Raw genomic sequence first — 54,401 nt, 5'->3', positions numbered from 1 at the left:
GTGGAAAGTGCCTCACTATTGAATGTTTTCTGCCTGATGGTAGGCCTTTGACATGGAGGCCTGTTGTTCTGCCCCCTGTGACAATGGTTCCTCTGGAGGAATGGGGAGGACTGCCTCCGATAGCAATTGAGGCCTTGTGGAGGTGGATTCGGCCAGTCCCGCGACCTGGGCTTGAACCAGGCCCACATTCCACCACCCGTGATGACAAGGAGGAAGTCCTGAGGCTCCCACCTTCTTTGGCGCTGTGTCAACTGGCTGAGGGCCCAGCCACCACTTCCAGCAACAAGTCTGTGTGCTCACTGAGGCCTATGCAGCCCAGTCCCCATAGCAACGGCCTACATACGGCTAAGCCTCTGTGCAGGCCGTAACTAGAGCAAGTGTGGATCGCAGGGCTTGGAACAACATATCATAGAGTCAAATACAGCAGACCCTTTGGCCCAACACCTCCCTGCTGACCAGGGCTCCTAAACTGAACTCGTCCCATTTGCCCGTGTTTGGCCCAAATCCCACTAAACATTCCCCATCCATGTACCTGTCCGAACGTCTTTTAAATGTTGGAATTGTAATTTTAAAGTTTATTTATTATTGTCACAAGTAGGCTTCCATTAACACTGCAATGAAGTTACTGTGAAAATCCCCTAGTCGCCACATTCCATCGCCTGTTCGGGTACACCGAGGGAGAATTTATCACGGCCTAACCAGCACTTCTTTTGGACTGTGGGAGGAAACCGGAGCATCTGGAGGAAGCCCATGCAGACACGGGGAGAATGTGCAAACTCCACACAGACAGTGACCCGAGCCGGGAATCAAACCCGGGTCCCTGGCGCTGTGAGGCAGCAGTGCTAATCATTGTACCACCGTGCTGCCCCGCTACCACCTCCCCGGCAGCTCATTCCATATTCGCACCACCCTCTGTGTGAAAACGTTGCCCCTCGGGATCCTTTCCCCTCTCATTTTAAACCTATAGTTTCGGACTCCCCTACCCAGGGGCAAAGACCTTGGCGATTCGCCTTATCTCTGCCCCATATGATTTTATAAACCTCTATAAGGTCGCCCCTCATCCTCCCAAGCTTCAGGGACAAATGTCCCAGCCGATTCAGCCTCTCCTTATAATTCAAATCTTCCAGACCCGGTAACATTCTTATAAACCTTGGAAATCTCCGTGACGGGAGGCACGGTGTCTCTCAGTCCCCTCTCTCTCTCTCAGGGAGATATCTGTACACTGACTGGTGTCTCTCAGTCCCCTCTCTCTCTCAGGGAGATATCTGTACACTGACTGGTGTCTCTCAGTCCCCCCTCTCTCTCTCTCTCTCTCAGGGAGATATCTGTACACTGACTGGTGTCTCTCAGTCCCCTCTCTCTCTCAGGGAGATATCTGCACACTGACTGGTGTCTCTCAGTCCCCCCTCTCTCTCTCTCAGGGAGATATCTGTACACTGACTGGTGTCTCTCAGTCCCCTCTCTCTCTCTCAGGGAGATATCTGTACACTGACTGGTGTCTCTCAGTCCCCTCTCTCTCTCTCAGGGAGATATCTGTACACTGACTGGTATCTCTCAGTCCCCCCTCTCTCTCTCAGGGAGATATCTGTACACTGACTGGTGTCTCTCAGTCCCCCCTCTCTCTCTCAGGGAGATATCTGTACACTGACTGGTGTCTCTCAGTCCTCTCTCTCTCAGGGAGATATCTGTACACTGACTGGTGTCTCAGTCTCCCCCTCTCTCTCTCAGGGAGATATCTGTACACTGACTGGTGTCTCTCAGTCCCCCCTCTCTCTCTCAGGGAGATATCTGTACACTGACGGGTGTCTCTCAGTCCCCTCTCTCGCTCAGGGAGATATCTGTACACTGACTGGTGTCTCTCAGTCCCCTCTCTCTCTCAGGGAGATATCTGTACACTGACTGGTGTCTCTCAGTCCCCCCTCTCTCTCTCTCTCTCAGGGAGATATCTGTACACTGACTGGTGTCTCTCAGTTCCCCCTCTCTCTCAGGGAGATATCTGTACACTGACTGGTGTCTCTCAGTTCCCCCCCTCTCTCAGGGAGATATCTGTACACTGACTGGTGTCTCTCAGTCCTCTCTCTCTCAGGGAGATATCTGTACACTGACTGGTGTCTCTCAGTCCCCCTCTCTCTCTCTCTCAGGGAGATATCTGTACACTGACTGGTGTCTCTCAGTCCCCTCTCTCTCTCAGGGAGATATCTGTACACTGACTGGTGTCTCTCAGTCCCCTCTCTCTCTCAGGGAGATATCTGTACACTGACTGGTGTCTCTCAGCCCCTCTCTCTCTCAGGGAGATATCTGCACACTGACTGGTGTCTCTCAGTCCCCCCTCTCTCTCTCGGAGATATCTGTACACTGACTGGTGTCTCTCAGTCCTCTCTCTCTCAGGGAGATATCTGTACACTGACTGGTGTCTCTCAGTCCTCTCTCTCTCAGGGAGATATCTGTACACTGACTGGTGTCTCTCAGTCCCCCCCCCCTCTCTCTCAGGGAGATGTCTGTACACTGACTGGTGCTCTCTCAGTCCTCTCTCTCTCAGGAGATATCTGTACACTGACTGGTGTCTCTCAGTCCTCTCTCTCTCTCAGGGAGATATCTGTACACTGACTGGTGTCTCTCAGTCCCCTCTCTCTCAGGGAGATATCTGTACACTGACTGGTGTCTCTCAGTCCCCCCTCTCTCTCTCAGGGAGATATCTGCACACTGACTGGTGTCTCTCAATCCCCCCTCTCTCTCTCAGGGAGATATCTGTACACTGACGGGTGTCTCTCAGTCCCCTCTCTCGCTCAGGGAGATATCTGTACACTGACTGGTGTCTCTCAGTCCCCTCTCTCTCTCAGGGAGATATCTGTACACTGACTGGTGTCTCTCAGTCCCCCCTCTCTCTCTCTCTCCTCAGGGAGATATCTGTACACTGACTGGTGTCTCTCAGTTCCCCCCTCTCTCAGGGAGATATCTGTACACTGACTGGTGTCTCTCATCTCTCTCTCAGGGAGATATCTGTACACTGACTGGTGTCTCTCAGTCCCCCCTCTCTCTCTCTCTCAGGGAGATATCTGTACACTGACTGGTGTCTCTCAGTCCCCTCTCTCTCTCAGGGAGATATCTGTACACTGACTGGTGTCTCTCAGTCCCCTGTCTCTCTCAGGGAGATATCTGTACACTGACTGGTGTCTCTCAGCCCCTCTCTCTCTCAGGGAGATATCTGCACACTGACTGGTGTCTCTCAGTCCCCCCTCTCTCTCTCAGGGAGATATCTGTACACTGACTGGTGTCTCTCAGTCCCTCTCTCTCTCAGGGAGATATCTGTACACTGACTGGTGTCTCTCAGTCCTCTCTCTCTCAGGGAGATATCTGTACACTGACTGGTGTCTCTCAGTCCCCCCCCCCTCTCTCTCAGGGAGATGTCTGTACACTGACTGGTGTCTCTCAGTCCCTCTCTCTCAGGGAGATATCTGTACACTGACTGGTGTCTCTCAGTCCTCTCTCTTCTCAGGGAGATATCTGTACACTGACTGGTGTCTCTCAGTCCCCTCTCTCTCAGGGAGATATCTGGACACTGACTGGTGTCTCTCAGTCCCCCTCTCTCTCTCAGGGAGATATCTGTACACTGACTGGTGTCTCTCAGTCTCCTCTCTCTCTCTCAGGGAGATATCTGTACACTGACTGGTGTCTCTCAGTCCCCTCTCTCTCAGGGAGATATCTGTACACTGACTGGTGTCTCTCAGTCCCCCCTCTCTCTCTCAGGGAGATATCTGTACACTGACTGGTGTCTCTCAGTCTCCTCTCTCTCTCAGGGAGATATCTGTACACTGACTGGTGTCTCTCAGTCCCTCTCTCTCAGGGAGATATCTGTACACTGACTGGTGTCTCTCAGTCCCCCTCTCTCTCTCAGGGAGATATCTGTACACTGACTGGTGTCTCTCAGTCTCCCTCTCTCTCTCTCAGGGAGATATCTGTACACTGACTGGTGTCTCTCAGTCCCCTCTCTCTCAGGGAGATATCTGTACACTGACTGGTGTCTCTCAGTCCCCCCTATCTCTCTCAGGGAGATATCTGTACACTGACTGGTGTCTCTCAGTCCCCCTCTCTCTCTCAGGAGATATCTGTACACTGACTGGTGTCTCTCAGTCCCCCTCTCTCTCTCAGGGAGATATCTGCACACTGACTGGTGTCTCTCAGTCCTCTCTCTCTCAGGGAGATATCTGCACACTGACTGGTGTCTCTCAGTCCTCCCCTCTCTCTCTCAGGGAGATATCTGTACACTGACTGGTGTCTCTCAGTCCCCCTCTCTCTCTCAGGGAGATATCTGCACACTGACTGGTGTCTCTCAGTCCCCCTCTCTCTCTCAGGGAGATATCTGCACACTGACTGGTGTCTCTCAGTCCCCCTCTCTCTCTCAGGGAGATATCTGTACACTGACTGGTGTCTCTCAGTCCCCTCTCTCTCTCAGGGAGATATCTGTACACTGACTGGTGTCTCTCAGTCCCCCTCTCTCTCTCCTCAGGGAGATATCTGTACACTGACTGGTGTCTCTCAGTCCCCTCTCTCTCTCAGGGAGATATCTGTACACTGACTGGTGTCTCTCAGTCCCCTCTCTCTCTCAGGGAGATATCTGTACACTGACTGGTGTCTCTCAGTCCCCTCTCTCTCTCTCAGGGAGATATCTGTACACTGACTGGTGTCTCTCAGTCCCCTCTCTCTCTCAGGGAGATATCTGTACACTGACTGGTGTCTCTCAGTCCCCTCTCTCTCTCAGGGAGATATCTGTACACTGACTGGTGTCTCTCAGTCCCCTCTTCTCTCTCAGGGAGATATCTGTACACTGACTGGTGTCTCTCAGTCCCCCTCTCTCTCTCAGGGAGATATCTGTACACTGACTGGTGTCTCTCAGTCCCTCTCTCTCTCAGGGAGATATCTGTACACTGACTGGTGTCTCTCAGTCCCCCCTCTCTCTCAGGGAGATATCTGTACACTGACTGGTGTCTCTCAGTCCCCTCTCTCTCTCTCAGGGAGATATCTGTACACTGACTGGTGTCTCTCAGTCCCTCTCTCTCTCAGGGAGATATCTGTACACTGACTGGTGTCTCTCAGTCCCCTCTCTCTCTCAGGAGATATCTGTACACTGACTGGTGTCTCTCAGTCCCCCTCTCTCTCTCTCAGGGAGATATCTGTACACTGACTGGTGTCTCTCAGTCCCTCTCTCTCTCAGGGAGATATCTGTACACTGACTGGTGTCTCTCAGTCCTCTCTCTCAGGGAGATATCTGTACACTGACTGGTGTCTCTCAGTCCCCTCTCTCTTAGGGAGATATCTGTACACTGACTGGTGTCTCTCAGTCCCCTCCCTCTCTCTCAGGGAGATATCTGTACACTGACTGGTGTCTCTCAGTCCCTCTCTCTCTCAGGGAGATATCTGTACACTGACTGGTGTCTCTCAGTCCCTCTCTCTCTCAGGGAGATATCTGTACACTGACTGGTGTCTCTCAGTCCCCTCTCTCTCAGGAGATATCTGCACACTGACTGTGTCTCTCAGTCCCCCCTCTCTCTCTCAGGGAGATTTCTGTACACTGACTGTGTCTCTCAGTCCTCTCTCTCTCAGGGAGATATCTGTACACTGACTGGTGTCTCTCAGTCCTCTCTCTCCTCAGGGAGATATCTGTACACTGACTGGTGTCTCTCAGTCCCCCTCTCTCTCAGGGAGATATCTGTACACTTGACTGGTGTCTCTCAGTCCCCTCTCTCTCTCAGGGAGATATCTGCAAACATGACTGGTGTCTCTCAGTCTCTCTCTCTCTCAGGGAGATATCTGTACACTGACTGGTGTCTTCAGTCCCCTCTCTCTCAGGGAGATATCTGTACACTGACTGGTGTCTCTCAGTCCCTCTCTCTCAGGGAGATATCTGCACACTGGTGTCTCTCAGTCCCCCCTCTCTCTCTCAGGGAGATATCTGCACACTGACTGGTGTCTCTCAGTCCCCCCTCTCTCTCTCAGGGAGATATCTGTACACTGACTGGTGTCTCTCAGTCCCCTCTCTCTCTCAGGGAGATATCTGTACACTGACTGGTGTCTCTCAGTCCCCCCTCTCTCTCTCTCTCTCTCTCTCAGGGAGATATCTGTACACTGACTGGTGTCTCTCAGTTCCCCCCTCTCTCAGGGAGATATCTGTACACTGACTGGTGTCTCTCAGTCCCTCTCTCTCTCAGGGAGATATCTGTACACTGACTGGTGTCTCTCAGTCCCCCCCTCTCTCTCTCTCAGGGAGATATCTGTACACTGACTGGTGTCTCTCAGTCCCCTCTCTCTCTCAGGGAGATATCTGTACACTGACTGGTGTCTCTCAGTCCCCTCTCTCTCTCAGGGAGATATCTGTACACTGACTGGTGTCTCTCAGCCCCTCTCTCTCTCAGGGAGATATCTGCACACTGACTGGTGTCTCTCAGTCCCCCCTCTCTCTCTCAGGGAGATATCTGTACACTGACTGGTGTCTCTCAGTCCTCTCTCTCTCAGGGAGATATCTGTACACTGACTGGTGTCTCTCAGTCCTCTCTCTCTCAGGGAGATATCTGTACACTGACTGGTGTCTCTCAGTCCCCCCCCCCTCTCTCTCAGGGAGATGTCTGTACACTGACTGGTGTCTCTCAGTCCTCTCTCTCTCAGGGAGATATCTGTACACTGACTGGTGTCTCTCAGTCCTCTCTCTCTCTCAGGGAGATATCTGTACACTGACTGGTGTCTCTCAGTCCCCTCTCTCTCAGGGAGATATCTGGACACTGACTGGTGTCTCTCAGTCCCCCCTCTCTCTCTCAGGGAGATATCTGTACACTGACTGGTGTCTCTCAGTCTCCTCTCTCTCTCTCAGGGAGATATCTGTACACTGACTGGTGTCTCTCAGTCCCCTCTCTCTCAGGGAGATATCTGTACACTGACTGGTGTCTCTCAGTCCCCCTCTCTCTCTCAGGGAGATATCTGCACACTGACTGGTGTCTCTCAGTCCCCCCTCTCTCTCTCTCAGGGAGATATCTGTACACTGATTGGTGTCTCTCAGTCCCCTCTCTCTCTCTCAGGGAGATATCTGTACACTGACTGGTGTCTCTCAGTCCCCTCTCTCTCTCTCAGGGAGATATCTGTACACTGACTGGTATCTCTCAGTCCCCCCTCTCTCTCTCAGGGAGATATCTGTACACTGACTGGTGTCTCTCAGTCCCCCTCTCTCTCTCAGGGAGATATCTGTACACTGACTGGTGTCTCTCAGTCCTCTCTCTCTCAGGGAGATATCTGTACACTGACTGGTGTCTCAGTCTCCCCTCTCTCTCTCAGGGAGATATCTGTACACTGACTGGTGTCTCTCAGTCCCCCCTCTCTCTCTCAGGGAGATATCTGTACACTGACGGGTGTCTCTCAGTCCCCTCTCTCGCTCAGGGAGATATCTGTACACTGACTGGTGTCTCTCAGTCCCCTCTCTCTCTCAGGGAGATATCTGTACACTGACTGGTGTCTCTCAGTCCCCCTCTCTCTCTCTCTCTCTCAGGGAGATATCTGTACACTGACTGGTGTCTCTCAGTTCCCCCTCTCTCTCAGGGAGATATCTGTACACTGACTGGTGTCTCTCAGTTCCCCCCCTCTCTCAGGGAGATATCTGTACACTGACTGGTGTCTCTCAGTCCTCTCTCTCTCAGGGAGATATCTGTACACTGACTGGTGTCTCTCAGTCCCCCCTCTCTCTCTCTCTCAGGGAGATATCTGTACACTGACTGGTGTCTCTCAGTCCCCTCTCTCTCTCAGGGAGATATCTGTACACTGACTGGTGTCTCTCAGTCCCCTCTCTCTCTCAGGGAGATATCTGTACACTGACTGGTGTCTCTCAGCCCCTCTCTCTCTCAGGGAGATATCTGCACACTGACTGGTGTCTCTCAGTCCCCCCTCTCTCTCTCGGAGATATCTGTACACTGACTGGTGTCTCTCAGTCCTCTCTCTCTCAGGGAGATATCTGTACACTGACTGGTGTCTCTCAGTCCTCTCTCTCTCAGGGAGATATCTGTACACTGACTGGTGTCTCTCAGTCCCCCCCCCTCTCTCTCAGGGAGATGTCTGTACACTGACTGGTGTCTCTCAGTCCTCTCTCTCTCAGGGAGATATCTGTACACTGACTGGTGTCTCTCAGTCCTCTCTCTCTCTCAGGGAGATATCTGTACACTGACTGGTGTCTCTCAGTCCCCTCTCTCTCAGGGAGATATCTGTACACTGACTGGTGTCTCTCAGTCCCCCCTCTCTCTCTCAGGGAGATATCTGCACACTGACTGGTGTCTCTCAGTCCCCCCTCTCTCTCTCAGGGAGATATCTGTACACTGACTGGTGTCTCTCAGTCCCCTCTCTCTCTCAGGGAGATATCTGTACACTGACTGGTGTCTCTCAGTCCCCCCCCTCTCTCTCTCTCTCTCTCAGGGAGATATCTGTACACTGACTGGTGTCTCTCAGTTCCCCCCCTCTCTCAGGGAGATATCTGTACACTGACTGGTGTCTCTCAGTCCTCTCTCTCTCAGGGAGATATCTGTACACTGACTGGTGTCTCTCAGTCCCCCCCCTCTCTCTCTCTCAGGGAGATATCTGTACACTGACTGGTGTCTCTCAGTCCCCTCTCTCTCTCAGGGAGATATCTGTACACTGACTGGTGTCTCTCAGTCCCCTCTCTCTCTCAGGGAGATATCTGTACACTGACTGGTGTCTCTCAGCCCCTCTCTCTCTCAGGGAGATATCTGCACACTGACTGGTGTCTCTCAGTCCCCCCTCTCTCTCTCAGGGAGATATCTGTACACTGACTGGTGTCTCTCAGTCCTCTCTCTCTCAGGGAGATATCTGTACACTGACTGGTGTCTCTCAGTCCTCTCTCTCTCAGGGAGATATCTGTACACTGACTGGTGTCTCTCAGTCCCCCCCCCCTCTCTCTCAGGGAGATGTCTGTACACTGACTGGTGTCTCTCAGTCCTCTCTCTCTCAGGGAGATATCTGTACACTGACTGGTGTCTCTCAGTCCTCTCTCTCTCTCAGGGAGATATCTGTACACTGACTGGTGTCTCTCAGTCCCCTCTCTCTCAGGGAGATATCTGGACACTGACTGGTGTCTCTCAGTCCCCCCTCTCTCTCTCAGGGAGATATCTGTACACTGACTGGTGTCTCTCAGTCTCCTCTCTCTCTCTCAGGGAGATATCTGTACACTGACTGGTGTCTCTCAGTCCCCTCTCTCTCAGGGAGATATCTGTACACTGACTGGTGTCTCTCAGTCCCCCCTCTCTCTCTCAGGGAGATATCTGTACACTGACTGGTGTCTCTCAGTCCTCTCTCTCTCTCAGGGAGATATCTGTACACTGACTGGTGTCTCTCAGTCCCCTCTCTCTCAGGGAGATATCTGTACACTGACTGGTGTCTCTCAGTCCCCCCTCTCTCTCTCAGGGAGATATCTGTACACTGACTGGTGTCTCTCAGTCTCCTCTCTCTCTCTCAGGGAGATATCTGTACACTGACTGGTGTCTCTCAGTCCCCTCTCTCTCAGGGAGATATCTGTACACTGACTGGTGTCTCTCAGTCCCCCCTATCTCTCTCAGGGAGATATCTGTACACTGACTGGTGTCTCTCAGTCCCCCCTATCTCTCTCAGGGAAATATCTGTACACTGACTGGTGTCTCTCAGTCCCCCCTCTCTCTCTCAGGGAGATATCTGCACACTGACTGGTGTCTCTCAGTCCTCTCTCTCTCAGGGAGATATCTGCACACTGACTGGTGTCTCAGTCTCCCCTCTCTCTCTCAGGGAGATATCTGTACACTGACTGGTGTCTCTCAGTCCCCCCTCTCTCTCTCAGGGAGATATCTGCACACTGACTGGTGTCTCTCAGTCCCCCTCTCTCTCTCAGGGAGATATCTGCACACTGACTGGTGTCTCTCAGTCCCCCCTCTCTCTCTCAGGGAGATATCTGTACACTGACTGGTGTCTCTCAGTCCCCTCTCTCTCTCAGGGAGATATCTGTACACTGACTGGTGTCTCTCAGTCCCCTCTCTCTCTCAGGGAGATATCTGCACACTGACTGGTGTCTCTCAGTCCCCCCTCTCTCTCTCAGGGAGATATCTGTACACTGACTGGTGTCTCTCAGTCCCCCTCTCTCTCTCAGGGAGATATCTGTACACTGACTGGTGTCTCTCAGTCCCCCCTCTCTCTCTCAGGGAGATATCTGTACACTGACTGGTGTCTCTCAGTACCCCCTCTCTCTCTCAGGGAGATATCTGCACACTGACTGGTGTCTCTCAGTCCCCCCTCTCTCTCTCAGGGAGATATCTGTACACTGACTGGTGTCTCTCAGTCCCCCTCTCTCTCTCAGGGAGATATCTGTACACTGACTGGTGTCTCTCAGTCCCCCCTCTCTCTCTCAGGGAGATATCTGTACACTGACTGGTGTCTCTCAGTACCCCCTCTCTCTCTCAGGGAGATATCTGCACACTGACTGGTGTCTCTCAGTCCCCCCTCTCTCTCTCAGGGAGATGTGTTTGATGTTTTGCTGTAATTTGAGAGCTACTGTTGATCTGGCCTCACCCTGTGTCGTCCAGGCTGCCTCTATAGCTCAGTCGCTATTGTCCGGGTGCTGTTATGATGTGGGCATATTATGGGAGTGTTTTTTGAGGAATGTTTTTGATGTGAGCTGGGACTAGTGACAGATTCCTGTGGTCCTTTGATTCAGGTTTTGCTGAATATCACCTTCGCTTCTTAAAGGGACAGTGTCTCTTCAAGTGACCTACCTCGGATGCCTTTGAACAAAACTGTGTTCTTTTTAAATCTTTCACGGGGATGTGGGCGTGGCTGGCCGGGCTCAGCATTTACCCTCCACCCTTCATCGTCCCTTGAGAAGGTGGTGGGTGAGCCGCCATCTTGAACCCGCTGCAGTCCCGTGTGGTGTAGGTACACCCACAGTGCTGTTAGGGAGGGAGTTCCAGGATTTTGACCCAGCCACAGTGAAGGAACGGCCGATATATTTCCAAGTCGGGATGGTGTGTGTGTGTGTGTGTGTGTGGGGGGGGGGGGGCTGGGGGGGGGGGGGGGGGGGGGGCTGGGGGGGGGGGGGGGGGGGGGCTGGCGGTGGTGCTCGGAGAGGGGGAACTTGCAGGTGTTGGGTGTTCCCCATGGCGTCTGCTGCCCTTGTCCTTCTAGTGGGTAGAAGTGGTGGGTTTGGGCGGCGCTGTCGAAGGAGCCTTGGCGAGTCGCTGCGGTGCATCTCGTAGACGGTACACACTGCTGCCGCTGTGCGTCGGTGGTGGAGGGAGTGAATGTTGAGGGTGGGGGGGTTAGCGTGTCGAACGAGCGGGGAGGGGGCTGCTTTGTCCCGGATGGTGTCGAGCTTCTCGAGTGTTGTCGGAGCCCCGCTCATCCAGGCGAGTGGGAGAGTATTCCATCACACTCCCGACTTGTGCCTTGTAGACGGTGGACAGGCTTTGGGGGGAGTCAGGGGGTGAGTTACTCTCCGCAGGATTCCCAGCCTCTGACCTGCTCTGGGAGCCACAGTATTTATGTGGCTGGGTCCAGTTCAGTTTCTGCTCAATGGTGACCCCCAGGATGTTGATAGTGGGGGGGATTCAGCGATGGGAATGCCATTGAATGTCAAGGGGAGATGTGTTGATGGACAATGGGGGCTATGTTTTTGAGGATGGCTGGGTAGAGGACCGACATTGCAGACATGTAGATAGTTCAATTGGTTCCAGTTGGAGGGCGCGGGTGCTGGAGGGCGCGGGTGCTGGAGGGCGCGGGTGCTGGAGGGCGCGGGTGCTGGAGGGGTCGGCGCTGGAGTGGTTTGAGTTGGAAATCGGGTTGGGGACTGAATCATCAAGGCAGAACTCTTCAATCCAGTCTCAGTAATATCAATGTGTGTGTGTACTGCAGGTTTACCAATACTTCAGCTCCCTCCCAGAACACAAGATCCCCTACATCAACAGCCCCGGAGAGAGATACCGGATCAAACAACTCCTGCAGCAACTGCCTCCTCATGACAGTGAGGTCAGTCTGCAAATCAACACCACTGAAACAGCGCGACATTCACTGACACTAAAATGTAGAATAACAGATACCCGGGAGTGGGTTACAGACTGGAATCTAATCGAGGGGTTTGGGGTGCTTTATATATAGAATAACAGATACCCGGGAGTGAGTTACAGACTGGAATCTAATTGAGGGGTTCGGGGGGATTATATATAGAATAACAGATACCCGGGGGTGAGTTACAGACTGGAATCTAATCGAGGGGTTCAGGGTGGTTTATATATAGAATAACAGGCACCCGGGAGTGAGTTACAGACTGGAATCTAATCGAGGGGTTCGAGGGGGTTTATATATAGAATAACAGATACCCGGGAGTGAGTTACAGACTGGAATCTAATCGAGGGGTTCGAGGGGGTTTATATATAGAATAACAGATACCCGGGAGTGAGTTACAGACTGGAATCTAATCGAGGGGTTCAGGATGGTTTATATATAGAATAACAGATACCCGGGAGTGAGTTACAGACTGGAATCTAATCGAGGGGTTCGGGGTGGTTTATATATAGAATAACAGATACCCGGGAGTGAGTTACAGACTGGAATCTAATCGAGGGGTTCGGGGTGGTTTATATATAGAATAACAGATACCCGGGAGTGAGTTACAGACTGGAATCTAATCGAGGGATTCGGGGTGGTTTATATATAGAATAACAGATACCCGGGAGCGAGTTACAGACTGGAATCTAATTGAGGGGTTCGGGGGGGTGTATATATAGAATAACAGATACCCGGGAGTGCGTTACAGACTGGAATCTAATCGAGGGGTTCGGGGGGTTTATATATAGAATAACAGATACCCGGGAGTGAGTTACAGACTGGAATCTAATCGAGGGGTTCGAGGTGGTTTATATATAGAATAACAGATACCCGGGAGTGAGTTACAGACTGGAATCTAATCGAGGGGTTCAGGGCGGTTTATATATAGAATAACAGATACCCGGGAGTGAGTTACAGACTGGAATCTAATCGAGGGGTTCGGGGGTTTTATGTATAGAATACCAGATACCCGGGAGTGAGTTACAGACTGGAATCTAATCGAGGGGTTCGGGGAGGGGGTTTATATATAGAATAACAGATACCCAGGAGTGAGTTACAGACTGGAATCTAATCGAGGGGTTCGGGGGGGTTTATATATAGAATGCCAGATACCCGGGAGTGAGTTACAGACTGGAATCTAATCGAGGGGTTCGGGTGGTTTATATACAGAATAACAGATACCCGGGAGTGAGTTGCAGACTGGAATCTAATCGAGGGGTTTGGGGTGGTTTATATATAGAATAACAGATACCCGGGAGTCAGTTACAGACGAATCTAATTGAGGGGTTTGGGGTGGTTTATATATAGAATAACAGATACCCGGGAGTGAGTTACAGGCTGGAATCTAATCGAGGGGTTCGGGGGGGTTTATATACAGAATAACAGATACCCGGGAGTGAGTTACAGACTGGAATCTAATCGAGGGGTTCGGGGGGGTTTATATATAAAATAACAGATACCCGGGAGTGAGTTACAGACTGGAATCTAATCGAGGGGTTCGGGGGTGTTTATATATAGAATAGCAGATACCCGGGAGTGAGTTACAGACTGGAATCTAATCGAGGGGTTCGGGGGTGTTTATATATAGAATAACAGATACCCGGGAGCGAGTTACAGACTGGAATCTAATCAATGGGTTCGGGGTGGTTTATATATAGAATAACAGATACCCGGGAGCGAGTTACAGACTGGAATCTAATCGAGGGGTTCGGGGGGGTTTATATATAGAATAACAGATACCTGGGAGTGAGTTACAGACTGGAATCTAATCGAGGGGTTCGGGCGGGGTTTATATATAGAATAACAGATACCCGGGAGTGAGTTACAGACTGGAATCTAATCGAGGGGTTCGGAGGGGTTTATATATAGAATAACAGACACCCAGGAGTGAGTTACAGACTGGAATCTAATCGAGGGGTTTGGGGGGATTTCTATATAGAATAACAGATACCCGGGAGTGAGTTACAGACTGGAATCTAATCGAGGGGTTTGGGGGGATTTCTATATAGAATAACAGATACCCGGGAGTGAGTTACAGACTGGAATCTAATCGAGGGGTTCGGGGGGGTTTATATATAGAATAACAGATACCCGGGAGCGAGTTACAGACTGGCATCTAATCGAGGGGTTCGGGGGGGTTTATATATAGAATAACAGATACCCGGGAGTGAGCTACAGACTGGAATCTAATCGAGGTGTTCGGGGTGGTTTATATATAGAATAACAGATACCCGGTAGTGAGTTACAGACTGGAATCTAATCGAGGGGTTCGGGGGGGTTTATATATAGAATAACAGATACCTGGGAGTGAGTTACAGACTGGAATCTAATCGAGGGGTTCGGGGGGTTTTATATATAGAATAACAGATATCCGGGAGTGAGTTACAGACTGGAATCTAATCGAGGGGTTCGGGGGGGTTTATATATAGAATAACAGATACCTGGGAGTGAGTTACAGACTGGAATCTAATCGAGGGGTTCGGGGGGGGTTTATATATAGAATAACAGATACCCGGGAGTGAGTTACAGACTGGAATCTAATCGAGGGATTCGGGGGGGTTTATATATAGAATAACAGATACCGGGGAGTGGGTTACAGACTGGAATCTAATCGAGGGTTTCGGGGGGGTTTATATATATAGAATAACAGATACCGGGGAGTGAGTTACAGACTGGAATCTAATCGAGGGTTTCGGGGGGTTTATATATAGAATAACAGATACCTGGGAGTGAGTTACAGACTGGAATCTAATCGAGGGGTTCGGGGGGGTTTATATATAGAATAACAGATACCCGGGAGTGAGTTACAGACTGGAATCTAATCGAGGGATTCGGGGGGGTTTATATATAGAATGACAGATACCTGGGAGTGAGTTACAGACTGGAATCTAATCGAGGGGTTCGGGGGGGTTTATATATAGAATAACAGATACCCGGGAGTGAGTTACAGACTGGAATCTAATCGAGGGGTTCGGGGGGGGTTTATATATAGAATAACAGATACCCGGGAGTGAGTTACAGACTGGAGTCTAATCGAGGGGTTCGGGGAGGTTTATATATAGAATAACAGATACCCGGGAGTGAGTTACAGACTGGAATCTAATCGAGGGATTTGGGGGGGTTTATATATAGAATAACAGATACCTGGGAGTGAGTTACAGACTGGAATCTAATCGAGGGGTTCGGGGGGGGTTTATATATAGAATAACAGATACCGGGGAGTGAGTTACAGACTGGAATCTAATCGAGGGGTTCAAGGGGGTTTATATATAGAATAACAGATACCCGGGAGTGAGTTACAGACTGGAATCTAATCGAGGGGTTCAGGATGGTTTATATATAGAATAACAGATACCCGGGAGTGAGTTACAGACTGGAATCTAATCGAGGGGTTCGGGGTGGTTTATATATAGAATAACAGATACCCGGGAGTGAGTTACAGACTGGAATCTAATCGAGGGGTTCGGGGTGGTTTAGATATAGAATAACAGATACCCGGGAGTGAGTTACAGACTGGAATCTAATCGAGGGGTTCGGGAGGTTTATATATAGAATAACAGATACCCGGGAGCGAGTTACAGACTGGAATCTAATTGAGGGGTTCGGGGGGGTGTATATATAGAATAACAGATACCCGGGAGTGCGTTACAGACTGGAATCTAATCGAGGGGTTCGGGGGGTTTATATATAGAATAACAGATACCCGGGAGTGAGTTACAGACTGGAATCTAATCGAGGGGTTCGAGGTGGTTTATATATAGAATAACAGATACCCGGGAGTGAGTTACAGACTGGAATCTAATCGAGGGGTTCAGGGCGGTTTATATATAGAATAACAGATACCCGGGAGTGAGTTACAGACTGGAATCTAATCGAGGGGTTCCGGGGGTTTATATATAGAATAACAGATACCCGGGAGTGAGTTACAGACTGGAATCTAATCGAGGGGTTCGGGGGTTTTATGTATAGAATACCAGATACCCGGGAGTGAGTTACAGACTGGAATCTAATCGAGGGGTTCGGGGAGGGGGTTTATATATAGAATAACAGATACCCAGGAGTGAGTTACAAACTGGAATCTAATCGAGGGGTTCGGGGGGGTTTATATATAGAATGCCAGATACCCGGGAGTGAGTTACAGACTGGAATCTAATCGAGGGGTTCGGGTGGTTTATATACAGAATAACAGATACCCGGGAGTGAGTTGCAGACTGGAATCTAATCGAGGGGTTTGGGGTGGTTTATATATAGAATAACAGATACCCGGGAGTCAGTTACAGACGAATCTAATTGAGGGGTTTGGGGTGGTTTATATATAGAATAACAGATACCCGGGAGTGAGTTACAGGCTGGAATCTAATCGAGGCGGTTCGGGGGGGTTTATATACAGAATAACAGATACCCGGGAGTGAGTTACAGACTGGAATCTAATCGAGGGGTTCGGGGGGGTTTATATATAAAATAACAGATACCCGGGAGTGAGTTACAGACTGGAATCTAATCGAGGGGTTCGGGGGTGTTTATATATAGAATAGCAGATACCCGGGAGTGAGTTACAGACTGGAATCTAATCGAGGGGTTCGGGGGGGGTTTATATATAGAATAACAGATACCCGGGAGTGAGTTACAGACTGGAATCTAATCAATGGGTTCGGGGGGTATATATAGAATAACAGATACCCGGGAGCGAGTTACAGACTGGAATCTAATCGAGGGGTTCGGGGGGGTTTATATATAGAATAACAGATACCTGGGAGTGAGTTACAGACTGGAATCTAATCGAGGGGTTCGGGCGGGGTTTATATATAGAATAACAGATACCCGGGAGTGAGTTACAGACTGGAATCTAATCGAGGGGTTCGGAGGGGTTTATATATAGAATAACAGACACCCAGGAGTGAGTTACAGACTGGAATCTAATCGAGGGGTTTGGGGGGATTTCTATATAGAATAACAGATACCCAGGAGCGAGTTACAGACTGGAATCTAATCAAGGAGTTCGGGGGGTTTATATATAGAATAACAGATACCCGGGAGCGAGTTACAGACTGGCATCTAATCGAGGGGTTCGGGGGGGTTTATATATAGAATAACAGATACCCGGGAGTGAGCTACAGACTGGAATCTAATCGAGGTGTTCGGGGTGGTTTATATATAGAATAACAGATACCCGGTAGTGAGTTACAGACTGGAATCTAATCGAGGGGTTCGGGGGGGTTTATATATAGAATAACAGATACCTGGGAGTGAGTTACAGACTGGAATCTAATCGAGGGGTTCGGGGGGTTTTATATATAGAATAACAGATATCCGGGAGTGAGTTACAGACTGGAATCTAATCGAGGGGTTCGGGGGGGTTTATATATAGAATAACAGATACCTGGGAGTGAGTTACAGACTGGAATCTAATCGAGGGGTTCGGGGGGGTTTATATATAGAATAACAGATACCCGGGAGTGAGTTACAGACTGGAATCTAATCGAGGGATTCGGGGGGGTTTATATATAGAATAACAGATACCGGGGAGTGAGTTACAGACTGGAATCTAATCGAGGGTTTCGGGGGGGTTTAAATATATAGAATAACAGATACCGGGGAGTGAGTTACAGACTGGAATCTAATCGAGGGTTTCGGGGGGTTTATATATAGAATAACAGATACCTGGGAGTGAGTTACAGACTGGAATCTAATCGAGGGGTTCGGGGGGGTTTATATATAGAATAACAGATACCCGGGAGTGAGTTACAGACTGGAATCTAATCGAGGGATTCGGGGGGGTTTATATATAGAATGACAGATACCTGGGAGTGAGTTACAGACTGGAATCTAATCGAGGGGTTCGGGGGGGTTTATATATAGAATAACAGATACCCGGGAGTGAGTTACAGACTGGAATCTAATCGAGGGGTTCGGGGGGGTTTATATATAGAATAACAGATACCCGGGAGTGAGTTACAGACTGGAGTCTAATCGAGGGGTTCGGGGAGGTTTATATATAGAATAACAGATACCCGGGAGTGAGTTACAGACTGGAATCTAATCGAGGGATTTGGGGGGGTTTATATATAGAATAACAGATACCTGGGAGTGAGTTACAGACTGGAATCTAATCGAGGGGTTCGGGGGGGGTTTATATATAGAATAACAGATACCGGGGAGTGAGTTACAGACTGGAATCTAATCGAGGGTTTCGGGGGGGTTTATATATAGAATAACAGATACCCGGTAGTGAGTTACAGACTGGAATCTAATCGAGGGGTTCGGGGGGGTTTATATATAGAATAACAGATACCCGAGAGTGAGTTACAGACTGGAATCTAATCGAGGGGTTCGGGGTGGTTTATATATAGAATAACAGATACCCGGGAGTGAGTTACAGACTGGAATCTAATCGAGGGGTTCAGGGGGGTTTATATATAGAATAACAGATACCCGGGAGTGAGTTACAGACTGGAATCTAATCGAGGGGTTCGGGGTGGTTTATATATAGAATAACAGATACCTGGGAGTGAGTTACAGACTGGAATCTAATCGAGGGGTTCGGGGGGTTTTATATATAGAATAACAGATATCCGGGAGTGAGTTACAGACTGGAATCTAATCGAGGGGTTCGGGGGGGTTTATATATAGAATAACAGATACCCGGGAGTGAGTTACAGACTGGAATCTAATCGAGGGATTCGGGGGGGTTTATATATAGAATAACAGATACCTGGGAGTGAGTTACAGACTGGAATCTAATCGAGGGGTTCGGGGGGGTTTATATATAGAATAACAGATACCCGGGAGTGAGTTACAGACTGGAATCTAATCGAGGGGTTCGGGTTGGTTTATATATAGAATAACAGATACCCGGGAGTGAGTTACAGACTGGAATCTAATCGAGGGGTTCAGGGGGGTTTATATATAGAATAACAGATACCTGGGAGTGAGTTACAGACTGGAATCTAATCGAGGGGTTCGGGTTGGTTTATATATAGAATAACAGATACCCGGGAGTGAGTTACAGACTGGAATCTAATCGAGGGGTTCAGGGGGGTTAAGATATAGAATAACAGATACCCGGGAGTGAGCTACAGACTGGAATCTAATCGAGGTGTTCGGGGTGGTTTATATATAGAATAACAGATACCCGGTAGTGAGTTACAGACTGGAATCTAATCGAGGGGTTCGGGGGGGTTTATATATAGAATAACAGATACCTGGGAGTGAGTTACAGACTGGAATCTAATCGAGGGGTTCGGGGGGTTTTATATATAGAATAACAGATATCCGGGAGTGAGTTACAGACTGGAATCTAATCGAGGGGTTCGGGGGGGTTTATATATAGAATAACTGATACCTGGGAGTGAGTTACAGACTGGAATCTAATCGAGGGGTTCGGGGGGGGTTTATATATAGAATAACAGATACCCGGGAGTGAGTTACAGACTGGAATCTAATCGAGGGATTCGGGGGGGTTTATATATAGAATAACAGATACCGGGGAGTGAGTTACAGACTGGAATCTAATAGAGGGTTTCGGGGGTTTTATATATAGAATAACAGATACCTGGGAGTGAGTTACAGACTGGAATCTAATCGAGGGGTTCGGGGGGGTTTATATATAGAATAACAGATACCCGGGAGTGAGTTACAGACTGGAATCTAATCGAGGGATTCGGGGGGGTTTATATATAGAATGACAGATACCTGGGAGTGAGTTACAGACTGGAATCTAATCGAGGGGTTCGGGGGGGTTTATATATAGAATAACAGATACCCGGGAGTGAGTTACAGACTGGAATCTAATCGAGGGGTTCGGGGGGGGTTTATATGTAGAATAACAGATACCCGGGAGTGAGTTACAGACTGGAGTCTAATCGAGGGGTTCGGGGAGGTTTATATATAGAATAACAGATACCCGGGAGTGAGTTACAGACTGGAATCTAATCGAGGGATTCGGGGGGGTTTATATATAGAATAACAGATACCTGGGAGTGAGTTACAGACTGGAATCTAATCGAGGGGTTCGGGGGGGGTTTATATATAGAATAACAGATACCGGGGAGTGAGTTACAGACTGGAATCTAATCGAGGGTTTCGGGGGGGTTTATATATAGAATAACAGATACCGGGGAGTGAGTTACAGACTGGAATCTAATCGAGGGTTTCGGGGGAGTTTATATATAGAATAACAGATACCTGGGAGTGAGTTACAGACTGGAATCTAATCGAGGGGTTCGGGGGGGTTTATATATAGAATAACAGATACCCGGGAGTGAGTTACAGACTGGAATCTAATCGAGGGATTCGGGGGGGTTTATATATAGAATAACAGATACCCGGGAGCGAGTTACAGACTGGAATCTAATCGAGGGGTTCGGGGGGGTTTATATATAGAATAACAGATACCCGGGAGTGAGTTACAGACTGGAATCTAATCGAGGGGTTCGGGGGTGGTTTATATATAGAATAACAGATACCCGGGAGTGAGTTACAGACTGGAGTCTAATCGAGGGGTTCGGGGGGGGGTTTATATATAGAATAACAGATACCCGGGAGTGAGTTACAGACTGGAGTCTAATCGAGGGGTTCAGGGGGGTTTATATATAGAATAACAGATACCCGGGAGTGAGTTACAGACTGGAATCTAATCGAGGGGTTCAGGATGGTTTATATATAGAATAACAGATACCCGGGAGTGAGTTACAGACTGGAATCTAATCGAGGGGTTCGGGGTGGTTTATATATAGAATAACAGATACCCGGGAGTGAGTTACAGACTGGAATCTAATCGAGGGGTTCGGGGTGGTTTATATATAGAATAACAGATACCCGGGAGTGAGTTACAGACTGGAATCTAATCGAGGGGTTCGGGAGGTTTATATATAGAATAACAGATACCCGGGAGCGAGTTACAGACTGGAATCTAATTGAGGGGTTCGGGGGGGTGTATATATAGAATAACAGATACCCGGGAGTGCGTTACAGACTGGAATCTAATCGAGGGGTTCGGGGGGTTTATATATAGAATAACAGATACCCGGGAGTGAGTTACAGACTGGAATCTAATCGAGGGGTTCGAGGTGGTTTATATATAGAATAACAGATACCCGGGAGTGAGTTACAGACTGGAATCTAATCGAGGGGTTCAGGGCGGTTTATATATAGAATAACAGATACCCGGGAGTGAGTTACAGACTGGAATCTAATCGAGGGGTTCCGGGGGTTTATATATAGAATAACAGATACCCGGGAGTGAGTTACAGACTGGAATCTAATCGAGGGGTTCGGGGGTTTTATGTATAGAATACCAGATACCCGGGAGTGAGTTACAGACTGGAATCTAATCGAGGGGTTCGGGGAGGGGGTTTATATATAGAATAACAGATACCCAGGAGTGAGTTACAAACTGGAATCTAATCGAGGGGTTCGGGGGGGTTTATATATAGAATGCCAGATACCCGGGAGTGAGTTACAGACTGGAATCTAATCGAGGGGTTCGGGTGGTTTATATACAGAATAACAGATACCCGGGAGTGAGTTGCAGACTGGAATCTAATCGAGGGGTTTGGGGTGGTTTATATATAGAATAACAGATACCCGGGAGTCAGTTACAGACGAATCTAATTGAGGGGTTTGGGGTGGTTTATATATAGAATAACAGATACCCGGGAGTGAGTTACAGGCTGGAATCTAATCGAGGCGGTTCGGGGGGGTTTATATACAGAATAACAGATACCCGGGAGTGAGTTACAGACTGGAATCTAATCGAGGGGTTCGGGGGGGTTTATATATAAAATAACAGATACCCGGGAGTGAGTTACAGACTGGAATCTAATCGAGGGGTTCGGGGGTGTTTATATATAGAATAGCAGATACCCGGGAGTGAGTTACAGACTGGAATCTAATCGAGGGGTTCGGGGGGGGTTTATATATAGAATAACAGATACCCGGGAGTGAGTTACAGACTGGAATCTAATCAATGGGTTCGGGGGGTATATATAGAATAACAGATACCCGGGAGCGAGTTACAGACTGGAATCTAATCGAGGGGTTCGGGGGGGTTTATATATAGAATAACAGATACCTGGGAGTGAGTTACAGACTGGAATCTAATCGAGGGGTTCGGGCGGGGTTTATATATAGAATAACAGATACCCGGGAGTGAGTTACAGACTGGAATCTAATCGAGGGGTTCGGAGGGGTTTATATATAGAATAACAGACACCCAGGAGTGAGTTACAGACTGGAATCTAATCGAGGGGTTTGGGGGGATTTCTATATAGAATAACAGATACCCAGGAGCGAGTTACAGACTGGAATCTAATCAAGGAGTTCGGGGGGTTTATATATAGAATAACAGATACCCGGGAGCGAGTTACAGACTGGCATCTAATCGAGGGGTTCGGGGGGGTTTATATATAGAATAACAGATACCCGGGAGTGAGCTACAGACTGGAATCTAATCGAGGTGTTCGGGGTGGTTTATATATAGAATAACAGATACCCGGTAGTGAGTTACAGACTGGAATCTAATCGAGGGGTTCGGGGGGGTTTATATATAGAATAACAGATACCTGGGAGTGAGTTACAGACTGGAATCTAATCGAGGGGTTCGGGGGGTTTTATATATAGAATAACAGATATCCGGGAGTGAGTTACAGACTGGAATCTAATCGAGGGGTTCGGGGGGGTTTATATATAGAATAACAGATACCTGGGAGTGAGTTACAGACTGGAATCTAATCGAGGGGTTCGGGGGGGTTTATATATAGAATAACAGATACCCGGGAGTGAGTTACAGACTGGAATCTAATCGAGGGATTCGGGGGGGTTTATATATAGAATAACAGATACCGGGGAGTGAGTTACAGACTGGAATCTAATCGAGGGTTTCGGGGGGGTTTAAATATATAGAATAACAGATACCGGGGAGTGAGTTACAGACTGGAATCTAATCGAGGGTTTCGGGGGGTTTATATATAGAATAACAGATACCTGGGAGTGAGTTACAGACTGGAATCTAATCGAGGGGTTCGGGGGGGTTTATATATAGAATAACAGATACCCGGGAGTGAGTTACAGACTGGAATCTAATCGAGGGATTCGGGGGGGTTTATATATAGAATGACAGATACCTGGGAGTGAGTTACAGACTGGAATCTAATCGAGGGGTTCGGGGGGGTTTATATATAGAATAACAGATACCCGGGAGTGAGTTACAGACTGGAATCTAATCGAGGGGTTCGGGGGGGGTTTATATATAGAATAACAGATACCCGGGAGTGAGTTACAGACTGGAGTCTAATCGAGGGGTTCGGGGAGGTTTATATATAGAATAACAGATACCCGGGAGTGAGTTACAGACTGGAATCTAATCGAGGGATTTGGGGGGGTATATATAGAATAACAGATACCTGGGAGTGAGTTACAGACTGGAATCTAATCGAGGGGTTCGGGGGGGGTTTATATATAGAATAACAGATACCGGGGAGTGAGTTACAGACTGGAATCTAATCGAGGGTTTCGGGGGGGTTTATATATAGAATAACAGATACCCGGTAGTGAGTTACAGACTGGAATCTAATCGAGGGGTTCGGGGGGGTTTATATATAGAATAACAGATACCCGAGAGTGAGTTACAGACTGGAATCTAATCGAGGGGTTCGGGGTGGTTTATATATAGAATAACAGATACCCGGGAGTGAGTTACAGACTGGAATCTAATCGAGGGGTTCAGGGGGGTTTATATATAGAATAACAGATACCCGGGAGTGAGTTACAGACTGGAATCTAATCGAGGGGTTCGGGGTGGTTTATATATAGAATAACAGATACCTGGGAGTGAGTTACAGACTGGAATCTAATCGAGGGGTTCGGGGGGTTTTATATATAGAATAACAGATATCCGGGAGTGAGTTACAGACTGGAATCTAATCGAGGGGTTCGGGGGGGTTTATATATAGAATAACAGATACCCGGGAGTGAGTTACAGACTGGAATCTAATCGAGGGATTCGGGGGGGTTTATATATAGAATAACAGATACCTGGGAGTGAGTTACAGACTGGAATCTAATCGAGGGGTTCGGGGGGGTTTATATATAGAATAACAGATACCCGGGAGTGAGTTACAGACTGGAATCTAATCGAGGGGTTCGGGTTGGTTTATATATAGAATAACAGATACCCGGGAGTGAGTTACAGACTGGAATCTAATCGAGGGGTTCAGGGGGGTTTATATATAGAATAACAGATACCTGGGAGTGAGTTACAGACTGGAATCTAATCGAGGGGTTCGGGTTGGTTTATATATAGAATAACAGATACCCGGGAGTGAGTTACAGACTGGAATCTAATCGAGGGGTTCAGGGGGGTTAAGATATAGAATAACAGATACCCGGGAGTGAGCTACAGACTGGAATCTAATCGAGGTGTTCGGGGTGGTTTATATATAGAATAACAGATACCCGGTAGTGAGTTACAGACTGGAATCTAATCGAGGGGTTCGGGGGGGTTTATATATAGAATAACAGATACCTGGGAGTGAGTTACAGACTGGAATCTAATCGAGGGGTTCGGGGGGTTTTATATATAGAATAACAGATATCCGGGAGTGAGTTACAGACTGGAATCTAATCGAGGGGTTCGGGGGGGTTTATATATAGAATAACTGATACCTGGGAGTGAGTTACAGACTGGAATCTAATCGAGGGGTTCGGGGGGGGTTTATATATAGAATAACAGATACCCGGGAGTGAGTTACAGACTGGAATCTAATCGAGGGATTCGGGGGGGTTTATATATAGAATAACAGATACCGGGGAGTGAGTTACAGACTGGAATCTAATAGAGGGTTTCGGGGGGTTTATATATAGAATAACAGATACCTGGGAGTGAGTTACAGACTGGAATCTAATCGAGGGGTTCGGGGGGGTTTATATATAGAATAACAGATACCCGGGAGTGAGTTACAGACTGGAATCTAATCGAGGGATTCGGGGGGGTTTATATATAGAATGACAGATACCTGGGAGTGAGTTACAGACTGGAATCTAATCGAGGGGTTCGGGGGGGTTTATATATAGAATAACAGATACCCGGGAGTGAGTTACAGACTGGAATCTAATCGAGGGGTTCGGGGGGGGTTTATATATAGAATAACAGATACCCGGGAGTGAGTTACAGACTGGAGTCTAATCGAGGGGTTCGGGGAGGTTTATATATAGAATAACAGATACCCGGGAGTGAGTTACAGACTGGAATCTAATCGAGGGATTCGGGGGGGTTTATATATAGAATAACAGATACCTGGGAGTGAGTTACAGACTGGAATCTAATCGAGGGGTTCGGGGGGGTTTATATATAGAATAACAGATACCGGGGAGTGAGTTACAGACTGGAATCTAATCGAGGGTTTCGGGGGGGTTTATATATAGAATAACAGATACCGGGGAGTGAGTTACAGACTGGAATCTAATCGAGGGTTTCGGGGGAGTTTATATATAGAATAACAGATACCTGGGAGTGAGTTACAGACTGGAATCTAATCGAGGGGTTCGGGGGGGTTTATATATAGAATAACAGATACCCGGGAGTGAGTTACAGACTGGAATCTAATCGAGGGATTCGGGGGGGTTTATATATAGAATAACAGATACCCGGGAGTGAGTTACAGACTGGAATCTAATCGAGGGGTTCGGGGGGGTTTATATATAGAATAACAGATACCCGGGAGTGAGTTACAGACTGGAATCTAATCGAGGGGTTCGGGGGTGGTTTATATATAGAATAACAGATACCCGGGAGTGAGTTACAGACTGGAGTCTAATCGAGGGGTTCGGGGGGGGGTTTATATATAGAATAACAGATACCCGGGAGTGAGTTACAGACTGGAGTCTAATCGAGGGGTTCAGGGGGGTTTATATATAGAATAACAGATACCCGGGAGTGAGTTACAGACTGGAGTCTAATCGAGGGGTTCAGGGGGGTTTATATATAGAATAACAGATACCCGGGAGTGAGTTACAGACTGGAATCTAATCGAGGGGCTCAGGGGGGTTTATATATAGAATAACAGATACCTGGGAGTGAGTTACAGACTGGAATCTAATCGAGGGGTTCGGGGGGGTTTATATATAGAATAACAGATACCCGGGAGTGAGTTACAGACTGGAATCTAATCGAGGGGTTCAGGGGGGGGTTTATATATAGAATAACAGATACCTGGGAGTGAGTTACAGACTGGAATCTAATCGAGGGGTTCGGGGGGGTTTATATATAGAATAACAGATACACGGGAGTGAGTTACAGACTGGAATCTAATCGAGGGGTTCGGGGGGGTTTATATATAGAATAACAGATACCCGGGAGTGAGTTACAGACTGGAATCTAATCGAGGGGTTCGGGGGGGTTTATATATAGAATAACAGATACCCGGGAGTGAGTTACAGACTGGAATCTAATCGAGGGGTTCAGGGGCGTTTATATATAGAATAACAGATACCCGGGAGTGAGTTACAGACTGGAATCTAATCGAGGGGTTCGGGGGGGTGTATATATAGAATAACAGATACCCGGGAGTGAGTTACAGACTGGAATCTAATCGAGGGGTTCAGGGGGGGTTTATATATAGAATAACAGATACCCGGGAGTGAGTTACAGACTGGAATCTAATCGAGGGGTTCGGGGGGGTTTATATATAGAATAACAGATACCCGGGAGTGAGTTACAGACTGGAATCTAATCGAGGGGTTCGGGGGGGTTTATATATAGAATAACAGATTCCCGGGAGTGAGTTACAGACTGGAATCTAATCGAGGGGTTCAGGGGGGGGGTTTATATATAGAATAACAGATACCTGGGAGTGAGTTACAGACTGGAATCTAATCGAGGGGTTCGGGGGGGTTTATATATAGAATAACAGATACCCGGGAGTGAGTTACAGACTGGAATCTAATCGAGGGGTTCGGGGGGGTTTATATATTGAATAACAGATACCCGGGAGTGAGTTACAGACTGGAATCTAATCGAGGGGTTCGGGGGGGTTTATATATAGAATAACAGATACCCGGGAGTGAGTTACAGACTGGAATCTAATCGAGGGGTTCGGGCAGGTTTATATATAGAATAACAAATACCCGGGAGTGAGTTACAGACTGGAATCTAATCGAGGGGTTCGGGGGGGTTTATATACAGAATAACAGATACCCGGGAGTGAGTTACAGACTGGAATCTAATCGAGGGGTTCAGGGTGGTTTATATATAGAATAACAGATACACGGGAGTGAGTTACAGACTGGAATCTAATCGAGGGGTTCGGGGGTGGTTTATATATAGAATAACAGATACCCGGGAGTGAGTTACAGACTGGAGTCTAATCGAGGGGTTCGGGGGAGGGTTTATATATAGAATAACAGATACCCGGGAGTGAGTTACAGACTGGAGTCTAATCGAGGGGTTCAGGGGGGTTTATATATAGAATAACAGATACCCGGGAGTGAGTTACAGACTGGAATCTAATCGAGGGGTCCGGGGGGGGGGTTATATATAGAATAACAGATACCTGGGAGTGAGTTACAGACTGGAATCTAATCGAGGGGTTCGGGGGGGTTTATATATAGAATAACAGATACCCGGGAGTGAGTTACAGACTGGAATCTAATCGAGGGGTTCAGGGGGGGGTTTATATATAGAATAACAGATACCTGGGAGTGAGTTACAGACTGGAATCTAATCGAGGGGTTCGGGGGGGTTTATATATAGAATAACAGATACACGGGAGTGAGTTACAGACTGGAATCTAATCGAGGGGTTCGGGGGGGTTTATATATAGAATAACAGATACCCGGGAGTGAGTTACAGACTGGAATCTAATCGAGGGGTTCGGGGGGGTTTATATATAGAATAACAGATACCCGGGAGTGAGTTACAGACTGGAATCTAATCGAGGGGTTCGGGGGGGTTTATATATAGAATAACAGATACCCGGGAGTGAGTTACAGACTGGAATCTAATCGAGGGGTTCGGGGGGGTGTATATATAGAATAACAGATACCCGGGAGTGAGTTACAGACTGGAATCTAATCGAGGGGTTCAGGGGGGGTTTATATATAGAATAACAGATACCCGGGAGTGAGTTACAGACTGGAATCTAATCGAGGGGTTCGGGGGGGTTTATATATAGAATAACAGATACCCGGGAGTGAGTTACAGACTGGAATCTAATCGAGGGGTTCAGGGGGGGGGTTTATATATTGAATAACAGATACCCGGGAGTGAGTTACAGACTGGAATCTGATCGAGGGGTTCGGGGGGGTTTATATATAGAATAACAGATACCCGGGAGTGAGTTACAGACTGGAATCTAATCGAGGGGTTCGGGCAGGTTTATATATAGAATAACAGATACCCGGGAGTGAGTTACAGACTGGAATCTAATCGAGGGGTTCGGGGGGGTTTATATACAGAATAACAGATACCCGGGAGTGAGTTACAGACTGGAATCTAATCGAGGGGTTCAGGGTGGTTTATATATAGAATAACAGATACACGGGAGTGAGTTACAGACTGGAATCTAATCGAGGGGTTCGGGGGGGTTTATATACAGAATAACAGATACCCGGGAGTGAGTTCCAGACTGGAATCTAATCGAGGGGTTCAGGGTGATTTATATACAGAATAACAGATACCCGGGAGTGAGTTACTGACTGGAATCTAATCGAGGGGTTCGGGGTGGTTTATATATAGAATAACAGATACACGGGAGTGAGTTACAGACTGGAATCTAATCGAGGGGTTCGGGGTGGTTTATATATAGAATAACAGATACCCGGGAGTGAGTTACAGACTGGAATCTAATCGAGGGGTTCGGGGTGGTTTATCTATAGAATAACAGATACCCGGGAGTGAGTTACAGACTGGAATCTAATCGAGGGGTTCGGGGGGGTTTATATATAGAATAACAGATACCCGGGAGTGAGGTACAGACTGGAATCTAATCGTGGGGTTCGGGGGGGTTTATATATGGGCTAATGGGTGATGTCCGTGTCTCCCACAGCCTCAATATTGCAGCTCGCTGGTGGATGATGAGGAGGTGAAGGAATTGAAGCTGTTTAGTCAGCAGCGTAAGAGGGAGAGTCTTGGTCGTGGGACTGTTTGCCCGTTCCCTGTGGTTATAACCGGGGCCATCTGTCAGCAGGTACCTGCTTCAAACATTTTCCCCGACACCTCAATCTCATCCTCCACCCTGACCCCAGTCTTCCCTCACCTTCGCCCGCCTGACCCTTTGACCTTCGCCTCGCGACCTCTGCCCACTCGCTCGACCTTCAGCCCTCGCTTGTGACCTTTTTGCCCACCCTGACCCTCTGAACTTCGCCCCATGACCTTCTGCCCACTCCCCCTAACCTTAATTCCACTCTGCCCTTGATGTTCTGCTCTGACCTGACACTCTGACCTTCGCCCTGGCCTTTTGCCCCCTTCCCTTGACCATTCCCCCACCTCCCTTGACCTTCTGCCCACTGCATGACCTTCTGTCCACCCCCCTTGACCTTCTGTCCACCCCCCTTGACCTTCTGTCCACCCCCCTAGACCTTCCATCCCTCCCCTTGACCTTCCGCCTCTCCCCTTTGACCTTCCACCTCTCCCCTTTGACCTTCCACCTCTCCCCTGATCCTCTGCCCTTCCCTGTGACTTTCTTCCCTGCCCTTTGACCTTACGCCCTCTCCTTTGACATTCACCCTCCCGCTCACCTTCTGACCTTCCCCCGACCTTCCGCCCTCCTGCGTTGACCTTCTGCCCATCCCCCCTTGACATACCAGCCACCCTCCCTTGGCAGCCTGCCCTCTGCCTTGTCCTTCACATCTGCTCTTTGTCCTCTGACCTCTGTCGTACCAGACCATCTGACCTCTCTGCTCCTCTCTCTCCCCGCTCTCCCCCCTGCAGTGTGGCCGGCAGATCCGATGCGGCGATCTCGCTGTCTTTGCCAGCCGGGCAGGGCACGGGGCTTGCTGGCACCCCGAGTGCTTCACCTGTGCCACCTGCAGCGAGCTCTTGCTGGACCTCATCTACTTCTACCAGGACGGGAAGATCTACTGCGGGAGGCATCACGCTGAGCAGCTGAAGCCGCGGTGCCAGGCCTGTGATGAGGTGAGTGGGGTGGCGGATCCCCTGGGCGGGTGGAGGTGTTGGCACGCAAAGCCAATCACAGCCAAATATCTACCTCTGCTCTGCCCTCCCTGCCAGCAATCCCAGCCAGGCAGCGATGCCCCCGCACCCCTGAGTATCCCTGCCCAATTGGGATCCAAATCTGGCTCCATTGCTCCTAGGCCCAAACTGAAGCCTGTTCCCAAATTTTTGGGCCACTTCCAGAGGAAAGAGAGAAGGTAGGCTTCTCTCTCACACAAGAGTTGGCAAGCACCAACATTACTTGATTTGATTTATTATTGTCACATATATTAGTATACAGTGAAAAGTATTGTTTCTTGCAGGCTATTTAAAGTTTATTTATTAGTGTCACAAGTAAGGCTTACATTAACACTGCAATGAAGTTAGTGTGAAAATCCCCTAGTTGCCACACTCCGGCGCCTGTTCAGGTACACTGAGGGAGAATTTATCATGGCCAATGCACCTAACCAACACATCTTTCGGACTGTGGGAGGAAACCCACACAGACACGGGGAGAACATGCAGATTCCGCACAGACAGTGACCCAAGCCGGGAATCGAACCCGGGTCCCTGGCGCTGTGAGGCAGCAGTGCTAACCAAAAGCCTACCGTACAGAGAGAAGGAAAGGAGAGAGTGCAGAATGTAGTGTTACAGTCATAGCTAGGGTGTAGGGAAAGATCAACTTAATGCAAGATAAGTTCATTCAAAAGTCTGACGGCAGCAGGGAAGAAGCTGTTCTTCAGTCGGTTGGTGCGTGACCTCAGACTTTTGTATCTTTTTCCCGATGGAAGAGAGAATGCCCGGGGTGCGTGGGGTCCTTAATTATGCTGGCTGCTTTTCCGAGGCAGCGGGAAGTGTAGACAGAGTCAATGGATGGGAGGCTGGTTTGCGTGATGGATTGGGCTACATTCACAACCTTTTGTAGTTCCTTGCGGTCTTGGGCAGAGCAGGAGCCCAGACCAAGCTGTGATACAACCAGAAAGAATGCTTTCTATGGTACATCTGTAAAAGTTGGTGAGAGTCGTAGCTGACATGCCAAATTTCCTTAGTCTTCTGAGAAAGTAGAGGCGTTGGTGGCTTTCTTAACTATAGTGTCGGCATGGAGGGGACGACAGGTTGTTGGTGATCTGGACACCTAAAAACTTGAAGCTCTCGATCCTTTCCACTTCATCCCCATTGATGTAGACAGGGGCATGTTCTGCTTTACACTTCCTGAAGTCGATGACAATCTCCTTCGTTTTGTTGACATTGGGGGAGAAATTATTGTTACTGCAACAGTTCACCAGATTCTCTATCTCATTCCTGTACTCTGTCTCGTCATTTAATCAGACCAGCCTCACGACCCCTCAAACAGGGTGGAATCATCTCAAGGCCTGGTAGTCTAGGCCTCAGGCCTAGGGATGAGAAATCTCCCGTGGCAACAACAGCAGCCACGACCTTTGACCTGAGGTTGGCTCCCTCTGAATCTTTGTCTGGATTAAACACGACCCTTGCCCTTGTTTCTCTCTGCAGATAATCTTCTCCACGGAATGCACGGTGGCCGAGGGCCGTCACTGGCATGTCAGGCACTTCTGCTGCTTCGAGTGCGAGGCTCCATTGGCCGGACTACGGTACGTCATGAAGGGGAGTCAGCCATTTTGTTTCACCTGCTTCGAGGCCGTTTACGCTGAATACTGTGACAGCTGTGGGGAACATATCGGTGAGTGCGTCACAGACCCCATCAAACACTCCCAGGGCAGGTACAGCATGGGGTTAGATACAGAGTAAAGCTCCCTCTACACTGTCCCCCATCAAACACTCCCAGGACAGGTACAGCATGGGGTTAGATACAGAGTAAAGCTCCCTCTACACTGTCCCCATCAAACACTCCCAGGACAGGTACAGCACGGGGTTAGATACAGAGTGAAACTCCCTCTACCCTGTCCCCATCAAACACTCCCTCTACACTGTCCCCCATCAAACACTCCCAGGACAGGTACAGCACGGGGTTAGATACAAAATAAAGCTCCCTCTCCTCTGTCCCCATCAAACACTCCCAGGACAGATACAGCACGGGGTGAGATACAGAGTAAAGCTCCCTCTACACTGTCCCCATCAAACACTCCCAGGACAGGTACAGCACGGGGTTAGAAACTGAGTAAAGCTCCCGCTACACTGTCCCCATCAAATGCTCCCGGGACAGATACAGCACGGGGTTAGATACAGAGTAAAGCTCCCTCTACACTGTCCCCCATCAAACACTCCCAGGACAGGTACAGCACGGGGTTAGATACAGAGTAAAGCTCCCTCTGCACTGTCCCCCATCAAACACTCCCAGGACAGGTACAGCACGGGGTTAGATACAGAGTAAAGCTCCCTCTGCACTGTCCCCATCAAACACTCCCAGGACAGGTACAGCACGGGGTTAGATACAGAGTAAAGCTCTCTCTACACTATCCCCATCAAACACTCCCAGGACAGGTACTGCACGGGGTTAGATACAGAGTAAAGCTCCCTCTGCACTGTCCCCCATCAAACACTCCCAGGACAGGTACCGCACGGGGTTAGACACAGAGTAAAGCTCCCTCGACACTGTCCCCATCAAACACTCCCAGGACAGGTACAGCACGGGGTTAGATACAGAGTAAAGCTCCCTCTACACTGTCCTCATCAAACACTCCCAGGACAGGCACAGCACGGGGTTAGATACAGAGTAAAGCTCCCTCTGCACTGTCCGCATCAAACACTCCCAGAACAGGGACAGCACGGGGTTAGATACAGAGTAAAGCTCCCTCTACACTGTCCCCATCAAACACTCCCAGGACAGGTACAGCACGGGGTTAGATACAGAGTAAAGCTCCCTCTACACTGTCCCCATCAAACACTCCCAGGACAGGGACAGCACGGGGTTAGATACAGAGTGAAGCTCCCTCTACACTGTCCCCATCAAACACTCCCAGGACAGGTACAGCACGGGGTTAGATACAGAGTAAAGCTCCCTCTACACTGTCCCCATCAAACACGCCCAGGACAGGTACAGCACGGGGTTAGATACAGAGTAAAGCTCCCTCTACACTATCTCCATTTTGTGTGTGTGAGCAGAATGTTTTTTGCTGTGTGTCTAATTATATTTTTTTCTCTCTCTGTTTCCACGGCAGGGGTGGAGCAGAGTGAGATGACCTATCACGGGCAGCATTGGCACGCCACCCAGCTATGTTTCCGCTGTGCCCACTGCCTGCGCTCCCTCCTGGGCCTCCCCTTCCTGCCCAAGCAGGGCCTCATCTTCTGCTCCAAGTCCTGCGCTCAGGCTGGCCAACAGGAGGCGACGGACTCTGGCGACTCGGCCATCCATGGAGGCCGGCCCAGGTCGTCGAAGCGACGGAGGGCCTCAGGGCGAGGCCTACTGACAGCAACGAGGCCTGAGGCCCGCCCACCCACATCGGCAGGGCTTCAGCGACCCTCCACACCAAACGAGGGCCAAGATCAAAGAGCAGGGTCGGAGAGCGAGAGCCCCACGCCTGCCCTGCGGCCCGGGGATGGAGAGTGGACAGTGGCCGAACCTCAGGGCCCTGTCGCCATGACGACCACCACCACAGGCTCCTGTCCAGTGAATCATCTCGACAAAGGAGCAAGAGGTATGAACGCCAATGCAGCATAAAGCGAGCGTGACTCTGTATCAAACCTCGTGCTGTCCCTGTCCTGGGAGTGTTTGATGGGGACAGTGTAGAGGGAGCTTTACTCTGTATCTAACCCCGTGCTGTACCTGTCCTGGGAGTGTTTGATGGGGACAGTGTAGAGGGAGCTTTACTCTGTATCTAACCCCGTGCTGTACCTGTCCTGGGAGTGTTTGATGGGGACAGTGTAGAGGGAGCTTTACTCTGTATCGAACCCCGTGCTGTACCTGTCCTGGGAGTGTTTGATGGGGACAGTGTAGAGGGAGCTTTACTCTGTATCTAACCCCGTGCTGTACCTGTCCTGGGAGTGTTTGATGGGGACAGTGTAGAGGGAGCTTTACTCTGTATCTAACCCCGTGCTGTACCTGTCCCGGGAGTGTTTGATGGGGACAGTGTAGAGGGAGCTTTACTCTGTATCTAACCCCGTGCTGTACCTGTCCTGGGAGTGTTTGATGGGGACAGTGTAGAGGGAGCTTTACTCTGTATCTAACCCCGTGCTGTACCTGTCCTGGGAGTGTTTGATGGGGGACAGTGTAGAGGGAGCTTTACTCTGTATCTAACCCCGTGCTGTACCCGTCTGGGAGTGTTTGATGGGGACAGTGTAGAGGGAGCTTTACTCTGTATCTAACCCCGTGCTGTACCCGTCTGGGAGTGTTTGATGGGGACAGTGTAGAGGGAGCTTTACTCTGTATCTAACCCCGTGCTGTACCTGTCCTGGGAGTGTTTGATGGGGACAGTGTAGAGGGAGCTTTACTCTGTATCTAACCCCGTGCTGTACCTGTCCCGGGAGTGTTTGATGGGGACAGTGTAGAGGGAGCTTTACTCTGTATCTAACCCCGTGCTGTACCTGTCCTGGGAGTGTTTGATGGGGACAGTGTAGAGGGAGCTTTACTCTGTATCTAACCCCGTGCTGTACCTGTCCTGGGAGTGTTTGATGGGGACAGTGTAGAGGGAGCTTTACTCTGTATCTAACCCCGTGCTGTACCTGTCCCGGGAGTGTTTGATGGGGACAGTGTAGAGGGAGCTTTACTCTGTATCTAACCCCGTGCTGTACCTGTCCTGGGAGTGTTTGATGGGGGACAGTGTAGAGGGAGCTTTACTCTGTATCTAACCCCGTGCTGTACCCGTCTGGGAGTGTTTGATGGGGACAGTGTAGAGGGAGCTTTACTCTGTATCTAACCCCGTGCTGTACCTGTCCTGGGAGTGTTTGATGGGGACAGTGTAGAGGGAGCTTTACTCTGTATCTAACCCCATGCTGTACCTGTCGTGGGAGTGTTTGATGGGGACAGTGTAGAGGGAGCTTTACTCTGTATCTAACCCCGTGCTGTACCTGTCCTGGGAGTGTTTGATGGGGACAGTGTAGAGGGAGCTTTACTCTGTATCTAACCCCGTGCTGTACCTGTCCTGGGAGTGTTTGATGGGGACAGTGTAGAGGGAGCTTTACTCTGTATCTAACCCCGTGCTGTACCTGTCCTGGGAGTGTTTGATGGGGGACAGTGTAGAGGGAGCTTTACTCTGTATCTAGCCCCATGCTGTACCTGTTCCGCTAGTTTGATGGGGACAGATAGAGGGAGCTTTACTCTGTATCTAACCCCGTGCTGTACCTGTCCTGGTAGTGTTTAATGGGGACAGTGTAGAGGGAGCTTTACTCTGTATCTAACCCCGTGCTGTACCTGTCCTGGGAGTGTTTAATGGGGACAGTGTAGAGGGAGCTTTACTCTGTATCTAACCCCGTGCTGTACCTGTCCTGGGAGTGTTTGATGGGGACAGTGTAGAGGGAGCTTTACTCTGTATCTAACCCCGTGCTGCACCTGTCCTGGGAGTGTTTGATGGGGGACAGTGTAGAGGGAGCTTTACTCTGTATCTTACCCCGTGCTGTACCTGTCCTGGGAGTGTTTGATGGGGACAGTGTAGAGGGAGCTTTACTCTGTATCTAACCCCGTGCTGTACCCGTCTGGGAGTGTTTGATGGGGACAGTGTAGAGGGAGCTTTACTCTGTATCTAACCCCGTGCTGTACCTGTCCTGGGAGTGTTTGATGGGGACAGTGTAGAGGGAGCTTTACTCTGTATCTAACCCCATGCTGTACCTGTCCTGGGAGTGTTTGATGGGGACAGTGTAGAGGGAGCTTTACTCTGTATCTAACCCCGTGCTGTACCTGTCCTGGGAGTGTTTGATGGGGGACAGTGTAGAGGGAGCTTTACTCTGTATCTAACCCCGTGCTGTACCTGTCCTGGGAGTGTTTGATGGGGACAGTGTAGAGGGAGCTTTACTCTGTATCTAACCCCATGCTGTACCTGTCCTGGGAGTGTTTGATGGGGACAGTGTAGAGGGAGCTTTACTCTGTATCTAACCCCGTGCTGTACCTGTTCCGCTAGTTTGATGGGGACAGATAGAGGGAGCTTGAATTGGTATTTCAATGAGGAAGTATCAGTTGGCTGGATATATGGAAAGTTACCTGTGTCTGTCTTTCTCCCTCTGGTGTTGAGAGATGGACTCGAGTACGGATTAAAGCAAAATTCAGACACGTCTGACCAATCGGGGTGGTCTGACTTATCCTTTGGAATCTGCCCACATCACAATGCCTAAAATTTTGTCCGGCTCACTCCAAATGGAGCAAGACCCCAGTGCTGAGGGAGTGCCGCACTGTGGGAGGGTCAGTGCTGAGGGAGCGCCGCACTGTGGGAGGGTCAGTGCTGAGGGAGCGCCGCACTGTGGGAGGGTCAGTGCTGAGGGAGCGCCGCACTGTGGGAGGGTCTGTGCTGAGGGAGCGCCGCACTGTGGGAGGGTCAGTGCTGAGGGAGCGCCGCACTGTGGGAGGGTCAGTGCTGAGGGAGCGCCGCACTGTGGGAGGGTCAGTGCTGAGGGAGTGCCGCACTGTGGGAGGGTCAGTGCTGAGGGAGCGCCGCACTGTGGGAGGGTCAGTGCTGAGGGAGCGCCGCACTGTGTGAGGGTCAGTGCTGAGGGAGCGCCGCACTGTGGGAGGGTCAGTGCTGAGGGAGCGTCGCCCTGTGGGAGGGTCAGTGCTGAGGGAGCACCGCACTGTGGGAGGGTCAGTGCTGAGGGAGTGCCGCACTGTGGGAGGGTCAGTGCTGAGGGAGCGCCGCACTGTGGGAGGGTCAGTGCTGAGGGAGCACCGCACTGTGGGAGGGTCAGTGCTGAGGGAGCCCCGCACTGTGGGAGGGTCAGTGCTGAGGGAGCGCCGCACTGTGGGAGGGTCAGTGCTGAGGGAGCGCCGCACTGTGGGAGGGTCAGTGCTGAGGGAGCGCCGCACTGTGGGAGGGTCAGTGCTGAGGGAGCGCCGCACTGTGGGAGGGTCAGTGCTGAGGGAGCGCCGCACTGTGGGAGGGTCAGTGCTGAGGGAGCGCCGCACTGTGGGAGGGTCAGTGCTGAGGGAGTGCCGCACTGTGGGATGGGATATCCTTGGCCGGTCGGCTATATGTCCCACACCGCGCTATCTGCTGGTATTGATCGCTCCCCCACCCTCAGTAAAATGCTCCATTCTGTGGGATCTTGCTGTGTTGAGTTTGTTGACGTGTTTCCTCCACTGTGATACTGACCGCCCTCAATGTCTAACTCATGTCCAGGCTCTGAGGCTGATTTGAAACGGTGAGGGGGTGAAAGGTGCTGGGGGAATTCTCCTGATGTGGGACAGGTGACACACACCCCCGCCGGTATCTGTCTGTTTTTAGGGCCCAAAGCGCTTCCCAAATTCTCTTCACCCACTCTTCTTACGGATTTTCACCGTAACTTCGGCACGGTAGCACAGTGGTTAGCACTGCTGCTTCACAACTCCAGGGTCCCAGGTTCGATTCCCGGCTTGGGTCACTGTCTGTGTGGAGTTTGCACATTCTCCTCGTGTCTGCGTGGGTTTCCTCCGGGTGCTCCGGTTTCCTCCCACAGTCCAAAGATGTGCGGGTTAGGTGGATTGGCCAGGTTAAAAATTGCCCCTTAGTGTCCTGGGATGAGTAGGTTCGAGGGATTAGTGGGTAAATATGTAGGGATATGGGGGTAGGGCCTGGGTGGGATTGTGGTCGATGCAGACTCGATGGGCCGAATGTCCTCTTTCTGCACTGTAGGGTTTCTATGATTCTATGATCCATTGCAGTGTTAATGTGAGCCTTACTTGTGACTAATAAATAAACTTTAAAAACTTTTCATATTGTTTATTTCTTCTCTCCGCTCTCTCCCTCCCCCCCTCTCTCCCTCCCCCCCTCTCTCCCTCCCCCCCTCTCTCCCTCCCCCCCTCTCTCCCTCTCTCCCTCCCCCCTCTCTCCCTCCCCCCCTCTCTCCCTCCCCCCTCTCTCCCTCCCCCCCTCTCTCCCTCCCCCCCTCTCTCCCTCCCCCCCTCTCTGTCTCTCTCTCTCTCTGCCTCTCTTTCTCTCTGTCTCTCTCTGTCTCTGCCTCCCACTCTCTCTCTCTCTCCCTCTGTCTCATTCTCTCTCTGTCTCATTCTCTCTATCTCTCTCTCTGTCTCTCTCTCTCTCTCTCTCTCTCTCTCGCTGTCTCTCTCTGTCTCTCTCTCTCTCTGTCTCTCTCTCTCTCTGTCCCTCTCTCTGTCCCTCTCTCTGTCCCTCTCTCTATCTCTCTGTCCCTCTCTTTATCTCACTGTCCCCCTCTCTGTCCCCCTCTCTGTCCCCCGCTCTATCCCTCGCTCTGTCCCAATCTCTGTCTCTCTCTGTCTGTCTCGGTCTCTCTCTATCTCTGTCTCTCTCTCTCTTTCACTCTCTCTCAGGATTTTTCGACAGTTTGAATGGACTTTCTGCTCCTGATCCCAGTGGGAATGTCGGAGATAGGGAGCGTGCCAGTGGACGGGAACCGCAGAGTTTGTCCGTGCTTCAATCCCGACCATCCGGACCGGGATTCCCGGCTGGGGAGGGACCCCCATCTGCGGCTGGGGAAGAGGGAGCGCTACCGTCGGCTGCGGAGGAGCAGGTGTTTGGCGACAGCCGCGGGAGACACCGGCAATCCAAACTGGAGCGAGTGGTGGGCGGGAGTGAGGCTGGGCGGCCTGGCTCCCGCAGTGACCGTCAGGGCGAGCCGTGTTCGTCCTGTTCCTCGTCCTCCGACTCGGAGGAGGACGGCTATTTCCTGGGGGAGCCAATCCCGCGGCCCCATTACCTGCGTGGTTCCGACAGGCCTGATGTTCGGCCTGAGAGACGCCCCAAGGATAGCGGCTGCTGGGTGTCGTAGCTCTGCAGGGTCAGAGTTCAGGTGTCAAGGTGGTGGTTTTGACCACTGGGGGCCGTGGACTGTGGGCCGCCATTTTAAGCTGTCTAGATTGGTGGCCATTTTCTGCCCTTTGGCCAGATTGGCGGCCATTTTGTCTCTATCCAAGGCGCTGATGGCGCGATGGTGAGGTTATGACCCCTCCAAGGGGCAAATACAACAGCAATCTGACCACCAAAGGCCCGGTGAGGTTAACAGACTGAGCCCATCCCCCACCCAATCTGCAGCCAGATCGAACTCTTCCCAGATCCTTTCCAAGCTGAATCCTTGCGTTTCCCATTTTACGATTCACTACATTTTTTTGAGGTGGGGGCGAGGGGGGTGTGGCGAGTATTTTCCACCGGGAATTCATTTTCCCGTGACGTTTCTGGCTCTTTCTGTCCCGTTATCTCCCGTTCCCCGCCATTAGCTCCTGTTGGCAACGCTGCGCTTCCTCCAGGCGATGTGGAGAAAATGGCCGCCCTTCCTTAACTTAAATGGACCAATGGCTGCCCTCCCTTAATCTAAATCTTCCAATGACACATTCCCTTAACCTGAATCGACCAATGGCCACCCTCCCTTAACATAAGTGGACCAATGGCTGCCCTCCCTTAACATAAATGGACCAGTAGCCACATTCCCTTAAGTTGAATGGACCAATGGCTGCCCTCCCTTAACATCAATGGACAAAATGGCCGCCCACCCTCCACTTGCATCATGGGGGCATTTGTCCAAGCACCTGTCTCAATCTAATTTGAGACCCCCCCCCACCCCCACCTCTCCCACTCCACATTCCTGGGGTCTCCTCCCCATCCCTGTCCCCATGAGGCACACACTGACAGATGGAGTGCGATCCCCCCCTCTCCCCCATCAACATGGCGTGACTTGTGAGGTAAACGATGGACGCTGGCGCCCCCCCCCCCCCCCCACCCTCCAGGCACAATTCTTTGGAGGTGGGAGGGTGGAAATTTTGTCAACACAGACCAGACTCTGAGAGAGATTCAGTTCTCGCTCGGAGGGAGACAACAGCCAGAGCTTATTGAGGATATTTTATTTGCAATAACAGATGTATATATACACACACATTATATATAAAGAGATATCGACAATCCTCTGTCTCTCACACTCCATTTATTCGGAAGGCAAAGAGCACATTGACATTCATTGCAAGAGGGTTGGAATATCAAAATATCCCACTTGGAATACTGTGCACAGTTCCAGTCTCCCCTATCCCACTTGGAATACTGTGCACAGTTCCAGGCTCCCTATCCCACTCGGAATACTGTGCACAGTTCCGGCCTCCCTATCCCACTCGGAATACTGTGCACAGTTCCGGTCTCCCTATCCCACTTGGAATACTGTGCACAGTTCCAGGCTCCCTATCCCACTCGGAATACTGTGCACAGTTCCAGGCTCCCTATCCCACTCGGAATACTGTGCACAGTTCCGGCCTCCCTATCCCACTCGGAATACTGTGCACAGTTCCGGTCTCCCTATCCCACTCGGAAGACTGTGCACAGTTCCGGTCTCCCTATCCCACTTGGAATACTGTGCACAGTTCTGGTCTCCCTATCCCACTTGGAATACTGTGCACAGTTCCGGTCTCTCTACCCCACACGGAATACTGTGCACAGTTCCAGTCTCCCTATCCCACTCGGAATACTGTGCAGAGCTCCGATCTCCCTATCCCACTTGGAATACTATGCAGAGCTCCGATCTCCCTATCCCACTTGGAACACTGTGCACAGTTCCGGTCTCCCAATCCCACTTGGAATACTGTGCACAGTTCCAGTCTCTGTATCCCACTTGGAATACCGTGCACAGTTCCGGTCTCCCAATCCCACTTGGAATACTGTGCACAGTTCCAGTCTCTGTATCCCACTTGGAATACTGTGCACAGTTCCAGTCTCTGTATCTCACTTGGAATACCGTGCACAGTTCCGGTCTCCCTATCCCACTTGGAATACCGTGCACAGTTCCGGTCTCTCTATGCCACTCGGAATACTGTGCACAGTTCCGGTCTCCCTATCCCACTCGGAATACTGTGCACGGTTCCGGTCTCCCTATCCCACTCGGAATACTGTGCACAGTTCCAGTCTCCCTATTCCACCTATCAGTCTAAGACGGTCACTAATAAATCCAATGGGGGTGAATTGAGGAGAAAGCTCTTTCCCCAGAGAGTGGGGAGAGTGTGGAAGTCGCTCCCACGGGGAGTGGTTGAGGTGAATCGTGTCGATGTGTTTAAGCGGGGGGAGCTGGATAAATACACGGGGGAGAAAGGAATAGAAGGATACGGGGGACGGGGCAGGGGGGTGGATCTGAAGTAAGGGGGTGTGGGAGGAGACCAGTGTGCGCGGCAAAATCACCAGCACGGAGCAGAGAGGCTGAACAACCGGTTTGTCGGGGGGGGGCTGGGGGGTGGGGGTGGGGAACAAGCTGCAATTGTTTGGGGATACAAGCCAATGGGATTCTGTTATCTGAGGCATGGGGTTTGGGCTGTGGGCCGTTCGAGGTTGACTCCAGCCCTGCTGCTCTGGGCGGAGTTTTGGGAGTTATTTGGGGTGGGGGGGAGGCTACATGGCTCATCCCCCTCCCCAGCACTGCTACATTGTGGGGGGGGGGGGGGGGGGTTGTTAGGGGGGAAGGAGAGGGGGGTTGGTGGGGAGGGATGGGGTGGGGTTAGGGGAGGAGGAGAGGGGAGGGGATGGGGTGGGGTTAGGGGAGGGGGAGGGGAAGGGGGTTGGGGGGGGAGGGAGGAGAGAGGAGGGGAGGGGAGGGGGGAGGGGGGAGGGAGGAGAGGGGGAGGGGAAGGGGGTTGGGGGGAGGGAGGAGAGGCGAGAGGAGGGGAGGGAGGAGAGGGGGAGGAGTTGGGGGAGGGAGGAGAGTGGAGGAGGGGAGGTGAGAGGAGAGAGGGGAGGAGGAGGGCAGGAGGGGGGTGTAAATAAGGTTGAAAGAGTGCAGAGAAGGTTCACAAGGATGTTGCCGGGACTTGAGAAGCTGAGTTACAGAGAGAGATTGAATAGGTTGGGACTTTATTCCCTGGAGCGTAGAAGATTGAGGGGAGATTTGATAGAGGTATATAAGATTTTGATGGGTATAGATAGAGTGAATGCAAGCAGGCTTTTCCCGCTGAGGCTCGGGGAGAAAAAAACCAGAGGGCATGGGTTAAGGGTGAAAGGAGAAAAGCTTATAGGGAATATTAGGGGGGGCTTCTTCACGCAGAGAGTGGTGGGAGTGTGGAATGAGCTGCCGGATAAAGTGGTAAATGCGGGGTCACTTTTAACATTTAAGAAAAACTTGGACGGGTTCATGGATGAGAGGGGTGTGGAGGGATATGGTCCAAGTGCAGGTCAGTGGGACTAGGCATAAAATGGTTCGGCACAGACAAGAAGGGCCAAAAGGCCTGTTTCTGAGCTGTAATTTTCTATGGTTCTATGGGAGGAGGATGGGGGAGGAGGGGAGGGGTGAGGGGAGGAGGATGGGGGGAAGGAAGAGGGGGATGAGGGGGGAAGGGAGAAGGATGGGGGTTGGGGAGAGGGGGGAGGGGAGGAGGATGGGGAGCGGAGGAGAGGGGGATGGGGAGGGTGATGGGGAGGGGGATGGGGGGTGGGCACAGGGAACCAAGTATTAGTCACTTCCCAGACAGGGTTCACCTTGGAAATGTCGACAGTCATGGCCGCCCCCAGCGGCCCTCTTTGAACTCGGTGATGCGCAGCGACTATAGCGGGCTTAGGATCGGGCCTGAGTGAGCGACATGTTCCCCCGGACGGCAGACCCTCCCTGTTCAACTCGGTCTTGAAAAGGTCGTGTGGTTTGCAAAGGTCAAGTTTTACCAGTTCTTGCCCCCACCCCAACTGACCCCCCCCCCCCCCTCACCTCGCCCTCACCTCTCCCAATTTAAACCTTGAACCCCCTCCTGAACCCCCTAACTCTGTTCTCTTGAACCCAACCATCACCAGCAACGATCGGACGCCAAGCGGTGGACAGACCAGCCCCCCCTGGGAGGCGAATCGGGGTCAGGCAAGCAGGCGAGGCCCAGGCTTTGTGGCGCGTTGGGCCCAGATGATCTGAATGGCTGTAGATTGGGAGAGGGGCGTGTGCAGCGGGACCTGGGTGTCCTCGTACCCCAGTCGCTGAAGGTAAGCATGCAGGTGCAGCAGGCGGTAAAGAAGGCAAATGGTATGTTGACCTTCGTTGCGAGAGGTTTCGGGTACAGGAGCAGGGATGTGTTGTTGCAATTATACAGGGCCTTGGTGAGGCTACACCTGGAGTATTGTGTGCAGTTTTAGTCTCCTTTTCTGAGGAAGGATGTTCTTGCTCTCGAGGGAGTGCAGAGAAGGTTTACCAGACTGATTCCGGGGATGGCGGGACTGATGTATGAGGAGAGATTGACCAGGTTAGGATTGTATTCGCTGGAGTTCAGAAGAATGAGGGGGGAATGTTCGGCCCATCCCCAGCCAGCCCTGGATACGCAAAGTGCAAAACACAGGGTCCGAATTCAGATGTGATTGCGCGACTGGACATTTTGCTAAATGATCTTCACTGTGCTCTGAATTTCACTGACACCCAGTTTAAGATAAGCTCGCAATGAGGCGTGTGTGGTCATGTACAGGAAGCTACATGTATCAATGCACGGAAACCCAGTTCCTTGCAGACAGGAAGGACAGGTGCACACACTGCGCCTGTTCCAGCTGATCCAAACAAGAGACAGCTGTTCACTGGTTCATTCCTCAGGGCCACCCGTTGATTAATCAGGGGTCGGGCTGCCCTGTGTCAAGTTCAAAAACACCGCTTGGCAGTTAACCAACAGTCGCCTCAACTGGTGCTTCCTCCATGGCGACGCCTTCCCCAATCAGAGTCCACTTGACGATGAATCAGTGATCTCTTCTCGTGCAGTACAAATTGTTGCTTCCCTCTGATCGCGTGTCCTGAGGAGTGCCAGACTAAAAGCTTTGATCGCTCCAACAATCTCATCAAGAGCCGATTTGAGACTGTTAGTCCAGTTCAGGAATGTGATTCACTCACACACGGGTGGTGGAAGCTACATACATTCACACAGGGGTCCCTGTCCTTTGTAGACGGAAGCAGCGTGTCCACATACTACACAAAGACAAGCTTGTGGGGGTCGGGGTTGGGGCGGGGGGAGGGTGGTACTGAAGAGACAGCCATTCCCTTGTGCATTCCCCATGGCAACACTTTGACAGATCAGAGTCTTGATTTGAAATGGAACAAAAATCTTGGCAGTTAACTACCCCCTGTTGCATTCTCTGGTACATTCCCCATGGCAACACTTTGACAGATCAGAATCTTGATTTGAAATGGAACAAAAAGCTTGGCAGTTAACTATCCCCTGTTGCATTCTCTGGTACATTCCCCATGGCAACACTTTGACAGATCAGAGTCTTGATTTGAAATGGAACAAAAAGCTTGGCAGTTAACTATCCCCTGTTGCATTCTCTGGTACATTCCCCATGGCAACACTTGGACAGATCAGAGTCTTGATTTGAAATGGAGCAAACAGCTTGGCAGTTAACTATCCCCTGCTGCATTCTCCGCAGCAACGCCTATACCAAACAGCCGGCCAATCCGCACCCACCCTTCATACAGTTGGTTGTCTCCTTTTTTTGCGAATAAGTCGCAGGTAACTCCCATCCTGCTTTGTGTCTTCTGCAAATTTCATCGAATCCTAGAATCCTACAGTGCAGAATGAGGCCATTCAGCCCATCAATTCTGCGCTGACAACAGTCCCACAGGCCCCTATCCCCATAACCCCATGAATTTACCCCAGCTAGTACCCCTGACACTAAGGGGCAATTTAGCATGGCCAATCCACTTAACCAGCACGTCTTTCAGACAGTGGGAGGAAACCGAAGCATCCGGAGGAAACCCACGCAGACACGGGGAGAAGTGGAAATCTGTAAAACCCTCACCCACATCCCCTCCTCCCAGCTCCCCACGCCCCTCTGCCCCCCCCCAAACCCTCAGAAAAAAGGTCTCAAGGCCAGGGGGGGTAGGGAGGGGTGGACGATCAGAAAATTTCAAACCCTGAGATTGATAGACTTGTGGTGGGTCAGAGGAGGTTTAAGAATTGTGGGACTGAGGCAGGTGTAGGTGGAGTTGAGCTACAGGTCAGCCATGTTCTGGAGGCCCCCCCAAACCCCGAGGTGGGGGGGGAAGGGGTAGAATGGGTCTCCTCCTGTTTCCCGCAATCCGCCATGCAGTTCGCTGTTCTCAACCCCCCTCCCCCTCCGACTTCAGGGGGTGTAGGCGGGTGGGTCATCTGTGGAAAGAGAAAATGCAGATGCGTCTTAACTCCATTCCTCTCACATTGCAGAATCTTAACTCGCACAGCAGGGTGTGGGGGCTGGGGGGGTTGCTGGTGGTGTTTGTGAGTGGAGTTGGGGGGGGGGGGGAACCTCCCTCCTGTCTCAGGAGCAAAGAAAATTTCCCAGCAAAGAAGAAAGGACTGTGTGTGCAGACAACAGAGTTCAAAGCGCCCCACTGGAAGCTAGTTTATCCTGGTTTGACCTGATATACATACGCACACATGCACAAACTGGCCACAAGAGGGTGCACTTATGGTCCTTAATGGAAAAGTAAAATAAAAATACAAATCCCATCCAGTTGATGAGCTTTTCTGATTGTTTAATCCAATGTAACCTCTGGCTTTGTTTTCCCCAGTGGAAATCTCCTCTCATCAGCCAGTCAGAATGGGGTGGTGGACCTTTAGACCTGAATCTGTTGTCTCCAACAATGGTTGATGATTGACCTTGTGTTATAAAACAGAGGTTGATCACCCCCCATCTGAGAACTAACACCAAAACCCCCAAAGAGGAATACCTCGCCCGATAATCTGTAAAAAGTGTGTGAGAAGTGGTGTGAACTGTTCTTCAGCGCCTTCTAGTGGTTAAATACAGAATAAATCCCTGACACTCTCTCTAAAATCAACACGGAACGATTTATGTCTCTAACTAACAGTGAGCAAGTTAACTAAACTATGAACAAATCCCTTCTAACTATTAACTAGTCTGGAATAAAACAAGATTCTCATGGTATAGAAATCATAGAAACCCCACAGCACAGAAAGAGGCCATTCGGCCCATCGAGTCTGCACCGACCACAATCCCACCCAGGCCCTACCCTCATATCCCACCCACTAATCCCTCTAACCTACGCATCTCAGGACACTAAGGGGCAATTTTTAACCTGGCCAATCAACCTAACCCGCACATCTTTGGACTGTGGGAGGAAACCGGAGCACCCGGAGGGAACCCACACAGACAATGACCCGAGCCGGGAATCGAACAGGGGTCCCTGGAGCTGTGAAGCAGCAGTGCTAACCACTGTGCCACCGTGCCGCCCAATAAATCCAATTCCCCACTCATTAGCAAACAATACAATTTTGCCACTCTCTAAATTACAACCAGGTTTTGTGTCTTTTGGAATCTTCTCTGCTGATTCTTCTGTCTGGAACTTTGGTCTTCTTTGGTACCAATGCTCTCGAGACGGGGCTGTGAGCTGCGGCAGGTGGCAGTTGCTCTCACCTTTTGTCCCAATGCCCTCCCCTTTTATACCTGTGGTGACATATCGATATTTCCCACAATAGGATTGGCTCAGGTTGCCAAAACCATCGGATTTAAATTTAATAGGTTTTCGGTATTTAAGTGCCTGATTCAAATTGATTGGCTGAATTCCAAACCCTGTTGTCTTGGTAACACTGTTGCTTGGCCTTTCGGGACAAATGTTTCACTTTGGGCTCTCTGTGTACTGGCATTTTGTTAAACTTTCTCAGCACAGACAAAGCACTGCCTTTTGCAGGGACCATACAATACTTCCCCCCCCACAACGCTTAGCATTTAACAATTTACAAACACCAATCTACAATTATTCTACAAAACTTCGCGATACATGCCACTCGAGTGATATTTTCGTCTCGAGGCTGGTCACAGGCACAGATTGCACTGGGGGAGCCATTGGAAATCTCCCAGAATCCCAGCATTGCAAATTATCAGGCTCATTGGATACTTACCAACTTGATCAGCCTCAGTCATCACCCCTCAACAGAGCGGTGCTCCCTCAGCACTGACCCTCCCACAGTGCGGCGCTCCCTCAGCACTGACCCTCCCACAGTGCGGCGCTCCCTCAGCACTGACCCTCCCACAGTGCGGCGCTCCCTCAGCACTGACCCTCCCACAGTGCGGCACTCCCTCAGCACTGACCCTCCCACAGTGCGGCGCTCCCTCAGCACTGACCCTCCCACAGTGCGGCGCTCCCTCAGCACTGACCCTCCCACAGTGCGGCGCTCCCTCAGCACTGACCCTCCCACAGTGCGGCGCTCCCTCAGCACTGACCCTCCCACGGTGTGGCGCTCCCTCAGCACTGACCCTCCCACAGTGCGGCGCTCCCTCAGCACTGACCCTCCCACAGTGCGGCGCTCCCTCAGCACTGACCCTCCCACAGTGCGGCGCTCCCTCAGCACTGACCCTCCCACAGTGCGGCGCTCCCTCAGCACTGACCCTCCCACAGTGCGGCGCTCCCTCAGCACTGACCCTCCCACGGTGTGGCGCTCCCTCAGCACTGACCCTCCCACAGTGCGGTGCTCCCTCAGCGCTGACCCTCCCACAGTGCGGCACTCCCTCAGCACTGACCCTCCCACAGTGCGGCGCTCTCTCAGCACTGACCCTCCCACAGTGCGGCGCTCTCTCAGCACTGAACCTCCAACAGTGGAGCGTTCCCTTAGCACTGACCCTCCCACAGTGCGGCGCTCCCTCAGCACTGACCCTCCCACAGTGCGGCGCTCCCTCAGCACTGACCCTCCCACAGTGCGGCGCTCCCTCAGCACTGACCCTCCCACAGTGCCGCGCTCCCTCAGCACTGACCCTCCCACAGTGCGGCGCTCCCTCAGCACTGACCCTCCCACAGTGCGGCGCTCCCTCAACACTGACCCTCCCACTGTGCGGCGCTCCCTTAGCACTGACCTTCCCACAGTGTGGGCGCTCCCTCAGCACTGACCCTCCCACAGTGCGGCGCTCCCTCAGCACTGACCCTCCCACAGTGCGGCGCTTCCTCAGCACTGACCCACAGTGCGGCGCTCCCTCAGCACTGACCCACCCACAGTGCGGCGCTCCCTCAGCACTGACCCTCCCACAGTGCGGCGCTCTCTCAGCACTGACCCTCCCACAGTCCGGCGCTCCCTCAGCACTGACCCTCCCACAGTGCGGCGCTCTCTCAGCACTGAACCTCCAACAGTGGAGCGTTCCCTCAGCACTGACCCTCCCACAGTGCGGCGCTCCCTCAGCACTGACCCTCCCACAGTGCGGCGCTCCCTCAGCACTGACCCTCCCACAGTGCGGCGCTCTCTCAGCACTGACCCTCCCACAGTGCGGCGCTCCCTCCGCACTGACCCTCCCACAGTGCCGCGCTCCCTCAGCACTGACCTGTCTCTGGTGGCTGGTGCAGGCACTTTGGGTACAGGAGGTAAACATTATAGATGAAAGCTGTCATCGCTGTGAATCCAAATAGCTGCAAAGAGTAAAAAATGGAAGTCAAGAAGGGATAGAAGTGAGTTCATTACTTAAGAATACATAACAGCTTAGGCACAGTATGAGGGAGCTTTACTCTGTATCTAAGCCCGTGCTGTACCTGTCCTGGGAGTGTTTGATGGGGACAGTGTAGAGGGAGCTTTACTCTGTATCTAACCCCGTGCTGTACCTGTCCTGGGAGTGTTTGATGGGGACAGTGTAGAGGGAGCTTTACTCTGTATCTAACCCCGTGCTCTACCTGTCCTGGGAGTGTTTGATAGGGACAGTGTAGAGGGAGCTTCACTCTGTATCTAACCCCGTGCTGTACCTGTCCTGGGAGTGTTTGATGGGGACAATGTAGAGGGAGCTTTACTCTGTATCTAACCCCATGCTGTCCCTGTCCTGGGAGTGTTTGATGGGGGCAGTGTAGAGGGAGCTTTACTCTGTATCTAACCCCGTGCTGTACCTGTCCTGGGAGTGTTTGATGGGGACAGTGCAGAGGGAGCTTTACCCTGTATCTAACCCCGTGCTGTACCTGTCCTGGGAGTGTTTGATGGGGACAGTGTAGAGGGAGCTTTACTCTGTATCTAACCCCGTGCGATACCCATACTGGGATTGTTTGATGGCCACGATGTGGAGATGCTGATGTTGGACTGGGGTAAACACAGTAAGAAGTCTCACAACACCAGGTTAAAGTCCAACAGGTTTATTTGGCAGCACTAGCTTTCGGTGTCTCCTTCTCCTTTTTCAGGTGAGTGGGAGTTCTGTTCACAAACAGGGCAATATAAAGACACAAACTCAATTTACAAGATAATGGTTGGAATGCGAGTCTTTACAGGTAATCAAGTCTTAAAGGTACAGACAATGTGAGTGGAGAGAGGGTTAAGCACAGGTTAAAGAGATGTGTATTGTCTCCAGACAGGACAGTTAGTGAGATTTTGCAAGCCCAGGCAAGTCGTGAGGGTTACTGATAGTGTGACATGAACCCAAGATCCCGGTTTAGGCCGTCCTCATGTGTGCGGAACTTGGCTATCAGTTTCTGCTCAGTGACTCTGCGCTGTCGTGTGTCGTGAAGGCCGCCTTGGAGAACGCTTACCCGAAGATCAGAGACCGAATGCCCGTGACCGCTGAAGTGGTCCCCAACAGGAAGAGAACAGTGTTGCCTGGTGATTGTCGAGCGGTGTTCATTCGTCCATTGTCGTAGCGTCTGCATGGTTTCCCCAATGACGATGGCATTGCTGCAACTGCCTCAGTACTCAAAGCCAACATCCGCCAATCTCCAGATGCAATTTTACAACTCATCCGCTTCATCCTGGACCACAATGTCTTCACCTTCAACAACCAGTTCTTCATCCAGACACACGGAACAGCCATGGGGACCAAATTCACACCTCAATATACCAACATCTTCATGCACAGGTTCGAACAAGACTTCTTCACCGCACAGGACCTTCAACCAATGCTATACACTAGATACATCGATGACATTTACTTCCTTTGGACTCATGGTGAAGAATCACTGAAACAACTCTATGATGACATCAACAAGTTCCATCCCACCATCAGACTCACCATGGACTACTCTCCGGAATCGGTTGCATTCTTGGACACACGCATCTCCATTAAGGGCGGTCACCTCAGCACCTCACTGTACCGCAAGCCCACGGATAACCTCACGATGCTCCACTTCTCCAGCTTCCACCCTAAACACGTTAAAGAAGCCATCCCCTACGGACAAGCCCTCCGAATACACAGGATCTGCTCGGATGAGGAGGATCTCAACAGACACCTCCAGACGCTGAAAGATGCCCTCATAAGAACAGGATATAGCGCTCGACTCATCGATCAACAGTTCCGACGCGCCACAGCGAAAAACCGCACCGACCTCCTCAGAAGACAAACACAGGACACGGTGGACAGAGTACCCTTCGTCGTCCAGTACTTCCCCGGAGCGGAGAAGCTACGGCATCTCCTCCGGAGCCTTCAACATGTCATTGATGAAGACGAACATCTCGCCAAGGCCATCCCCACACCCCCACTTCTTGCCTTCAAACAACCGCACAACCTCAAACAGACCATTGTCCGCAGCAAACTACCCAGCCTTCAGGAGAACAGTGACCAAGACACCACACAACTCTGCCACAGCAACCTCTGCAAGACGTGCCGGATCATCGACACAGATGCCATCATCTCACGTGAGAACACCATCCACCAGGTACACGGTACATACTCTTGCAACTCGGCCAACGTTGTCTACCTGATACGCTGCAGGAAAGGATGTCCAGAGGCATGGTACATTGGGGAAACCATGCAGACGCTATGACAACGGATGAATGAACACCGCTCGACAATCACCAGGCAAGACTTTTCTCTTCCTGTCGGGGAACACTTCAGCGGTCACGGCCATTCGGCCTCTGATCTTCAGGTAAGCGTTCTCCAAGGCGGCCTTCACGACACACGACAGCGCAGAGTCGCTGAGCAGAGACTGATAGCCAAGTTCCGCACACATGAGGACGGCCTAAACCGGAATCTTGGGTTCATGTCACACTATCTGTAACCCCCACGACTTGCCTGGGGTTGCAAAATCTCACCAACTGTCCTGTCTGGAGACAATACACATCTCTTTAACCTGTGCTTAACCCTCTCTCCATTCACATTGTCTGTACCTTTAAGACTTGATTACCTGTAAAGATTCGCATTCCACCCATTATCTTGTAAATTGAGTTTGTGTCTATATGCCCTGTTTGTGAACAGAACTCCCACTCACCTGACGAAGGAGCAGCGCTTCGAAAGCTTGTGCTGCCAAATAAACCTGTTGGACTTTCACCTGGTGTTGTGAGACTTCTTACGGTGTTTCATGGGGACAGTGTAGAGGGAGCTTTACTCTGCATTTTATGCCCTTGTCCTTCTAGGGGGTAGAGGTGGTGGGTTTGGGCGGCGCTGTCGAAGGAGCCTTGGCGAGTCGCTGCGGTGCATCTTGTAGACGGTACACACTGCTGCCGCTGTGTGTCGGTGGTGGAGGGAGTGAATGTTGAGGGTGGGTGGTTAGCGTGTCGATCGAGCGGGGGGGGGGGCTGCTTTGTCCCGGATGGTGTCGAGCTTCTCGAGTGTTGTCGGAGCCGCGCTCATCCAGGCGAGTGGGAGAGTATTCCATCACACTCCTGACTTGTGCCTTGTAGATGGTGGACAGGCTTTGGGGGGAGTCAGGAGGTGAGTTACTCTCCGCAGGATTCCCAGCCTCTGACCTGCTCTGGGAGCCACAGTATTTATGTGGCTGGGTCCAGTTCAGTTTCTGCTCAATGGTGACCCCCAGGATGTTGATAGTGGGGGGGATTCAGTGATGGGAATGCCATTGAATATCAAGGGGAGATGGTTGGATCCTCTCTTGTTGGAGATGGTCATTGCCTGGTGCTTGTGTGGGGTGAATGTTACTCACCACTTGTCAGCCCGAGCCTGGATATTGTCCAGGTCTCGCTGCATTTGGACACGGGCTGCTTCAGTATCTGAGGAGTGGCGAATGGTGCTGAACACTGTGCAGTCAGCAGCGAACATCCCCACTCCTGACCTTCTGATGGAGGGAAGGTCATTGATGGAGCAGCTGAAGATGGCTGGGGCCTCGGACACAAACCCTGAGGGACTCCTGCAGTGATGACCTGGAGCTGAGATGATCGAACTCCAACCATCTTCGTTTGTACCAGGAATGACTCCAACCAGCGGAGAGTTTGCCCCCTGATTCCCATTGATTCCAGTTTCGCTCGGGCTCCATGCTTCATAGGGAGAGAAGGAGGCCATTCAGCCCCTCATGCCCCCTGCAACATCGAAGCATCAAAAGAACGAAGGACTTACCCCTCCCAGCACATTCCCGACATGGTTCCGTGTAATGTTGATTAACGAGATGATCAGCAGGATCACAGCCGCACTCACACAACGGAAAATATCCTGTCAGGAAAGAACGAGACCAATCAATGCCGAGAATTAAACACCTCCCCGTCCCCATCAAACACTCCCAGGACAGGTACAGCACGGGGTTAGATACAGAGTAAAGCTCCCTCTACACTGCCCCCATCAAACACTCCCAGGACAGGTACAGCACGGGGTTAGATACAGAGTAAAGCACCCTCTACACTGTCGCCATCAAACACTCCCAGGACAGGTACAGCACGGGGTTAGATACAGAGTAAAGCTCCCTCGACACTGTCCCCATCAAACACTCCCCGGACAGATACAGCACGGGGTTAGATACAGAGTAAAGCTCCCTCTACACTGTCCCCATCAAACACTCCCAGGACAGGTACAGCACGGGGTTAGATACAGAGTAAAGCACCCTCTACACTGTCCCCATCAAACACTCCCAGGACAGGTACAGCACGGGGTTAGATACAGAGTAAAGCTCCCTCTACACTGTCCCCCATCAAACACTCCCAGGACAGGTACAGCACGGGGTTAGATACAGAGTAAAGCTCCCTCTACACTGTCCCCATCAAACACTCCCAGGACAGGTACAGCACGGGGTTAGATACAGAGTAAAGCTCCCTCTACACTGTCCCCATCAAACACTCCCAGGACAGGTACAGCACGGGGTTAGATACAGAGTAAAGCTCCCTCTACACTGTCCCCATCAAACGCTCCCAGGACAGGTACAGCACGGGGTTAGATACAGAGTAAAGCTCCCTCTACACTGTCCCCATCAAACACTCCCAGGACAGGTACAGCACGGGGTTAGATACAGAGTAAAGCTCCCTCTACACTGCCCCCATCAAACACTCCCAGGACAGGTACAGCACGGGGTTAGATACAGAGTAAAGCACCCTCTACACTGTCCCCATCAAACACTCCCAGGACAGGTACAGCACGGGGTTAGATACAGAGTAAAGCTCCCTCTACACTGTCCCCATCAAACACTCCCAGGACAGGTACAGCACGGGGTTAGATACAGAGTAAAGCTCCCTCTACACTGTCCCCATCAAACACTCCCAGGACAGGTACAGCACGGGGTTAGATACAGAGTAAAGCTCCCTCTACACTGTCCCCATCAAACACTCCCAGGACAGGTACAGCATGGGGTTAGATGCAGAGTAAAGCTCCCTCTACACTGTCCCCCATCAAACACTCCCAGGACAGGTACAGCACGGGGTGAGATACAGAGTAAAGCTCCCTCTACACTGTCCCCATCAAACACTCCCAGGACAGGTACAGCACGGGGTTAGATACAGAGTAAAGCTCCCTCTACACTGTCCCCATCAAACATTCCCAGGACAGGTACAGCACGGGGTTAGATACAGAGTAAAGCTCCCTCTACACTGTCCCCATCAAACATTCCCAGGACAGGTACAGCACGGGGTTAGATACAGAGTAAAGCTCCCTCCGCACTGTCCCCATCAAACACTCCCAGGACAGGTACAGCACGGGGTTAGATACAGAGTAAAGCTCCCTCTACACTGTCCCCATCAAACACTCCCAGGACAGGTACAGTACGGGGTTAGATTCCACCTCATCGGGAAACAGGCCTGATGCCCCAGAAGATATATTAGACCAGGTGGCCTGTCAAATGTGCCCCCATTTTGTGCCGACACAGCTGTTTCTGGGCTCCACCTCCCGCTTTTGATATCCGCCCCACGTAATCCTAAGGGGCCGCCAAAAATCCATCCCTATCCCGGCTCCCAACCCTCCGGGAGGGGAATCCCAATGTTTTGCACCCCTTTGAGTGAAGAGCTTTGTCATCCTCGTGCACAGCCGGGATTCTCCCACAGGGGATCCCCCGT

At 51.0% G+C, this 54,401-nt stretch overlaps 1 protein-coding gene and 1 long non-coding RNA gene across 2 annotated transcripts; one reads left to right on the top strand and one right to left on the bottom strand.

Moving 5' to 3' along the window:
• Positions 1–11,919: 11,919 nt before the first annotated feature.
• LOC144489741 (prickle-like protein 2) lies at positions 11,920–40,166 on the top strand (the record flags this gene model as incomplete). Its single annotated transcript, XM_078207595.1, has 6 exons — positions 11,920–12,033; positions 29,154–29,294; positions 30,038–30,241; positions 31,772–31,958; positions 33,397–33,873; positions 38,646–40,166. Coding segments are annotated over 6 exons (1,581 nt in total), but the record flags the coding sequence as incomplete, so codon positions are not given.
• Positions 40,167–45,105: 4,939 nt separating this feature from the next.
• On the bottom strand, positions 45,106–52,579 carry LOC144489742 (uncharacterized). Its single transcript, XR_013497040.1, has 3 exons — positions 52,486–52,579; positions 48,556–48,640; positions 45,106–45,398 (listed from the first exon to the last, which is right to left on the bottom strand). It is a non-coding gene; the product is annotated as an uncharacterized LOC144489742 (long non-coding RNA).
• Between the last annotated feature and the right edge of the window lie 1,822 nt (positions 52,580–54,401).

This window comes from Mustelus asterias, unplaced genomic scaffold, assembly GCF_964213995.1.
Source record: "Mustelus asterias unplaced genomic scaffold, sMusAst1.hap1.1 HAP1_SCAFFOLD_2487, whole genome shotgun sequence".
NCBI classification, from domain to species: domain Eukaryota; kingdom Metazoa; phylum Chordata; class Chondrichthyes; order Carcharhiniformes; family Triakidae; genus Mustelus; species Mustelus asterias.
This window is presented reverse-complemented; position numbering and strand designations above follow the sequence as displayed.